This window comes from Garra rufa, chromosome 13, assembly GCF_049309525.1.
Source record: "Garra rufa chromosome 13, GarRuf1.0, whole genome shotgun sequence".
NCBI classification, from domain to species: domain Eukaryota; kingdom Metazoa; phylum Chordata; class Actinopteri; order Cypriniformes; family Cyprinidae; genus Garra; species Garra rufa.
This window is the reverse complement of record NC_133373.1, coordinates 29916833-29987630: the sequence shown is the minus strand read 5'-3', so window position 1 is coordinate 29987630 and position 70798 is coordinate 29916833. Positions and strand designations below refer to the sequence as shown.

Genomic DNA, 70798 nt, shown 5'->3' with positions numbered 1-70798 from the left:
AGGCACAGTGCCTCCTAGTGGAATGGAGGATGAACAACACAGTTGATCGCTATAGACAGTTTTTTTCCCAGTATGGTGAAAGAGCAAAATGCTTGTGAAACCATATTAGTTAGGTCAAGTCTAAATGAAAAGTAAGGTAAATGGATGCATAAATTAAGGATGAAGAAACAGATAACAATTTGTATGCATGGATCTGTACAGTACACTAAATGCCTGTTCATTTACAAACTGGTTTGTGTGTGTTTACATAGGGAATCATTGGCAACCCAGCTAGAGGCGAGCCTGACGAAGGCAGACTCCGAACAGTTGGCACGCTCCATCGCTGAGGAGCAATACTCAGACCTGGAGAAAGAAAAGATCATGAAGGAGCTGGAGATCAAAGACATGATCGCCAGACATCGTCAGGAACTCAGCGAAAAGGACAATACCATTAGCTCGGTGAGAATAAGAGTATAATAATGTATTTATTTTATAATTATTATTATATGTGACCCTGAAGCAATAGCCAAAAATACATTCAATGGGTCAAAATTATACATTTTTCATTTATGCTAAAAATCATTAGGATATTAAGTAAAGATTATGTTCCATAAAGATATTTAGTGAATTTCCTGCCATAAATATATCAAAACTTATTTTTTGATTAGTAATATGCATTGCTAAGAACTTTATTTGGACAACTTTAAAACCATTTTTCTCAATATTTAGATTTTTTTGCACCCTCGGATTCTACATTTTCAAATAGTTGTGTACCGGCCAAATATTGTCCTATTCTGACAATTCCCGTACATCAATGGACAACTTATTTATTCAGCTTTCAGATGATGTATAAATCTCAATTTCAAAAAAATGGACCCTTATGACTGGTTTTGTGGCCCAGGGACAAATATAATAAAATACAATAAATATGAATTAATCTGTACGCACAACATAAACATGAATTCATATTAATGAATTACAATTTTTAATCTTTTATGTAATACAAGCTGGAGGAATCAAACCGCACTCTAACTGTGGATGTTGGCAACCTGGCTAATGAGAAAGAAGAGCTCAACAATCAGCTCAAACACCTACAGCATAGTGAGTAGGCTGCTGAATAGCAGTTAATAACATAATATTATAAATAGATTGATATTATAATGTATATATATCTTAATATATGTGCTTTAACATTTATAAATGTGTATACACAGAGCTGGAGAAAGTCAGAGAAGAAGAAAAACAGAGGAAAACTATGATCCTGTCTTTTGAGAAGCAGATACAGTCTGAGCGAACCCTCAAGATTCAGGTGTGTTTGGCTTATATCTAGTATACATGTATACTGTTGTTTTCATAGCTTAAAATAGTCACAATTAGCATGCCACAGGTAAATGATATCAAATGTTTGTATTGTAGGCTATAAACAAGCTGGCTGAGGTTATGAAGAAGACTGAGGTCAGGCCACAGCAAGGCAACAACTCTGACATCCGCAGAAAGGAGAAGGAGAACAGACAGCTGCAGTTGCAGCTCCGCACCGAGAAAGAAAAACTCAACAATGTCATCTTCAAATACCAGAAAGAAATCAATGAAATGCAGGCTGTAAGTGACATTTAAATTCTTTACATCGTTCTGTGTAAATACATAAAGCACTCAAAATCTGTTCTGTTTGCAGACGTTAGCAGAAGAGGGTCAGGTGCGAGTGGAGATGCAGATGGCCCTGGACAGTAAAGACAGTGATATTGAGCGTCTGCGCTGTCAGCTCACTACCCTCAGCATCCATTCTCTGGACACCACCAGCATCAGCAGCACCGGCAACGACCTGGACAGTGATGACGCTTATCCAGGTAACTATCCAGGTTATGACCTGTCAAGCAAAAGACTGCATAATGTGTTAAAGGTCGCCCAAGATGTTCATGTCTTTCTTCCTTCAGTCGAAAGAAAGTAAGGTTTTTGAGTAAAACTTTCTAGGATTTTCTCCATATAGTGGACTTCAGTAGGAGCCAACAGGTTAAAGGTCCAAATGCAGTTTCAGTGCAGCTTCAAAGGGCTCTACACGATCCCAGCTGAGGAATAAAGGTCCTATCTAGTGAAATGATTGGTCATTTTCTAAAAAAAAAATACAAATTTCTGTACTTTTTAACCACAAATGCTCATCTTGCACTAGCTTAACTTCACGTAGGTGGAAGTACTGACCCAGTGTTTACAAATCGAACGTGCAAAGAAAGTCAAACTGCCTTTACAAAAAAAGGTAAAACAACAATGATTTTGAAAGTGGAGGGGAAAATGAGTTTTTCGCCCTACCCTACGTTTTTGAACCTAAGTACACAGACAAAGAACTAACCACGAGTGACCTTTCCAACATGATTACGTAATGAGTCAAGTCAAGCTAGTGCAAGATGAGAATTTGTGGTTAAAAAGTATATACATTTTTATTTTCTTAGAAAATGGACAAAATCTGTCATTAATTTAATTTTATCCACTGACTCTAAAACGCATATAATTAATACACAGACCTGCCACTGTTTTTCTTTTTTTTTTTTTACCTGTTTTCCTTTTCAATCTCTTATCTTTCTTTTTTGTTTACTCCTTCTCTTTTTACTGTTCCTTTGTCACCTGGTCACAATGCCATACTAAATTTATGCATCCTTTTGCTTCCTTTCCTTAATTTTTTTTTCACTCCTTTCTACTCTCACTGTGATGCCGCTGTAGTGCGCATCACACACTCACAAACTTCAGAGTCTATGTCCTTCACATACCAGCGAAGCTCCAAGTCAGTGTGTATTGATACCCGGCCATGCCGGATCGCTCCTCAGTTCCCCTCCGACTCAGAGGAAGAGGAGGATGATGAAATCGAGTGGCGGCAAAGGCCCGCCCTCACATACAAGCCTACTGACCAAAAGTCTGCAGGTGACCCTGCATGGAAACAAATCAGCACGCATACTGGCCCTTGCTCTCCCTTACTTTTGTTCAGTGTGGAAAATGTTGCAATGTTCAAATACTAAACACCTAGACAGCATTTTGGGGTGTGAATGAGCCGATGAAGCCCAAAAGTGCTGTCTAGATAGGCAGCTCACTAATTATTGTTAGTCAATAATTCCCAACCAGGTGTACGTCATTTTGTTCCAAAACTGTAATACCTTCATTCATCTTCGGAATACAAATTAAGATATTTTTGATGAGCTTTCTGACCCTACATAGACAGCAACGCAACTACCACGTTCAAGGCCCAGAAAGGTAGTAAAGACATCCTTAAAATATTCTGTGTGACCTTAGTGGTTCAACTGTAATTTTATGAAGCTAGAATTATTTAACAATTAACAATTTTTCTTAAGATTTCTGACAAAAAGGTTGGGAACCACTGCATTATGTTTTGAAACACAGCCCCATGCTCATTAGATTTGATTTGACATAATTTTGCACATAATCACACTGATCACCTTGTGTGTTTTCTGAAAGTTCAATAACATTACTAAAACCTTTTTATTCCAAGAGACGTCCAGTAGAGTTTTGCATTCTGTGCCTAGGAAAAATGTTTTTGAAGGCTTAAAATTGCTTGAAGAAAAATTAATCTGCTTGGTCATTTTCAGTTTGACACAACCTGTGTGGATTTGTAATCTTAAATGACACTTGTAAAACACTCTTCTGTTTTCTTTTACAGCAGATTCTAGTCTTGAGGGATGGCTCTCAATGCCTACCAAAAACACCAAACGGTTTGGATGGGAAAAGAAGGTAAATGTTTGAACATAAACACTTGTGTGTCGCAACCATAGATATATATACATAGATACTGCATTGGACCGCTCCAAGCACGTAGATGCGTCAGCCATATTGGAACGGTCCACTTGACGTCATTCACCATACTGTAGGTTCGCAGACCAACGGCTGTGCAGGACTGTGGCTTTTCGAATTTTCAGTGATTACTATGAGATCTATGGGTGAATGACGTCAAGTAGACCGCAGTGAAATGGCGGATGGCTTACGTCAAAGACTATAGAATACCAAAGACATGTCACTCGTGTAGTTTTGAATGGGGAACAATGAAACGGTCATCATGGCCGCGAAGCTCCGCCTTCTTAGTGAAAGAGCCAATCGTTGATCAGTAAAGTCAGCGCGTCACTGCAGCTGCCGTTAGAAGTTCCGGTTGCTATATAACAGCCGGCGCTCTAAGATGTGCGTTCAGTACTGCGCATGCGCACTGGCTCATCTAGCCGGAAAAATAAGCGTTTTTTTAACGCTATTCAAGCACAAGGAACTATATTTATGAGGCAGTTCTTGTTGGATTTCTTTGGAGATTTCAAATATGAAATTTAATCGTAAGCTTGGTGAACAGTTTTGGAGAATTTGATGTTTCCCCATTCAAACAGATAGGAGCTGCACTTGTATGCCCGAGAGGCGTTTCAAAGATGGCCGCCGAGTGACATGACTTGCCTTAAAGGGACTTTGCTTACGTATAACGGCCCATAGAAACAGTCGCTAATGAGGCATCTATGTATATATATCTATGGTCGCAACAACAAACCCTCTCTGATCATCTGTGCCTGTGTATCTCTGTGTAAATTGCAGTATGTGGTGGTAAGCAGCAAGAAGATCCTATTTTATGACTCGGAGCAAGACAGAGAGCAGTCCAGCCCCTTCATGATTCTGGACATAGAGTGAGTTTGAAAACAAACAGTTGAGGTCAAAAGTTTACATACACCTTGCAGAATCTGCAAAATGTTAATTATTTTACCAAAATAAGAGGGATCATACAAAATGCTTGTTCTTTTTTATTTAGTACTGACCTAAATAAGATATTAATACAGTGTTGTTACCTAAATGATCCACAACTGTTTTTTTTTGTTGTTGTTGTTGTTGTTGTTTAGTGATAGTTGCTCATGAGCCCCACTTTTTTCCCTGAACAGTTAAACTGCCTGTTGTTCTTCAGACAAATCCTTCAGGTCCCACAAATTCTTCGGTTTTTCAGTGTTTTTGTGTATTTGAACCCTTTCCAACAATGGCTGTATGATTTTGAGATCCATCTTTTCAGACTGAGGACACCTGAGAGACTCCTATGCAACTCGTACAGAAGGTTCAAATGCTCACTGATGCTTCAAAAGAAAAAACGATTCATTAAGAGATGGGGGTGAAAATTTTTGAACAGAATGAAGATGTGCACATTTTTCTTATTTTGCCTAAATATCACATTTTTTCATTAAGTATTATCCTTCAGAAGCTTCAGAAGATACTTACATGTTTCCCAGAAGACAAATTTACCCTGATCTTCAAATTCAAAAATTGGCCTCTGGCTCTTAATGAATAATTTTTCCTTCTGAAGCATCAGTGAGCATTTGAACCTTCTGTAATAGTTGCATATGAGTCCCTTGGTTGTCCTCAGTGTGAAAAGATGGATCTCAAGATCACACAGTCATTGTTGGAAAGGGATCAAATACACAAAAATGCTGAAAAACCGAAGAATTTGTGAGACCTGAAGGATTTTTCTGAAGAACAGCAGGCAGTTTAACTGTCCAGGTCAAAAAAGGGACTAAACAAAACAACAAACACAGCTGTGGATCATTCAGGTAACAACACAGTATTAAGAATCAAGTGTATGTAAACTTTTGAACAGGGACATTTTTTATAAATTCAACTTGTTTTCTCTTATTAAAACATCTTTTATGTGAAATATCTTATTCAGGTCAGTACTAAATAAAAAAATAACATGCATTTTGTATAACCCCTTTTATTTTGCTAAGATAATTAGTAGATTAATAATTTTGTAGATTCTGTGAGGTGTATGTAAACTTTTGACCTCAACTATATTGCTTTTAACATATTAAAGATGTATGTTTGTGTGTGACTGAAAAATATGCATCACATTAGGTTTATTAGTTTATGTTAAAACTGTAATCCAAATGGATGAAAATTTTATATGCAATTCTGCACATCCATAAATCTTAAACATTTACTGCTCTCTTGCACATCATTATCCAATCCATTTGATTTTTTTGGCTTCTTTTTCCCCCCATAGCAAACTGTTCCATGTGCGACCTGTCACTCAGACAGACGTGTACCGCGCAGATCCCAGAGAAATCCCACGCATCTTCCAGGCAACATGCTTAATTTGTCCCTTCGTGAAATATTTTATTATTCTTCAAGATAAGCCTTACCAAACCTGGGCTTTCTTCTTTTGTTCTGTCTAGGTATTATATGCTAATGAGGGAGAGAGCAAGAAAGAGGAGCTTGCTGTGGAACCCTTAACAGCAGCTGAAAGGTCGTCGTTTATCCCACACAAAGGTCACGAGTTCGTGCTCACGCTCTACCACTTCCCCTCTAGCTGTGAAGCATGTCCAAGGCCTCTGTGGCACGTATTCAAGCCCCCACCAGCCTTGGAGTGCAGACGCTGCCGAATCAAATGCCATAAAGACCACATTGATCGCAAAGAAGAGGTCCTAGCTCCTTGCAGAGGTCAGGAGGTCACACTCACAAAGAACTGAAAATATTCTAATTTATATTACTGTCTGTAGTGTGTTATACACATTGGAATTTTGCACTGGTACCGAGACTAAATATAAATTAAGATACAGAATATGTCAAGACGTTGCCACAGTTCTTCTGGACTTAGTCTATCTCAGTTTGTTCTGTTTCTTCTCGTCATTCCAGACTGGATGATGATGATGATGATGAGATCAGATCTATTTGTGGAGCACTGACTATTGTCAGACTCCTTGTGCAAACAAAAATCTCACTGGATTATTACAATTAATGGCAAAATGAATGCTTGGAAATGTAAATGGATATTTCCTACTGACACACTACAGCAAAAGATAGAAATAACTGACCTAATACCATTTTTAAGCTGGTGAAAATTCTAGTGTTCTAATCATTTTGGCCACCACTGTACATTGGACTAAAACTGACCTGTTTTGGTTCATTTTTTTTTCTCTCCAGTGAACTATGACATGTCCACAGCGAAAGAGCTTCTGCTGCTGGCCAACTCCACAGAAGAGCAGCAGAAATGGGTCAGCCGCTTACTCAAAAAGGTCCCACGTAAAGCTGTAGCCCACTCCTCAAGCATTGCCATAGCTTCTACCCCCTCCGATGTATCTCCACCAACTGGCCGGTCCCCTCAGCCCTCTCCTCACCTGTCAGCCCGTTCGTCTCCCAGAATTTCACACAGAGGAGCCATCAAAGTGCATTCCACCCGACAGCCACCCTCACCCAAGACTAGGTGAGAACCACTTCACAGATCAACAACATCTTACAAAGGAGCTTGAGGGAGAATTATTTTACGTACAGTCAATTGAAGTTAAAATATGGGGATTTATAAAGCGGTGGTCCCACTAGGGGACATTCTGCATTTCAAAGAGGAATGCAGATTGATTATAAATTATTACTGAATAGGGCTGGGTAAAAAATATCGATTCTCCGATTTTAATCGATCTTCAGTTTAACGCAACGATATTTTCTTAATTCACGTGCTTCACGTAAGAGGATATGAATATTCACCTCTCGTCCTAAAGGTGTCACTAGTGTTCGTGCTGAGAGAGTTTTCTCAACCGCTGGTGATCTAATCACAGCGCTAAGGAGCTGCCTTAGATCAGATCAGAACATGTTGATCAGCTGCTTTTTTTTTGCAGAAAAATCTGGTGATCAAAAATGATTAGGCTGTAGTTAAGAACTGTTAGTTTTATGGACAGTTAGAATGTTTTGTATATGCAGACAAGGGCTTTATGATGGGCCTGTTTTGAATTTAGAAACATGTTTTATTTCTTAAACATGTTTGAAGTTCTTAATAGATTTCACTGTTGCACATTTAGTCTTTTTATTTTTTTACAGTAATGTGCATTTTGCAGTTTGTTTACATGGTGTACAATGGATGCACATATTTATGACTTCTTGTTACAGTGTTCATTTAAAATAAAAGTTGTTTAAAATTAACAACTGTGTGCACCCTATTATTAATGTAGATGTGTATTTCAGTAATAAACTTAAGTAGGGGAGTTTCAGTTACCAGCATTTATATCAAAATATGGATCCCATGTCTGCAAAACTAACATTTTAAATGAAATATTGATAGCTAATCGATATCGAATCGAATCGAAATCGAATCGAATCGAAACCATAAAAATAAGAATCGAATCGAATTGCCAAATTGGTCACAATACGCAGCCCTATTACTGAATTATATAAAATGTGTATATCCACCTTTTTCTAAATCGTGGACGTAAGCCTATGGGTGAGGCTTTCGGTTTATTAGCAGCTATAGGGAAATAACGAGAAGAATAACAAAGTGCAGTAAACGGTAAAGCTGTTTGCACTATAAACCGGTGTGTTCATAATTAAGGTAATGCATTAAAATAATATGGTAAGACACACCAATTTGCAATATCAACCAGCTAATAGAGCTGTTTTGTACAGCTGAAAATAGCTGGGCACGGATGAGACCGGAAGCCAGACCCATACAATTTACAAATGGCTGTGCCCGCTTATACAGGAAGAAAAAGGTGGATATTTTAATAATAATTTATATTAATGTTAATTTCAATCATCTTAATTAAACAGCTAAAAAATAACTGAATCATATTTCTTATTTCTCAATAATTATTGTTTTTTTAGAGGAACATACAGTTCTTGATATTAAATTGATTTATCTATATTGACACTTCAAGTTTGTATAAATAATATATTAGTTCAGTTAACATGATATTATGTAGGGGGCCAAACTCATGCCATTAGTTAGTCCACAATTTTTTGTTAGGGAGGCCTATATTTTATTATTCTTTGACGACACAGCTAATCCATAAACATTTGAATGCGTAATTCATAACCATTTATACAAAGTCACTTTCTATACTTTCCTACTTACACTTCTGTACCAGCTTGATGTGTATTGGAAAATGTGTATTGGAGTATTGCTAATGTAGTTGTTCCTTATATTTGTATTGATCCTTACTTGCAAGTTGCATTAAATACAAGCCTTTGCTTAATTAAAACAAAAAATCACCCAAAAATAAACTTGTATAGACTGCTTACAAACTTTCTGAAACTTGGCAGTTGTGGTCACTTTGGAAAAAATCTCTAAAATTACATACAGAACTGGAAAAAAAGGAAAGTGAATAAATTTTAATTTTAATTTTTGGGTGAATTGCTGCTTAAATGCGCTGCCTCTACTGCAGCTTGCCCATGTTGAGCAACAGGCAAAAAACTGAAAGTGGCACATTCCATGGAGAATCTATGAAATGCATTATTAGACAGTTTTCCAAAGCTCCATGATATGCTTAACCCATTTAAAAATCATGAAGCGTAGTGCTATTGTGAATTCACAAACACTACGATTAAATAAAATATATGCTCTTTCATTTTTTTCTCATGCACGTAGGTTACGTGTATCTCAGAGCGGCTCTGTTCACAGTAAATGCTGCTCCGCACAAACAGTTATCATTTACAATATTTGCATATTGCTGTGAGTTTGGGTTTAATATAACATTCATCTAGGAACGCCATTTCATAAGATTTGTAAGGTAAATCATGTATAATCCTACGCAATAGGAGAATACATTAACAAGGCTCGAAATTTCGATCGTTTTGGTTGCATATGCTCCCAAAATATAATCTGCGCGACCTCAAATTATATTTGGGAGCATTTGTGTGAGTGCGAGAAATAGTTGTTTTGTGACTTGGTTTCCTTTCTTTACAAAACTTTCGCTAGTGCACAGACTGCTGTGAGCTGATACAGTAACAGGTTCGCCGTTCTCTTCAACATTACATAACCATTTAAAATTCATCTTTACATTATTACCCTTAATACAGATTCGAGATATTAGCCGTCAATCATTCCCTTACACTGCACTCCACTCAACTAGGAACCGGACGTTTTTTTTCTCTCTCTCAGCCAACCTCTGTTGCGGATCTGCACAAACGGCATTGCAATTAGGGGTGTGTGATATGTTTGTTACGATTTTTGTTTGTGGATAATTAAAAGTTAAAACAAAACCAAAAGTAAAACGTGCATGCGCATTCAAAAGCAATTTTAATACCCTGCGTTTAGAGAGCGACTCCCCAATAGGGTTGTGTATCGAGAACCGGTTCCATTTTAGAATTAACCGGGTATTCGATAAGACGCGCATTTCGATTCCGCTTAACGATTCGATGCGTTCGCATTTTAATGTGATTTTCAAACGATTTAAGTGGAGGAAAGAAAAGAACTTGCGCATTGTTTGCGTGCAGCGCACACATCTGAAACGCGAGCACGGAGAACAGCGGTCCTGATGCGGGCTCCCGACCTGTGTCCGTTCTCAAAACAGTTCCGTGCATTTCCACTGCAGAAAAGGTTGTTCACTTCTCTTTCACATTTATTGACCTGTATGAACGAAATACGTCAGCATATCCTCATAAACCCAGCGTTTTTTTTTTTGTCTTGAGTGAACGTAAACAGATAAGAAAGAAAACGCATGTGTAACAGTATTCTTAGGTCTGTGTTCGGTGTTAAAGAGACAGCCGTCTAATAAACGTCCCGCCTGTCATAAATGTTAATCAAAGAACAAAAGAAAATCATTAATTGACTGAATATCTTTTATAAATTTAATGAGGACTAATCAATATTTTATTTATGAAAAGCAAACTATGCAGTGTTTTTAAACTTTTGATTTCAATTTCTCTACCTGACATTTTGTTCAGTTTTATTTATTTATGCTATTGCTAATTGATTTGCTCCTATTTTATTACTTGTCTTTAACAATTTAATGTTTGAAATTTATATTAGACTAGTTGTTTGTTTTCTGTGGTATTATTTGGTAAAACCATAGGCAAAAGACAGAATAAATATGTTTGACTAAACTTTTTAATGGATTTTTTTATCATATTGGAATCGGAATTAGGAATCGATAAAAATCGGAATCGATAAGCAGAATCGGAACCGGAATCAGAATCGATAAAATTCAAACGATACCCAACCCTACTCCCCAATGCGTGCAAATTAGGCTAAATAAAATATCTAGGCTGTTATTAGTATGTGGGTTATAATATGTTGTGTAGTTGTCTATAACTCTGTATCATGCTTGAAAAGTTCGGTCTCTAATTGTACTTTGAATATCAAAAGAGTAGCCTACTTTATGTCTGCATTTATTGTCTAAGAAGGAACTGTGTCGTTTATTTTTTGTTATTTATGCTGTTGATTGTTTAAAATGCAGTGGTCAGCCCATTTGCTTGTAAAACATAGGCAATCAGAATCGACCATGAAGAATCAAGATCGTTGCATTAAAAAGAAATTGGGTGCTCCTAAATTTTTTTTTGGTGCTCCTAACTTTTTGAAGTTGGGAGCACCAGTGCTACCAAGTAAAAAAGTTAATTTTGAGCCCTGATTAATAGCCTTCTCAATTTGCGATTTCAAAATAAAAGCTGCTTAAACCCTGAGTTGAGACATTTTGATGTCCACATATTCAAGTTATTACGGTGGCTGTAGCATTTCTGTAGTAAAGAAATGGTCAAATATTAAAAAGAAAGTGGACATTAATTAAATGTTTAGTCATATTAAACAAGGATTTGATCGCAGAGTAAAGTGTAAAAACAATCATCAGGCCGCTGACGCCCTCTACACTCACTTTTTTTTATAATGCGCACTGTACATTAGCTCTGTTGTTAATAATACATTATGAATTGTAACAGTTTTATCCATTAAAACCATATGATTACTTGCTTTTGGTACTTAATTTAAACTATTATTGCCTCACTGCTGTTGTATGTGTATTTTAAGTCATTTTTAAAGTCTATTGTTTGCTTAGGTATCCGTATATTTAATAATCCGATTAATCGTCACAGCGGTAATTACTCGATTACCAAAATAATCCCTAGTGACAGCCCGACTGCTGCTTCAGTGAAGTTAAAAGTATAGATGCTCCTGGTCATAGTGCTGGCATATGTTAACCTGGCACAAAAAGTTAGATTTGGCTGTGAAGCTGCACAGGTTTTCTCAGTAGCTAACATTATACTGCTAACGTTTTATAGCCCTGGCCCCATGATCCGTATCATTCTTCACTGACCTTTCACCTTCCCCACTTGTGCTTGTATGTGGACAGTAAGTACACTGCATCACTGCTTATCGCCCAGGTTTTCTGCTTGCCTGCGCTGCCCTAAAACATCACCTTCAGATGTTTGGTTGTCTGTTCTGTTCTCTGTATGCATCTAAAACAGAACAGATTTCTTTGCTTGAGTGTAAATGCTAAAAAAACATCCACTAACAATGCAGTCTCTCTTTTAATTCTATAATATTGGCATCTGTTTCTTACTGAGCTGTGACCTTTTCAACACAATGTTTGTTTAAATATCAAACTGTTATTTAAAAAAGTATCATAAGTGAATGATTATCAGCCAAAAAATTCCATGGTGTAGTCTGATTTTTTTTATTACAGTTAACTCAAAGTCTCACTCTCACATGTTTGTAGAACTTAAAAACTCTGCATTTATCTATATAATTTTGGTTAAACATGGTTGGCCATCATTTTTTACGTTGATATTTGTTCCAGATTGCTTGAGTTGGGCCTGAAGGACTGGGGTTGGTCTCTTGATGTTGAAATGGATGATGACGATGTATTAGACTTCTGAGGAGTTGCGTTTGTGGGGTAACCACAGTGGTGCCTTAGCATGTATTTGTGTCTGTGTGTTTATGCTATGGCTTTAAAGCTGTTTTTTTAAGTATGGCATTAATAGTGTGTTTTGTTCCCACTGTGAGCGATTTGATCTTGAGAGTGTTTGATGCACTAATATGGACATGTTTGTGTGTAAATGTTTGGCTGAATTAAATAAGTCTGGCTTAGTTTGATTGAACGATTCAGAACTGAAAACGTATGGTTTGGTTACAATACTGCTGAGAATGGGGATGTGAAATGTCTGCCATAATTGAGTTTTGTCATTGACCTAAACCCTCTCTCCTCTCTTTTAATTTCAGCTAGCCTTGGTGAAGGTTGGATAGGTGATAATCCATCTGGGAGCTATAAAAGCGGAGATGTCATAGTGTTCATTTTGGCAAATGGCAGGACTTCCAAGTGCCAAACTCCACAAGTATAAATGACTGGGGAAAGGGGGGTCTAATATTTAATACAAGACAAGCCATAAATCACCTAAAGGGTGAAGTTTCAATTTTAAGTCATTTTAAGAGTGTTTTAATGTCTTCATAGACTTTACAGTTTTAAGTTAAAGAATTTTAAACTTCAGAGGCTATTTTTAGTCTCCTCGCAAGGTTGTCAGTAAGCATGACTGTTTGCCTTAGTGTGTGTTTGAAACAGAATATATACTTTGGCTCTGCAATTACATGATCATCTGAATTATATACACAAGTATTATATCTATTTTTGTTAGGAAAAACAGATTAATATTTAGTGAGATTATATTTTTATCATGCATTATATCAAAGAACACTTTTACTTTTGTTTGCCAGAAATATATGCATTATTGAAGACTGATATTACATGATGCAAGGATGCAATCCGTAGCACATTTTAGCATATTTTTAATTGCTGTGATAGAAATTAGACACAATCTGTATGCATAGTGGAACATGAAGACCTCCGGTCCAAACATTTTCTGTATTTTATCATTTTGCCATGTTGCCACTGACAAACTATCGAAACATTGTGAAATTGTTAATAAAAAAGCTTTATTTGATGGAAAACCTATGACTCCATATGTGTGATGATCTAAACTCATTTGTGGTGTTTATACAGTGAACACAAATGCTTTTTCTAGAAGACAGTTTTCATTATTATTACTTGTTTATTAAAAGATAAATCTTTTATAGATTGCAATATTGGCTGCTGAGATCTCAAAGTAAAATAATGTGAATCCATCATAAAAAAGTGCTTTTTATGATAGATTAATAAAGTCCTTCTGAAGTGAATCGATGCATTTGTGTAAGAAAAATATCCATATTTAAAACTTGATAAACCGTAATATGCGCTTCCGTGTTCATCACTTCTCACTGGAGCTAATGCTATGCCTACATCATCCGCTGGAACGCCACTTTCTCGTGAACATGCATACCATACTTTGCGCAAGCTAGAGATTACAGTTTAAAAAGTTTTAAATATGGATTTTTTTTTTGCCTGTATTAACCCTCCCTCAGAGCCATGTGAGGTACTTTTTATGATGGATGGATGCACTTTATTGGACTTCAAACTCTCAACAGCCATTTGCTGCCATCATAAAGCTTAGAAGAGCATTTTTTTTATGTAACTCCAATTGTATTTATCTAAAGAGAAAGATATTAGATTTTTGGGTGAACTATTACTTTAAATGTTTAAATATTAGATGATATTCACTGAGGCACTGTAAAAATTAACATGAAAAACGTTAAAATACTTGTATGCATATTATATGCAGTCATTGTTGTTTCCAAAGAGTTAAAAAGCATGCTTTTTGATTGTTGTAAATTATTCACAGGAATCGATTAATAAAAGTCCAATGTTGCACAAGCGTTTAAACCAAATGTTGACTTGGGAAATCCTTGATTGCATGTTGACCAATGTAATATGATTTAGGTTATAAAAGCAGAATAGTTCATCTTAAAAAATAAGTGGAAGACTACACTTTTGTTGTGTCTCTTCATAAATATGCACAGCTATTATTTTATAACCCTTGCAGTGCTACACAGCTGCTTTGCTTATGCGCAGAGTGTTTCGCACCCAGGAAAATACAGACCTGTCTTCGGATCCGATGAGGTACAAGTCATTTGTGACTCTGTTAACTTCAAAACGTTACCCAACAAGGGCTTCCCGGGTAACACTACAGACCTCATTGTCTACCTCAGCAATTTAAGCTCCATAACATCTGATGACTTGAAGATCTTGTCCCATGATCATCTAAGTCGGCTCAGTCTGACCAGAAACCAGCTGCGTACATTACCTGCGGACCTGCTGTTGGGCCTGTCTAATCTTCAGGTGCTTGACTTAACAGGTAATAAGTGTGTGTTTACTTACTTGCAGTCCTCAGATTTAATCCTTTCATCTGTGTTTGTGCATTACATAGAGACTGTCGGTCTGGCTGTGCATTAGTGGGGACTTTTCATTACATGTGTGGCACGGAAAATGAATAACGTCTGCTACAGAGCCACTAGGGACGCGGTTAGCCGTTTGCTAGGTAACGTTAGCCTGTTACACACTAAGTTACATAAAATTTCACTTATCACAAAGAGAGTAAGGAGAGATGACTTATAGGACGACGGCGAATGATTTGCCGATCCTGAGCACCACTGACAAACATCTAGTTTTGTAAACTGTGCAGTAAGTACCGTTACTACCGCTTCATAGGAAGCCTCATCAATCGGTCATATGGCGTCAATGAACGTAAACAGTGCCACTGAACCGAACGAAACTCGCATATTTAGCTGAATATTGCTGCTGAAAATGGTCTTATTGTCATGCTAAATTCAAGAGTGACAGAACAAGTGAGTCTTTTGTGAGTCGTCCAGTCATTCAAGGACTCATTCGTTAGCAAAACTATTTTCCTAGCATACTACTATTTCTGAAATAATGAGAATAATATTGGCTGTATGATATTTTGAATTCTGTCTTCATGGTGAGTCTAAATTTACATTAGTGAATAGTTCAAAAATGCTGCCTTAATTAGAATGAAACAATTATCACTAGTCATTGAATAATTTCCCCAACCTGTTCTTTCAAAAACACTGACTCATTCAGAAACTAAACAAGTAAAAATTATTTGTTCAAGAACTTCTTACTTCTGTAAAGAAAAAAAAAACATTCTTGCCAACATTTTTCAAACAGTATTCGTTAAAGAAAAATTCTGTCTGTCTACCAGCATTCTTTAAATAGCTTAAAATAAATTACATTTTAAAATATTTTCAGATAGAAAGCAGGTATTTGAAATAGTAAAAATATTTCACAATATTACTGCTTTTGCTGTATTTTGAACCAAAATGCTTGGTGAGCAGATGAGACTTTAAAAACATAAAAAATCTTACCGTTCAAAAACTTTTGACTTGTAGTGTACTTTACAAACTGAAATCTTAAATATTTAGTTTTAAATAAGTATCTCTGATGTGAAATTAATGATTTCATGATTGTGCTTTACTTAATATTGAAAAACAAACTTTTTTATGTACCTCTCCGTCAAATTTAATATAGACCCTCAAGTAAATGTTTCATCATGGAGTAAATATTTCATCTTCTTAAAAAAGTTTATTGAACTTCTCTATTTACAAATAATTAAAATAAAAATTAAAAATGATTTGTTCAAGAACTTCTTACTTCTTTAAAGACAAAAAATGTTCTCTACCAACATTCTTCAAATAGTATTCAGCAAACAAAAAAAACTCATATGGGTTTGAAATAACTTTTAAACTCGTTAAACCATTCTCAGAGGATTATCTTAAAAATACAGAATCATTCAGGAATTAATTAAATGTCTGATTGATTCTTTGAACAGATCTTTCAAATAATTTCTTCAAAACACAGCCGAATCAGAACAAGCTTACTTGTTTGTGTGTGCTTATGTGTATTGGTAATAATACGCTCCTATCTCAATAGGTAACAAACTGACATCTTTACCATCCCGAGTCTTTCATCATTCTCCTCTTGTGGAGCTCACGCTCTCAGAAAACCTGCTCTCCGAGATAGATGCTGACTGTCTGCCTGTAAACAACTCTCTCCAGAGGTTAGATTTGTCATCTAACAAATTCACCCAGCTGCCCGTGGCCTTCCTGCGAAGACTCAACAATCTTGAGAGCTTAGACTTTAAAAATAACCAGCTGGAGGAACTGACTCCTGGAGCTCTGACCTCTCTTCCCAAACTTGAAGCTCTGTACCTGGAAAACAACAGACTGAAGTTCTTAGACCCATCAGCCTTCATTGGTAACCCAAACCTTCGCCAGATGTTCTTGAGTGGCAACCGTTTGGAGAGCCTGCCTGCTGGACTTTTCCTTAAGCAGGATGAACTTGTTTTCCTTGACCTCAGAAGCAACTATCTTCAAAACCTGACTCCAGGTATATTGGATGGACGTTCGTATGCTGTGCTGTCAGGTAATCCATGGCACTGCAACGCTAGTTTGGCATATTTATGGCATTGGCTGCGTGTGGATGAGAAAAGGATTTTTCATGATGATAAAATTACTTGTCAAACACCTGAACACATGAAGGGTAGAAACATCACTGAAATAGCTGCTGCAGAACTTGGGATCAAGGACTAAGAAAAATAATGTAATAAATACATATTTTAAAACAGATGTTTTTGAAATCTTCTAAATGCGCACTACCAGTCGAAAGTTTTTAAACAGTAAGATTTTTTTTATGTTTTAAGGAAGTCTCTTCTGCTCACCAAGCCTGCATTTATTTGATTTAAAAATGTAAAATATTTGTACTATTTAAAGTAGCTGCTTCCTTTTTAAATATATTTTAAAATGGAATTTAATCCTGTGATTTCAAAGCTGAATTTTTACTCCAGTCATGTGATCCTTCAGAAATCATTCTAATATGCTGATTTGCTCCTTAAGAAACATTCAAGGATCATGTGACACTAAAGACTGGAGTAATGTGTATATATAGCTTGAAAATATATAGCTTAAATAAATTAGGTTTTAAAAATTTTCAAATAGAAAGCAGTTATTTTAAATAGTAAAAATATTTCACAATATTACTGCTTTTGCTGTATTTTAAATCAAATAATGCAGGCTGTTCAAAAACTTTTGACTGGTCGTGTACTTTACAAACTAAAATCAAACTGAAAGATTTATCTGCAAAATGTATGCAGAGATATAATTATATCAGAGATATATTTCATATTTCATGATTGTGCTTTACTTAATATTGAAAAAACAACCCTTTTTTTTTACCTCTCCATCAAATTTAATATAGACCATCAAAGTAAATGTTTCATTATGGAGTAAATATTTCATCTTCTTAAAAAAGTTGTTTGAACTTGTCTATTTACAAATAATTTTGGAAAATAAGTAAGGTATACTTGCTTTTAAAGCCTCTATCAGCCATAACAGCACTATGTAAGTTTGGGTCGTGGGGTCGCGGTTTTGTAGTTCACATGATACTACAAATGCGACTTGCTTTACGGCAGGCCTTACAAAAGGTTTTCATACTTTTATAAAGTCATACAACATACTCTACCTTGTCACTGGACATCATTATTTCCAAAGCCGGTCCTGGATAGCCTCCAAACAAATAACGTGCATGTGACACGACGGTAGGCTAAATTATTTACGACAGCGGAAATGAACAATTCCGCTTCTAACCTGTAGAGGGAGCATTGAGGGATGAGTGTTGCTTTAAATCCCTAGTTTGGTACTATTTTTGGTCAGCAGAGGGCACTAAACTCTTATCAAAGTAATTGGATCTCCTGAGGTAAATGTGGTTTCAGAAAAAGTAATTAATTTTTTTTTTTTAAATATGCACACCTGTATTTATTTATTGATTTTATTAATACAAACTGTAATTTCACTTTATTCACTTGTTTTGTCTATCAATCCTGTCCTCAGAAATTCTTAGTGTATCTGCATTGTAGAGATTTATAACTCCTGTGTACAAGAACCTTTTCCAGGAGAGGCTACTTATGAAAATTAAACCTTTTCATGGAGGGTATAAAGAGGATAGAAATGATCAGATCGTGCCCTTGTTCCAACTTCTGCTCCCAAGTACCTTTCATTCATTCATATAGAGAGGGAGACATCGTCAGGGCTTCCGAAATATAAATGATATTGCATTTTTATTGGTATGACATCACTGTAAAAGCATTAAAATGTATTTATTCAAGCAGGATAATAAGATGGTGAGTGGTGAATGGGCATGTACTTTTCAAGTTAAGAAAGCCATAACAAATACTGAGAAAAATAATAAACTGGTCATGGTTGAAAGTATACGTCGTGGATAATGTAATAAGTTAAGGATAATGTAATGTTATATAATTTACACTTTAAAACCTTCAAAAAAAAACAAAAGAATGTGTCTGACCTTGTTTTCACCTTCTACCTTGCATTAAGGATGTGAAGATTGGTTCAGTGTTCAATGCAGCGTGATGATTTTTATAATTCCTCCGAGAGACTGACCATTACCTGAACCGTCTTTAACAGTGCTTTTCAGGCCACAAATCTTATGCACTTTTATAGCCATAGAAAACCCTGTTAGAAGGTTTAAAGAGCTCACAGAGACTCGCAAAGATGCTTTGTGACCTTGAAGATCATTGAAGTTGACTAATAATGTTTTTTAGCCAATGATAATATACCATTGATTAATTGTTACAGTAAACAGAATTTACTGTAGCCATCAAACTTAAATTGGCAGGGGATGTGACATAATATATAATGATAATGATAAACATTAGAGTATTCTTTTAGGAGAAAAGTATGATAATTCATTCAAAGCTATTCCACACTACCACTTAATCATAACTAAACACATTAATGCTAATGGAATTGTTCAAGATGAATTCTTCTCCATTTGGTTACATGTACAGTCAAAAGTTTACATACATCTTGCAGGATCTGCAAAATGTTAATTATTTTATCAAAATAAGAGGGATCATACATGCATGTAATTTTTTTATTTAGTACTGACCTGAATAAGATATTTCACATAAAATGCGTTTATATATAGTCCACAAGAGAAAATAATAGCTGACCCCGTTCAAAAGTTTACATACACTTTATTCTTAATACCATGTTGTTACCTGAATGAAACTGCCCTTAAACTGCCTGCTGTTCTTCCGAAAAATCCTTCAGATCCCACAAATTATTAGATTTTTCAGCATTTCCAACAATGACTGTATGCTTTTGAGATCCATTGTTTTACACTAAAGAAAACTATAGGACTCATATGCAACTATTACAGAAGGTTTGAATGCTTGATGCTTCAGACGTAAAAACGATGCATTAAGGGGATTTTTTCATGCACCTGTCAAGTTGGAGATTTTGAGCTTTTTGGCTTTTCATAAGTGTTTTTCAGACTAGTGGAAAGAAAACATCCAAAAGACACCATTAAGTGTTTCTTTTATGGAACTTTATCTGTTTGTTTCAATAGATTTCAATTACAATCTATATTTTTAAAGGCCGTTTTCTAAAAATGAGTTTTTTCCTCCTACACTGAGCCATAAATCTCCACTTCAGTAGCACACATTTTTATTCTCGTCTATATACTGAAGGCTTTTACAGAGGGATTTGTTCATATATAATTTGCTTGATTTTATACAACATTTTATTCCCCAAAAAACTGTAAAAAAAAAAAATATATCATTTTCTGAATTATGGTGTGACAAAATTTGATACGCAAAATTCCTTCTGTAAAACATTTGACTCTAAAATGTCAAAAAAATTAAACAAGAATTTTGAAACTGGCTTAATCCAGTGTTTAGATTTTTGTACTAGAAATGTATGCAAATCAGTGCACATTTCATTAAATAATGCCTCATTTGCATATTAAAACCTAACATTTTAGAAAACTTGTAATACAAAAAATGATCGCAATTATCAATGCAATCAATCAACTGAGTAAGTAAGGTGATAACTATTACTTAATTTTTTTTTACCCTATTTACCTGCAGTGTCTCGCCTTAAGCGAGCCAGGGGGTGTACATTTTTGAACAGAATAAAGATGTGCAAATGTTTTTTATTTTCACTAAATAAAATATTTTATCCATTTAGTACTGCCCTTCAGAAGCTACAGAAGATACTTGCATGTTTCCTAGAAGACAAAGTGAAATTTACCCTGATTTTAAATTCAAAATTTTTCAACCCTTGGCTCTTAATGCATCATTTCTCCTTCTGAAGCATCAGTAAGCATTTGAACCTTCTGTAATAGTTGCATATTGGAGTCTCTCAGTTGTCCTCAGTGTGAAAAGATGGATTTCAAAATCATACAGTCATTGTTGGGGTTCAAATACACAAAAATGCTGGAAAACCAAAGAATTTGTGGGACCTAAAGGATTTTTCTGAAGAACAGCAGGCAGTTTAACTGTTCAGGAAAAACAAGGGACTCAAGAACAACTAAAAAAAAAAAACACACAGCTGTGGATAATTCAGGTAACAACACAGTATTAAGAATCAAGTGTATGTAATTTTGAACGAGGTCATTTTTATAAATTCCACTATTGTTTTGTCTTGTGTAAATGTCTTTTATGTGAAATATCTTATTCAAGTCAGTACTAAATAATAAATAACATACATTTGTATGATCCTTCTTATTTTGGTAAAATAATTATCATTTTGCAGATTTTGCAAGGTGTATGTAAACTTTTGACCTCTACTGTATTTCATGAATCAGCTGTATAAATATAAGGTGTATGTGGGCAAAAAAAGAATTCTGTCTGAAACACTGATACCATTAGTCAAGTAGCCTTAAAAAGGTTGTGCAAACTCTTTATGAACTCTTTGCCAAAATCATTGTGCTCAGAATATTGCCCATATCCTGAGATAAATACGATCATAAGTCTGCTTTATACCAGTAATTAATTATACAGAGTAATGGACCTGCTCCACTCTGGACCCGGCTTGCTCTGCCACTCATGGCCAATTTCCTTAATTAGGCGCCTGCTGATAATGGAAGAACAGTGTGTGAAATATATCTTCAATAAAATTGTGTCTTCTGTGGGGTCTTGCTCAACTGAAGGGCGGGAATGTTGTAGACAGTGTGTCGCCATAAGATTTAAGAGCAGGGATTTACTAGGCTTTTCAATCTCAGTTTGTCTGTGCAGTTCGAAGGATGACCTTGCTGTTGTGTGTAGACCATAGTGTGACTGTCACTTCCTGAAATGTGGAGCGAGGCCTACCGGATTGAGATTCCTCACAGCAGCTGAGATGACATGGTGGGGTGAGGAATGGCTCCCTGAGAGTCACGTGTCTGAGGAGATATTGACGGCTAAACACTGCACATATAACTTTAGTGCCATCATTTATATATGTCTTGATGTCGTCTGTCAACAGGAAGTTAAGTGTTCACCATCCAGTTTATTTATATGGTCCTTCATGCACCAGTTTATTTGTTTGCTCCTTCATTTTTGTCCTCATTTAGCAAACACAGGGGCTTATAAGCAGCATAGCTGAGTACCGTGTGTTTTTAATGTGGTTGTGGCGTCCAGCCATCTTCCCAATAACCTGCACTTAACTCTCTCAGCATAACTCATTTTATCATTGATTTTAGTCAGAGCTGGTATTCACTAAATCCACACTCTGGATGTTCTAAACACTTATTCCACTGTCACATGAATGCCATGAGTAAGGAATAGTTTGGGATAAAGAATAATAGCTTGGTTTTGTAATAAACTATAGTTGAGATGTGGCACAGGGAGTAGTGTGCCACAGGGGCTTAAATCCTGCCTCTTGTGTTAATGCACGTTCATGCATATTTACAAATCAGTCTGAATCAGTATTGCCAAGTCTGCAGTTTTCCCACGGAATTGGGCAACTTTAACACTGTTCTTCAGGTCTGCAGGTTGAAGCGAAGTCTACCCATTTCAGACAAGGGTTGCCAGGTTTTAACAACAAAACCGCCCAATAATGTGATATTTTAACGTAATAATGTGTATTTTACCCCCGAAATGTGATTTTTACCGGGGGACCTAAACATAAGTTCACAAATAAAATATATTGTTTAGATTGTTATTGCCTTGAGTTATTATTATCTAAACTGCTTAAAACCCATAACTCAATAAGATTCATAAATGGCTTTAATAAATAGAATATTGATTACATTGTTAATGTAAAATATATGTTTATTTAATGTTTATATATATATATATATATAAAGTAAAGCCTGAAATTATTCATACATCTGGCAAATTCTGACTTAAAGTTACTTTTATTCAACCAGCAAGGTTTTTTTGACCGGAAATGACACAGGCTTCTCCCAAAAGATAATAAGACGATGTACAAGAGGCATCAGTGTGGAAAAAAATATTTCTAAGCTTTTATTTACATTTGAACAAAAAGTGGCATGTCCAAAATTATTCATACCCTTTGCAAACTGTCACAGTCATTGGGAAAATCCAAAGTTCTATACCATTCCAAATAGTCTAAGCTGTTCTAAAGCATCCTAATTACCCTGATTCATTGGGAACAGCTGTTTTAATCAACTCAACAGGTGAAAAACAGAAGCTCTCTGCTGTTGGTTTGTGGACAGTCATGGCTAAGACAAAGGAGCTCACTGAGGACCTGCGGCTATGCATTGTGGCTGCTCACAAGTCAGGAAAGGGCTATAAGACCATATCTAAATGTTTTGAAGTTCCAGTGGCTACAGTGCAACAGTGCAGTACTGTGAAAAATCTCAAAAGGACGTGGTCGGAAGACAAAAGTGACACTTGTGCTGGCCAGGAGGAGGTGGCAACATCTCAAGATAGACAGTCCACAGACACTGCACACCGCTGGGTTCCACAGACGCAGACCTAGGAGGACACCACTTCTCCAGATAAGGTACACAAAAGTCCACTTTGCCTTTGAAAATGCTCATCTGGACAAAGAAGAAGACTTCTGGTCTTCTGTTTTATGGTCAGATGAAACAAAAATTGAATTGTCCGGCCACAATGATGTAGCCTTCATTTGGCGTAAAAAAGGAGAAGCCTTCAACCCTAAGAACACCATCCCCACTGCCAAACATGGTGGTGGGAACCTAATGTTTTGGTGGTGTTTTTCAGCCAGTGGACCAGGGAACCTAAACACAGTAAACGGCAAAGGAGCAATACATCAAAATTCTCAACAACAACATCAGGCAGTCTGCAGAGAAACTTGGCCTTGGGCACCAGTGGACATTTCAGCACGGCAACGACCCAAAACACACAGCAAAAGTGGTGAAGAAATGGTTAGCAGACAAAAAACATTAACGTTTTGCAGTGGCCCAGCCAGAGTCCTGACTTTAATCCAATTGAGAATCTGTGGAGGGAGCTAAAGATCAGGGTGATGCCAAGGAGACCCTCCAACCTGAAAGAGTTGGAGCTCATTGCTAAAGATGAATGGGCAAAAATACCAGTGGAGACATGCACAAAGCTGGTCAGCAATTATAGGAAGAGTTTGATTGCTGTAATAGCCAATAAAGCCTTTTCTATTGATTATTGAGAAGGGTATGAATAATTTTGGACATGCCACTTTTTGTTCAAATGTAAATAAAAGATCTTTTTCCACAGTGATGCCTTTTGTACAACATCTTATTATCTTCTGGGAGATGCCATAGGTGTCATTTCTAATCAAAAAAAAAAAAAACTTGCTGGTTGAATAAAAGTAACTTTAAGTCAGAATTTGCCAGGGGTATGAATAATTTCGGGCTTGACTGTATGTATGTATATATATTATGTATATATATAATGTGTGACCCTGGACCACAAAACCAGTCTTAAGTCGCTGGGGTATATTTGTAGCAATAGCCAAAAATACATTGCATGGGTCAAAATTTTTGATTTTTCTTTTATGCCAAAAATCATTAAGAAATTAAGTAAAGTTCATGTTCCATGAAGATTTTTTGTAAAATTCCTACTGTAAACATATCAAAATGTAATTTTTGATTTGTAATATGCATTGTTAAGAACCTAATTTGGACAACTTTAAAGGTGATTTTCTCAGTCTTTTTGATTTTTTTGCATCCTCAGATTTCTGATTTCAAATAGATGTATCTCGGCCAAATATTGTCCTATCCTAACAAACCATACATCAATAGAAAGCTTATTAATTGAGCTTTCATATGATGTATAAATCTCAGTTTTGTCAAATTTAACCTTATGACTGGTTTTGTGGTCCAGGGTCACACACATATATATATATCAGTGTGTGTCAGTGTGTGTATGTGTGTGACCCTGGACCACAAAACCAACCTTGAGTGGCACAGGCATGTTTGTAGCAATAGCCCAAAATAAATTGTATGGGTCAAAATTAACAATTTTTTATTTTATGCCAAAATCATTAGGATATTACAGTTTTTCTCCATTGGTTTGGCTTATTTCTTGAAACAGAAATTACATTCTCAAAATTCTAAGATCATTTGGCTAAACAGTGTTACAGTTTAGCACAACACTATAGCTCACTTGCAAAAGCTCATATCTCTCCAAAAACAGTTCACTCATGCATCAAAACTAAATTCTTTTCCCATATAAAAAGTCAGTGCCACAAAAATGGCAAATATCCTTCTTAATTGCTTTGGCTCATTTCTTGAAACAGACCGGACATTCTCAACACTCTTGGTGCTTTTGCCAAAATAATGTGGATGGTTCGGCACAACACCATGGTTCACCTGCAACAGCTCATACCTTTCCCAAAACAGTTCACTCATGTGTCAAAACTAAATTTCCTTCTCATTTAAACAGTCAGTGCCCCCAAAATGCTTTGTCTCTTTGGCATTGTGTAAGCACTGCAAGTCAAAATGTTTAGATGTTTTGTCACTATGGCAAAGGACCACTAAAATATCCCTCATGTACACCTTACAGTCTTAGCCCAGTCCTTCATTGACAATGGTTACTGTACTGTTTTTGTCTAGCTAACAGAATACAATTGTGTATAAAACTGAAAAAAAGAAATAGGATTTTAGGGTAAGAGTAGCCTCCAAGGTTTGACGTCACACATTGCACTCATACTGCCAAGGAAATGGTAACTCCTTTTTTTATTGTAATGATCAACCACACACAAAGTAACTTCCATATATCAGAGCAAAAAGAAACGGTATACAGCATAATAAACTGTAATATAAACACACAAACAAAAAACTAGAGTGCTATAAATAAAGCTGGAGTTTCATAACAGTTCTTCACTGCCTGCCGTCCTCAACCTCCTGACCATCCACACGCTGCAGTCTGTGCGGCCACAGATTCTCGTCCACATCACAGCGTATATTCTCCCTTGCAATGCAACGGGGGAAGAAACGGCATGAATGTCGCAACCATCCCCTACAATGATCTCCTGTTGTATCTTCACATGCAGCATCCATTGCATGGAGCAGGGACCTATGATCTTGAGCCCAATGCTCATACACTCTCCACCTCCAAGCGGAGAAAAACTCCTCAATAGGATTGAGGAAAGGAGAGGAAGGTGGTAGGAACACCATGACCATCCTTGGATGGGTAGTAAACCAGGCCCTGATGAGCGGGCCACGGTGGAAATTCACATTGTCCCATACAATGACATATTGTGGTAGGTGAGGCCCTACGAGACCTCTCTCATTTTCAGGGATCAAATCAAAATGAAGGCGGTCCAAGAAGATGAGGAGCTTCTGTGTATTGTATGGGCCAAGACTGGGGATGTGAGTGGCCACACCATTCTCAGATATGGCAGCACACATAGTTATATTGCCCCCTTTCTGGCCTGGGAGATCCACTATGGCCCGGTGGCCAATAATATTACGGCCATTTCTTCTGCCCTTGGCCAGGTTGAAGCCAGCTTCATCCACAAACACAAGGATGTGAGGGGTCTCGTTTCCTGCCAATGCCATTATTCTCTACAATAGTGGAAAAAAAAACATCAAATCAGTCATACAGAAGAGTCATACACTACAGTTACAGACAATTACATAGGAATGTTCTATGTTCTCCAAAAGTTCAGTATACTACAGGCCACTACTCCAGTGGTTCCAAACCTGGGGTACATGTACCCCTGTGCAGGTAGCACAGGGGGTATTTGACAGAAAGGGGAGGGGGGAAATCATCAATGATAGACTTACTGAAATGTTACAGTAAAACCCACAGTATTAGATTTACAATGGGAGGCCCTAATTGCAGCTCTTTAACCCTTTTTCTTATTTTATTTTATATTCCTCAAAATAAGGATTATACTGATAATTGCATCATATAGTAAGCTGCAGTTTTTAGGCAAAATGTTGAAGTCAAATAAATCAAATACTTTCATCCTGGATGACCTGGATACACAAATCAGGTAAAGTGGGTACTGAAGCCAAAAAAGTTTGGGAACCACTGCTTAATTGTAAAAAGGTTATAATGATGGACAACCAGTAACTGACTTACATGTACATACTGGTACCGCAGCTCTTTCACTCTATCAGAGTTCCTCTCAAATGGTACCCTATTGGTATTGCTATTATTAAAGAGATTCATGTTTGTTTCTTTCCCTGGCCTGCATGTATTCTGACGCACTGGTAGGGAAGATGACTAGTAGCCTGGGCTATCGGGGACATCTAAAACGCTTAGGCTACTGCGCGTTTCTTTAGACTTCATGTACTTTGATCCCAATCCCAATGCAGCCCTCTACTGTATACCTTATGTATTCCTCACAGAATGAGTTACCTATGTAATTGTATTGTTGTTTTACATACAAGCACACACACAGTGTGCAGTGTCCTGTCCTATACAACATAAAATTCCATCATTCACTGACTACATACCTGTTTTCCCTGCGAAAGGTTTGGATGATGGAGGAGACTGTAGAGTGAGGCACATTAGGCTGCACTCGGCGACCTGCCTCTGCCATTGTGAGGCCATGGTTGATGACATGGTCTATAACTGTGGCCCGAATTTCATCCGGGACAGCACAGTGTCTTCGTGCACCACGGCCTCTTCCACCTATTCCACCATCACGCACCCTTACTCCTCCTTTTCCTTGAGCAGGCAGCTGCCCTTGTTCATTTACTTGGCCATGTGCCTCCATGTTCAGAAATAGTACTGGTCCTGCATGGTCAAGCTCTTTACATACATGTTTGGCAGCATTCACAGTCATGGGCAGCATCTGTCAGGTAACTAAACATACTGTTTGATTGGTCATCTGAGATGTGTGAAACTCCTCCTTCATTAGTCAAGTTCTTGTTTCACCTGACTGTTCCAAGGATTCACCTACTGTATGGTATTCATGGTATTATGGTCTTGACTAATTTTGACAATTGAACAGACTATTGTGCATGTAATGACTTATACAATGAAATGACGCTGACACATTTTGGAGAGAACAACCATTAGACTGAGAATTAACAATCAGTTTAGATCAACAAGATCTATTCACTTGGAAATTGTGCTAAATGTAGGCTATCTGTACTTAATAATTTGCAAAGATGTACTTAAGAAATTTACAATTTGGTGAAATTAATGAGAAATTCAATTCTGTTGTGAACAATTGCCAAGAGGTTTGGAGGTTTGTCCATGTTGTTTTGAGAATGTAATTTCTGTTTCAAGAAATGAGCCAATGCAGAAAAACTGTAAGTAAAGATCATGCTCCATAAAGATATTTAGTTTATTTCCTACATATTTGCATATTTGAACTCTTTCCAGGAGTGACTGATTTGAGATCCATCTTTTCACACTCAGGACAATTGAGACTCAAACACAACTATTAAAAAAGGTTCAAACTTTCACTGATGCTCCAGAAAGAAACACGATGCATTAAGAGCCTGGGGGTGAAAACTTTTTGAATTTGAAGATCAAGTTAAATTGTACATTATTTGTCTTTCAGGGAAACATGCAAGTATCTTCTGTTGCTTCCTAAGGGCAGTACTAAATGAAAAACAATATGAAATACAAAATAAGAAAAAGTTGCTCTTACTGCTTTGTGTCAGGCAATGTTTGAACCTTTTTTAGTAGTTATGTTTGAGTCCCTCAATTGTCCTCAGTGTGAAAATATGGATCTCAAAATAATATAGACACTGCTGGAAAGTGTTCAGATATGCAAAAGATGCTGGAAAACTGAAGGATTTGCAGGACCTGAGGATTTTTATGAAGAACAGAGCTCAGTTTAACCGTTTAGAGCAAACAAGGGACTCATGAACAACCATCACAAAACAAAACAAAAAAAACATTCGTAGATCATCCAGGTAACCACACACAGCGTTAAGGACAATGGGTTCCCAAACTTTTGAAGGGGGTTATTTTGTGGACTGTATGTAAACATCTTTTATGTAAAATATCTTACTCAGGACAGTACTAAATAAAAAATAACATACATTTTGTATGATCTCTCTTGTTTTGTTAAAATCATTTTATTCACAAGGGGTTCTCAAACGTTTGCATGCCACTTAATATATTTAATCCATTTAACATTCATTACATTTTTTGTTAAATATTGTTTTAAAAATATATATTAATTTGACAGTATATCTTTTTAGATCCATTTTTAGAGTGTTAGATTTATAAACCTGAACAGAAATAGTTCAACTTAATCTGTGAACTTTGACTGCTCAAAAAACACTTTATGTAAAAGCCTTTTTCTTTTCTCTCGAAATTTGCTGACCTCCAAGCACTCTTTTGTGGCCCCTCAGCCCTCAGCCCCTACTTTAAAAGCCCCTGAGTTTTCTCTCTTATTGTCTTTCCCCATCTTCCCACCACCAGTAAAGGTCAGTTTTGATAACTGTGCTTCTTCTTCTCCAGATTTAACAACAGTCCTATAGTGTGGTGAGCACTTGTGTAAGTTTGTTATGTGAAGATATTGCCTTATTCTAAAAGAAAAACAGGGCTTTTAGGGTACGTTTAAGTAGCAATTGTACTTCTTCTCTATTTTTTCCCCTTGAAAATTACTCTTAATGTGAAGGAAGGTCTCTTTTGTTATGCCATTTTCACTCAGCAGCTGCTTTTGGCTCATAAGCGGATCTGCACATTTAAAAGTCATTTTATTCATTTTTTTTTTCATTAGATTCCAGTTTTCCACATTCTATCCTTCTCAGCAAAAAATTATTAGCTCACATTGTCTCTAAAAAAACGTGTGTACTTCCACAAACTTTCAATAGGTCAAGCGCAATGACCTCTGAAAATCAGATGTTTTGTAAAAAACTGGCAACGTAGTGGCTTGTGTATAATGGCTGATCTTACCTCCTAGAACTCCTAGAGGGGAAACTTATTTTTAGAAGCCGAAAAGCGGTCGGCTTTGAGATTCCAAAATGAGTCTGATGTGGCGAGGGGTCTGACTATGTGCTCTGGTTACAATGTAGTGTGTGTAACTCAATACTGATCCATGTGCAATTGAGATTTTGGATGCCGTCAGCTGCACGGAACATGTGCTTCCCTCTGAGCTGGACAACATCATGATGGTGCGAGAGTTATAGAGGTGCATTTCGCTGTTATTTATGTTGTAGACATTGATATGTGGCCTGTATTCCCCATTCGTGACGCTGATTTAGTTGTGCTGGTGGGGTCAGTGATTACTGGCTATTAGCACTGGCTGCTCTTTTGTCCACCCACATACCAGATCTCAGCCATATCTCAGTGTTCAGCCATCACTCACAAACACAAAGTGTTTTCCATGTGGGCACAAACACATTCATTGCATTAATTCACTCAGACAGAATGAATAACACCCACACACACACATACACCCACATACACGTCCACCCTTGTCTTTCAGGAGCCAACAAATGAGTGTCTCACACCCGACGGACGCTCAAAGCACTGCAGCAAAACTCAAACCCTCTAGTGACACATCATTCAAACTCCCACAGAGGGGGATGGTGGTTCACACTGTTGTTTAATGGGCAGGCGAGATTCAAAAAATGGAAAAGAAAAAATTCATAAATGTCTAATTGTATAAGACAAGATTAGAGTGAACTGTTTGATGTATCTGAAGCACCAAATTGTAGTTGCTACAAGGTTTTAGACATCAGCTGCAAATCATAGCATGCACATTCAGTCACCATAGCAAAAACATGCATATTGTTTGCTGTTTTTACAGTTTTGAACTATTGCTATTGCTCATTCTACACAGTAATAATACTATTTTAAACAATCAGTTGCTGTTTAACACCAAATGGCTACAGAAAGGAGAGAGAAGAATGGTTTAATGTGGAAAAAACAAATAAAACATGTAATCATTTTGTTTTAAAGATCATTGAAAAATGATTAAGAGTGCTCTAATTCCATTATAAATTCAAGTCATGTTTCTTCCTTCAGGCTTGTTCAGTTTAGAGACCAGTTTGATATTCTCATTACTGTAAAATGTCCTCAGAGACAAAGAGTTTTGAAGCCTTTGATGTGTATAAGATTTAAATGATTGGTTTTGAATACATTTTATTTACAATCATGCTCAACTCTTTAAATTTGAAGTTTGGGATCATAAGACTTGTAATGTTTTTTAAAGAAGTCTCTTATACTCATCAAGTCTGCATTTATTTGGTCATAAATACAGAAAAAAAATTATAATATTGTAAAATGTTATTACAATATAAAATACTGTTTTTTATTTTAATATACTTTAAAATATAATTTATTTCTGTTATTCAAAGCTGAATTTTCATCAGCTGTTATTCCAGTCTTAAGTGATCCTTTAGAAATCATTCTAATATGCTGATTTATTATGAGAATTATCAGTGTTGGAAACGGTTGTGCTGCCAAATGTATTTTGGAACCTGTGATTCTTTTTTTTTTTTTTTTCAGGATTCTTTGATGAATAACCCGTTAAAATGAACAGCATGTAAATCTATGCTATCACCTTTTATTCATTTAACACATCCTTGGTGAATATTTCTAATTTCTAAAAAAAATAAAATGAAAGAATAAAAATGTACTGACACAAAATTTTTGAACAGTGGTGTATATTGTTAAAAAAAACTTTTTATTTAAAATAAATGCTGTTTTTCTTTTTCTTAACTTTTTATTGATCAAAGAATCCTACAGAAAGGTATCACAGGTTCCAAAAAAAAAAAAAAATTTCAACATTGATAATAAATAAGCATATTAGAATGATTTCTGAAGGATTTGAAAATGTAGCTTTGTATCACAGGAACAATTTAAAATATATCCACATAGAAAAAAGTTATTTTACATTGAAATAATTTTGATCAAATAAATGCAGCCTTGATGAGCATTAAAAATAATTTAAAATCTTACTGATCCCAAACTTTTGAGCGGCAGTGTATTTCTGGATTGTTTTACTTTAATGTTCGTTGATAAATAAATTAGTAACTGATTTTGTTTTATTGTTTTCTGAACAGAGGCTCTGAACACTTTATATGCGTATAAGCTACTATGTAGGGATAGTTTACCCAAAAATGAAAATTCTCTCATTAGTTACTCACCCTGATGTCGCTCCAAACCCGTAAGACCTTTGTTTATCTTCTGAGCACAAATTAAGATTTGTTTGATGAAATCCGAGAGCTTTCTGACCCTGCATAGACAGCAGCGGTACTACCATGTTCAAGGCCCAGAAAGGTACATTGTTAAAGAGCCGGTCATATGGTATTTAAAGTGTCCTAATATTGTGTTGTAGTTCCCTACAACAGGTTTAAATGCAAGTCTAAGGTCAGAAAACATTGTAATTTTCTCAGAATATACATTTATAAATCAGTTCGTTTAAACAGCTTTGAGCATAATGTCTGTAAACTCCACCCTTCCATAAGCCTACTTTGCTGTGATTGGTCAGCTGGCCAAGCCTGTTGTAATTAGCACAGAGAGGAGTACTTGAGCAAGTTAGCAAGCGCAACCATCTGTGTTGCCAAGTCCATCGTTGTTTTTGATGTCTGTGGGTTGATGCGACCCCAATAACGTCATATTTAGCCCCTGGAATGTGAATTTACCACCCGAACACGATTTTTAAAACGCAATTGGGCAAGTTTTGAGAGAGCAACTGGGTAGGTTTTGTTGTGAAAACCTGGCAACCCGCCCCTTTACATAAAAGAATAATATAGTGTTTCAATCCGTTCTTAATTAATGACATATAAACATTTTGTTCAACACTTAAGCAAGCGAATCGTGCCCACAGCTAAAGTTTTGCTGCTAAACTGTAAAAACATAAAACAATAAATGTGGATGTGATAGTCAAGTGCTAATCTGACTAACTGATGAAACGACACAGTTTGTAAACTAAAATATGTCTAAGTTACATTCTTTGTTATTAAATTAAGTAATTACAGCAACTACAATCTACATTAATCAACACATTCTGGAAATAGTGGGTTCACAGCAAATTATCAGAACTATTTCAGTAAGACAGTAATATCGAGGTTTACCTATGATGTGAAAGCTGCACTATCACATATTAGCACAAAAAATAGATATTTTGAGAACTCACTTGAAAATGTACACATAACATGAATCGTACTTACAGGTTGAAAAATATATTTTTCGAAAACCCATATGACCTGCTCTTTAAAATAGTCCATAACTGCTTCAACTATAATTTTATGAATACTTTTTATGCAAAAAGAAAACTAAAATAATGACTTTATTCAACAACTTCTTTACTTCCACGCAGTCTGTGACTGTCTCCATGTGTGGTACTGTCATGAATGCATGTCAAAGACTGACATGGAAGAGAAGAAATTGTTGAATAAAGTTGTTATTTATGTACACACAAAAAGTATTCTTGTAGCGTCAAAAATTATGGTTGAACCACAGATGTCACATGGACTTTTTTAACGATGTCCTTACTACCTTTCTGGGCCTTGAAAGTGGTAGTTGTGTTGCTGTCTATGCAGGGTCAGAAAGCTCTTGGATTTCATCAAAAATATCTTAATTTGTGTTCCGAACATGTTTTACGGGTTTGGAACAACACAAGGGTGAGTAAATAATGACAAAATTTTAGAGGGCACTATAATAAAAGCTGATAAAGAGACTTTATATATTAAAAACTGTACATTTTGAACTGGTATGAAAGGATTTATTAATTGTTGAGCAGAGGGTTAGGGTTACATTAACTACATATTTAAACATTAGATAGATAGATAGATAGATAGATAGATAGATAGATAGATAGATAGATACATAGATAGATAGATAGATACATAGATAGATAGATAGATAGATAGAGTTAAAGGATTATTGATCGTTTTCCAGGCTGTAATCACAGTGTACTGTTCATATCGATTAGTTCTGCTTCCGAATTAGTTTATTATTCTGAAGCATTGACAGAAGACAAACGCAAATCTAGTTGTTCTAGCATTTGTGGGCAGGTTGGTCTTTGGACACATTTGCTTTATCACCAAGTAACGGGATATATGTGTCACTCTGTGACGCGCTCACAGCAGCGCTATCCCACACCGAGCTACTGCCAGCCGAAGCCGTTCTTTCAGCCTCCGGACACTCCTGCGCTTTCTCTTTCGCGCGTAACGCCATGAGTTCGATTTCATGCTTTGCAGCGGTTTCAAGCACACGCTGCTTACTGTAAACAATCACGAAGTTGTTGATAATCGGGTGGATTGGCAACGCGATAGCTATTACGCCACACAGAAAACTGACAGCGGCGTTACACCTGCCCAGCGTTGTTTTAGGATAGATGTCTCCATAACCCACAGTGGTCATTGTAATGATAGCCCACCAGAAGGATTGTGGGATGCTGGTGAACATGGTCTCTGGGTGGCTTTGCTCCAATGTGTACCCCAGGGCGGAGAACAAGAAAATTCCCACGCTCATGTACATGAGCAGCAGACCCAGCTCTTTCAAGCTGCTTTTGAGTGCGAATGTAAGAGTTTGAAGACCTGATGAGTGGCGCGCAAGTTTGAAGATGCGCGCAATGCGCATTATGCGCAACGCTTGCACTGCCTGCTGTACGTTAGCGAGCTCCATCACAGCAGTGCCCAAATGCGTAAGAATCAGCACTACGTAAAAAGGCATGATGGCTAGAAAGTCTATTATATTCATGAAAGAAAACACAAAGCTAAACTGGTTCGAAGAAGACAAGAAACGCAAAATGTATTCCGCTGTGAACCAAATGATGCAAGCCGTCTCGATTGACTCAAGAGTCGGGTGTTCCACGAGGTTACCCTCGGTATCTTTCACTTGGAGCTCGGGGATGGTCCCCACGCACATGACCACAGAGGAGATCAGGATGAACGCGAACGACAACACTGCGATTACGCGAGCAGCTAACGATGACTCTGGTTTCTCCATGAGCTTCCACAGAAACGCTTGACACTTCTGGGCTCTAGTGAGCGTCGCATCATCCTCCAGGTCGTCCAATATGTTCTTGACCTTATCTGCTATTTCCTCCAGCTCAGTTTGCACCTCATTTAAACTACTTATACAGCATTCGTCCAGATACTCCGCGTCGATTCCCCAATAGTCCATCTCTTTCATGAAGCACATGGGACAGATTCCTCGCTTCATGTGAATCTCTCCATAGTAATACAGCTCCAGGATGCATTTGAAGGCCTCTGGGTCTCTGTCAAAGTAAAACTCTCGCTTTGAGTCGTCATAGTCATCACAGAGCGCGCAGAGATCGTCTTGCGTGGAATCCGTGGCTCGGTTAACCAGTTCGGCCAAGCGCGTCTCGGGATATCGGTTCAGCACGTCCCCGTAGAGAGTGTGCTTGACACCACCGATATTCACAGCAATCTCAGTCTCCTCACTGGCCTCTGAGCTGTTACAGTCCGCGTAACGAGTCCTCGGGAACTCCCACATGTCACCTGATAGTTTTAAACAAGAACAAAATAAGAATGGTTTCTGGGTTATAATAAGCAACATGTCCATGACTAATAGCTAGATAAATATTAGGCTATAGAAGAGACCGGGACGAGAAACAGTCACTTATTTTCTGTCTTTTCTTTTTTTTTTGTAGTTTTTGACAACATTTGCCAACAGGAGGGCACAGCTAGGGTAAGTTGTTAGAATAAAAACTGTTATTGTAAATCCTGGGACAACAAAAAAGTAAAATAAGACTTAAATATTATATCATGTTTAGACAAACATGTTGTAAGTAATCATTTGTGTAAATTTATAACATTTAAAATGTATCTGACAACTTGTCCCGTTATGTCACTTGTGCAAAATATCCTACTTACTGAGAGCAGATTATACAGACAATATATTAACGTTTTAATAATAAAAAAATATATTAAATTTAAGAGGAGTTTTTATTTTGGCACCAACATACAAACCACTGAGATACAGCCCTTTCCCAGACAACTGTCTCATGTGACACTAGTCCCGCCTTCTCCTTTTCTATTTGTAAATTAGCAAGAAAGAGAGCAAAACTCGTTTTGCTCACTTTAAGATTAAATTTTTACCTGGATTCAACACATATTTAAACATTAAGCATTGTGCGCATTAATAAAGTCGAGTGCTCCACGTTATAAATAGTGTTCTATAATGTAAATAGTCAATTGTGACTGAAAAAACTTACATATGTTTGGATCAAAACCTGTGAAGAAAGTCTTAAAAAGCTTCTGACTTCAGCTGCATGTTATCCGTGTGTTGAGCAGAATGAATCCGAAAGAGCGCAACGTGAGTAAAGACGAGTGACAGGAGCAGAACTAAGGTGTGTTGCGTATGTGTATGTGTGTGTGGGGATGGAGCGGCTGTGATGGGAGGGGTGGAGAGTCATAATTTATGTTTTCGGATTGAAGGACCAAGAACAGGCTGCAACGCACGCAGTCATAAAACATATACTCTCTTACCGTGGTTATAATTGATAGGGGTACATTTAAAAATATAGACTTACGACATCTCATGGCACTCACACTTCCTTAATCTTTTTAAAAATATTATTTTATTATTTTAAATAATGTTAATGTGTTGCTAGGAAAGCACTTTAACTAGTAAGTTATAGTTTGTGTCAACAGCAGCAGTCGTCCAATGGTGTATTAGCACACGCAGCACCTCAATTTTATGAAATATCTCTCTCTAGTGTTGAAAAGTAGAAACTGCAAGGCAACAAGTTGTGCCACGTGATAAAACTGGAATACCCTGACTGGCTTTAGCAGTCCACATGCTGCTTATATGTTTATTGGAAAACTTTTAAAGGGGTCATCTGATGCCCATTTTCCACAAGTTCATATGATTCTTTAGGGTCTTAATGAAAAGTCTATAATATACTTTGGTTAAAAATTCTCAATAATAGTGTAATAAAACACCCTTTTACCTTTTCAAAATCAGCTTTGCAAAAAATCAATTAATTTTATTACAACCTTTAACTGCAAATGAGCTCTGCTCGCCCCGTCCCTCTCTGATGTGGGATTATGAGCCGCAATGCTGCATTTAGTGGTGAAACTTGCCAACAAGCACATTATTAAGAAAGGCCATTTGCAAAAATGCATAAAAAACCCTTATACTCACTTCTGCTGTCGGTGCTTACCTTTTTAAAACGAAAGTAACGTTTTCCTCTGTGTCTTCAGCGGTTCAAATGTCGGGAGTAAATGACTACTGCTATGTTCATTATTACATCCAACAACAGAACACCGCAATCTGAGACATTCTTGTCTTCCCCTGCACCTGAGCCACACAATGGCGATCGGAGTCGGATTGTTTCAGCTCGGTGAGGGCGGGTCTAAGGTAAGGCACTTATGTCAATCCACTATCGTTGGAGCGGCCTCTGTCGTGTGTCGTCACATCGACAAGAAGCTGAGAATGACCTGATTTGAAAAAGGGGATATTACTTTTAAAGATTAAAAAAATACCACTGGGTGGATTTCTATCATTGTAGGGTGGTTGTGTACACAAACTGCCAACACACATTAATGTTCACACAACATGTAAAAGTGAGTTTTGCATCCGATGACCCCTTTAATGCAAATATTTTTGCACTAGGCCTACTTGAAATGTCGACAATGGTTATTTCATCCCAATAACTTAAACTTCCATTTAAATTTTTTACATTTCAAGCAGTGTTGGAATATTTCTTTTTTTAGTTATACAGATTACAAATACAATACAACATCAGAGAATGGCTTTCCCAGAATTTCCTTCATTTGAATGATGGAAAGACTGAGTATATCCTGTTTACCCCGGACTCACCCAACAGTTCCCTCACTTTTGGTCCTCTTACACCTCAGTTTGCTCCGACAGTGCGCAACCTGGGTGTTATTTTTGACAGTGGTTTGATTTTTGGTAAACAAATAAATGCAGTCGTGAAGGCAAGTTTTTACCAGCTAAGGCTCCTCAGTAAGGTCAAACCATTCTTGTCCCGAGCTGACCTTGAAAAGGCTGTCCATGCCTTTATCAGCTCGCGGATTGACTACTGCAATGCCCTCTACACTGGACTTAATCAATCACTTCTTAATGGGCTTCAATTGGTGCAAAACGCTGCAGCACGTCTCCTCTCCAACACCTCCAAACGCTCTCACATCACCCCTGTCCTTCACTCTCTCCACTGGCTTCCAGTGCGGTTCAGGGTGGAGTTTAAGATCTTGATGTTTGTGTTCAAGGCCATCAATGGTCTGGCCCCTGCCTACCTCGCGGAGTTGGTTAAGGTCTACCAACCAGCAAGAACTCTGCGCTCCTCTGAACACATCGCACTAGTTACGCCCAAGTTCAACTATAAAAAGTTTGGAGGCCGATCATTTGCCGTCCAGGGCCCTAAGCTGTGGAACGCACTTCCGGCACAGCTTCGCAGTAACACTGAGTTGTGTGTTTTTAAATCACAATTGAAGACACATCTTTACAGTCAAGCTTTCGACACGTAGCCACTGACTCGATTGCTGCTTTATGTTCCTTTTTGTGCTTGTATTTATTGTTGTCTGTTGTGATTCTTGATCTTATTCTGGTAAGCGCCCTGGGCACCTTTCTGGCTGTTGTAAGGCGCTATATAAATAAAATTTGATTGATTGATTGATTGAATAGCCTACTGTTTTAAGATATTAAATAACATTATAGTGATTTTACATTTAAAAATCGTGAGTTTTGATTACTTAGACAGACAGATAGACAAATTATAGACAGAAAGATGACAGAAAAACAAAATATAAGTAAACAATAAACAGTAAAGTAAAAGTAAAAAAAAACTTTTTTACTAAATCATTCATTCTAAACCTTCGACCTAAAGGCAAAAGCTCAAACTCATCATACGTAAGATAGATAGGCAGACAGACGGATAGATAGATAGATAGATAGATAGATAGATAGATAGATAGATAAGCAGACAGACAGATAGATGATAGACAGACAGACAGATATGCAGACAGACATACAGACAGAGAGACAGACAGATAGATAAGCAGACAGACAGATAGGCAGACAGATAGATAGACAGACAGATAACCAGACATACAAACAGACAGACAGACAGACAGACAGACAGACAGACAGACAGACAGACAGACAGACAGACAGACAGATAGATAGATAGATAGATAGATATGCAGACAGACAGATAGATATGCAGACAGACAGACAGACAGACAGACAGACAGACAGACAGACAGACAGATATGCAGACAGACAGACAGACAGACAGACAGACAGACAGACAGACAGACAGACAGATAGATAGATATGCAGACAGACAGATAGATATGCAGACAGACAGACAGACAGACAGATAGATAAGCAGACAGACAGACAGACAGACAGACAGACAGATAGACATGCAGACAGACAGACAGACAGACAGACAGACAGACAGACAGACAGACAGACAGATAGATATGCAGACAGACAGACAGACAGACAGACAGACAGACAGACAGACAGACAGACAGACAGACAGACAGACAGACAGATGGATAGAGTACAAATGAACAAGCAATAGATAATTGTTCATATTGATTTGTTTTTATTTCCAAAGTAGTATTATTTTGAAATTGGTGAATCACTGCTTCCTCTTGCATTTGTAGACAGTTGATCTTTGGACACATTTGCTCTATTACCAAGTAACGGCATATATAACTGAGGTCATTTCGTTACACTCTTGCACCAGCACTATCCCACACCGAAGCCTGTGACGGCATTTGTTCGGCCTCCGGACACTCCTGCTTTTCCTCCTTCGCTCGTAACGCCATGATCTCTATCTCACGCTTCGCTGTGGTTTCAAGAGCACGCTGCCTACTGTAAATAACGACAAAGTTGTGAATGATCATGTGAACTGGTAACGCGATAGAAATGATCCCACACAGAAAACTGACAGCGGCGTTACACATGCCCAGCGTTGTTTTAGGATAGATGTCTCCATAACCCACAGTGGTCATGGCAACAATAGCCCACCAGCAGGACTGTGGGATGCTGGTGAATTTGGTCTCCGGGTGGCTCTGCTCCATTATGTACCCCAGTGCAGAGAACAAGAAAATCCCCACACTCATGTATGTGAGCAACACACAAAGCTCTTTCAAGCTGCTTTTGAGTGCTACGGGGAGAGCTTGCAGACCTGATGAGTGTCGCGCAAGTTTAAAAATGCGTACGATGCGCAAAATGCGCAACGCCTGCAATGTCTGTTGCACATCGGCCAGCTCCATCTGAGCAGCACCCAGAATCAACACTACGTAGAACGGCGTGATGGCTAGAACGTCTACTATATTGAGGAAGGAAAATACAAACTGCAATTTGTTCAAAGAGGACACAAAGCGCAAAATGTATTCCAAGGTGAACCAAATGATGCAAGCCGTCTCGATAAACTCAAGAGTCGGGTGTTCCATGAGGTTACCTTTGCCATCTTTCACTTGGAGCTCGGGGATGGTCCCCACGCTCATGACCACAGAGGAGAGCAGGATGAACACGAATGACAACACTGCGATTACGCGAGCAGCTAAAGATGACTCTGGTTTCTCCATGAGCTTCCGGAGGAATGCTTGAAACCTCTGGGCTCTAGTGACCGTCGCATCATCTTCCAGGTCGTCCAGGATGGTCTTGACCTCCTCGGCTATTTCTGCCAACTCAGATTCCACCTCATTTAATCTACATATACAGCATTTGTCCAGATACTCCATGTCGATCCCCCAGTAGTCCATCTCTTTCATGAAGCACATGGGACAGATTCCTCGCTTCATGTGAATCTCTCCATAGTAATACAGATCCAGGATGCATTTGAAGGCCTCTGGGTCTCTATCGAAGTAAAACTCACGCTTTGAGTCGTCATAGTCATCACAGAGTGTGCAGAGATCTTCTTGCATGGAATCCGTGGCTCGGTTCACCAGTTTCGCCAAACGCGTCTCAGGATATTGGTTCAGAATGTCCCCATAGAGAATGTGCTTGACACCACCGATATTCACAGCAATCTCGACCTCTTCACTCATTTCTGAGCTGGTACTGTCTGTGTAACAAATGCTCGGGAACTCCCACAAGTCAACTGAAAATGAATGAATACATAAATATATTAAAGACAGACAAAGAGACAGACAGACAGACAGATAAACAGATAGATAGATAGATAGATAGATAGATAGATAGATAGATAGATAGATAGATAGATAGATAGATTGATTGATAGATTGATTGATTGATATATGTCACAATTTGTACATCTGTGAATATTTATGTATTTCTGAGATCAATTTCCAGGGTTTAAGAGTGTTTTCACGACGCTTCATCAGTCAGGCATATTGGCCACACTGAATGTAAACAAATGCCACTGAACCAAACGAAACTCGCATATTTTGCTGATTATTGCTGCTGAAAATGGTCAATTATTGCCATGTTTTGGGAGTACTATAGACTGCCATGCATTTGGAGTACTATAGACTGCCAAAAGTTATAACAAATCAAGCAGAAGAGTGGAAAAAACTGTCTGAGGAGCAAAAGGAGTTTGTGGTTGGCCAAACTAAACCAGGAATTCCAGGGCAAGAATCTTGGCAACATTTGCGTTTGTTCTGATCATTTCTGGTCAGGTAGGTTAAATTTTAGGCTAATATCTTAATTAATAGGCTACTGCTCATACGTATCTTTACCACCTATTAATTTAGTTTGTCATAATATTGCACCCTTTCCTGCTTACAAAGTCCTTCTCTGTATGATTTAGCAACTTTCCAACTTTTTTTCCGTGGTTTAGACAGCATAAATTAGTAGAACAAAGTATTTAGTAGTACATTAACTGTGCAATCCATGCTGTTTACATCTGAGTTTTGCCAATGTGGCCGCACATCCGGGTAACTAACCAAATCCTGAGGTAAGTGACAATGAGGGTGATATATTTGATAAATGCAGGTCAACACCAAGCTTAGACATGTGACTGATACTGTATTTTACTGTACCCATAATATATAATATATATTAGTTAATCCACTATCCTGTCTAATTTGCCTGTTTTGACAAATTGTTCGGCATTTTGATCAGTGATCGGTCTGTCAATCAATCTCTTTGCCAACGGTACAGCGATTATGAAATACAAACAATGCAAAAATGTGAAACAATGGAAAAATATCCGAGCAATTGTTTAGGCAAAACACTAACTAATTAACTTAAGTGTAATATTTATATTAATATCACAATGCTTTTGTTCTGAAAGCGGAGTTATGTAACTTTTTAGTTAAACCTGAATTCTTCTATGGTTTAAAGAAAACTGCAATTTACGTTAGTTTGGACACGTTCAAATATAAAGGTGAGCTGTATTAAAACTTACTTATGTTTGGACTGCAGTCTGTAAAGAAAGCCTTCAAAGTCTCCTCTTCATGCCACTGCTTTTTCATAGCTCTTCTGTGTAAAAATGCGATAAACGGATGTATTTGACCGTTGCGCTTGCGTCTTTTGAAGTCGGGAGACTTTGCGTTTCCCTCAGTCATAGGGTAAGATTGGGGGAATTTATTGTGATAATCTTATGATCTCTTTTCTACACACATAAAAACTATTTTTATATTACGAATTATAAAATAGCCTAAACAAGTGCAGAACAGTCAACTAAGAGTTATTAAACTTATGCTTGTCGCAACATCCCCATCTAGTGTTGAAAAGTGAAAACGGCAATGCAATGTTACTAGATAAAACTGCAAACCATGCACTGCTTACATGCTTAGTAATTAATATTTAAAAAATCAGATTCTTTAGTAAATATTTTATTTCAATCACCACAATTCAACTTAAGTTCGAACATTTCAAATGCAGTGTTAATATGCATATTTTTCACCGTATAGATTGGAAATACAGATTTTTTTCTTTATTATTATATTTTTTTAAAAGTATATCACATGGGCAACCGCTTCATCCTGGCGGGCTGCATCTCCGGCTCAGCACTGGCCTATCAGGAGAAATCAAGTTGACATGAGAATAACAGCCAAACTGAAGTTTAATATCATGTAACAGACACAGACAGACCTTGGAGGATGTATAAAGACGCAGCAGCTGTCTGAGCTCAGTATTCTGTTGTTGTACATCCTGTGTTTCCACCAGAAGCTCAGCTCTTTCAGTCAATACAGTACTGAGGATAAAATATCATTGTTAAAATATATTTATTTCTAAAGGTTTTAATTTGGGCGCAGTATGCTATAATTATCGACTACAAAAATGTACACTTACTGGTACTTGTTGAGAGCTGTATCTAGAGCACTCCAGAGCCTGAGTTTGGACTCTGGGATGACGTTACCTATGCTTTCCCAGTACGCTGCATCTTTAGAGTCATCTCTCATATCCAACCCCAAAACACTGCTCTTCTGTGAGGCCTGAACATCACTGGATATAATAACACATAGTTGATTTAGGGAATATGTATGACAGCAGAAAGTTCTAGGTTTGAAATGCAAGCGCACTGACTGGGGTCTGCAGTATTGGGCAGTAAAATCTTTCAGAGCTGCTAGTAGGTCATTATGATGGATGAAGTCAGACGGCTGGTTGTTGGTTGTCTCTTCTTCCTAACAAAAACACAAAAAGAGAAATGCAATTTAGTTTTGTTTCCAGAGTGGCATAGTGAGAGGTTGAGGTGTGATGGGATCCACTTTTACCTCCATCTGTTCCCTCTGTAGTTGGCCATGTTGTTTGTAATTCATTAAGAACTCAACCATTTTATACATATCCTCCTCACTCTCAATCCCTATTACCTATGTGTATAAAAGAAAGAAGCAATCAATATCAGTCTTTTTGGTTTTTCAATGGTTCTCAACCTTTTTGACTCCAAGGCTTACAAGACAACAATCGGAACCCCTTCTTTCTAAGCTGATATGCACCTCTGGTACATCCTCTGTTTCTTTAGCATTTTAATCTCTACTTATCAACACAACTTCATTTAAAGACACTTAAAGTTTTACTTGGGAAACCTAGTTGTCTTCCTTGTTGAGAGCCACAGGTTTAATTATACTTACAGAGAAAATGGAATCTAGCTTTATGAGGGACTGTTCATTTTTCTCCAGATGAGACACCAGCTTCAGCAGTTTACTCTCTACAAGAAAACCCTGAAATAAAGAAAAGAGAAGAGATAAAATAAGATATTGCTAGAGTTTGTAAATGAAAATGAGGTAATAGAGCAGATATGGTTTCACACACAATAGTGATGTTTTGATTAGGCAGGGTTGCCAGGTTTTCACAACAAAACCCGCCCAAAACTAGCCCAATCGCGTTTCAAGGGGGGTCCCCCAGTAAAAATTGCGTTAACGAGATAAAATACACATTTTTCTGTGGGGTTCCCCTAGTAAAATTAGCATTCCCAGGGCTAAATATTACCTTATTGGGGTCTGTTAAACTGTTAAATTGCCCAATTCCACGGGAAAACAGCGGACTTGGCAACATTTTTGCTGTCTCCTAAAAGGATTTTGAAAAGTAAAACAACTGCTTTTACTATTGACAGGGTTTCTGCAGGTTTAAATTAAAATGAATAATGGTAAAATTAATTAAATAAAGTAAATTTAAAGAATAAATTAAAGGGTGTGTTAGTTGAAAGATACAACTTCCAACCACTATCCAATGTCAGTTCCAACTCTGCTTCAAACTAAAACAAAAAATGCTCTTAATGTTCTTCCTTAGCATTTTTGTCTTTATTTATTCTTATTTTCCAGTGCAAATGCCTAGGCTTTCTTAAATCCAGATTTTACATTTTACTTGTGAAGCAAAATTACATATAAAATGTATTGACAGATATTTGTTCTTGCTTTAGGCATAAAACATTTGTTCAGTTTTTCAAGACTATTTACATTAGTATCTCAAGTGAATGTATCTTGATTTAAGTAGGTATTTTGGAAAATAAAATTACTGTGGAAGATATTAGGTTTTTTTTTAGCAATGTTTGCAATATTTAATGCCATGGCATGAATGCATGAATGTACAACTTTCTGCTCTGGTTTAAGATCTTTTTTAGAGTCTTCATTTGTAAAATGATATATTAAGACTTTATAAAATCCACAGAAACCCTGTATTTATGCTGTTTCTTTAATTATTTTTCCTAATAGAGTGTTGAAAGTTAAAGGAGTAGTTCACTTTCAGAACAAAAATGTACAGATAATGTATTCACCCCCTTGTCATCCAAGATGTTCATGTCTTTCTTTCTTCAGTCGTAAGGAAATTATGTTTTTTGAGGAAAACATTTGAGGATTTCTCTCCATATAATGGACTTCTATGGTGCCCCCGAGTTTAAACTTCCAAAATGCAGCTTCAAAGGGCTCTAAACGACCACAGCAGAGAAAAAAAGGGTCAATATGGGTGAGTAGCTGACAGATGTGGCTTTATCGTATTAAAATTTCGGCTTTCTAATACAAACAGTTTCTGAGAAACTAAAGGAAATGCAAAAAGTGTTGCAACCACCCCCACTCTCCCCTATATAAGTTGTAAATATTTTTAGAAAATAACCGATCGTTTCGCTAGATAAGACCCTTCTTCCTCGGCTGGGATCATTTAGAGCCCTTTGAAGCTGCATTTTGGAAGTTCAAACTCAGGGGCACCATAGAAGTCCATTATATGGAGAGAAATCCTGAAATGTTTTGCTCAAAAAAGACAATTTCTTTACGACCGAAGAAAGAAAGACATGAACATCTTGGATGACAGGGGGGTGAGTACATTATCTGTAAATTCTTGTTCTGAAAGTGATCTACTTCTTTAAATCGGCAAGGATTTCTCTGTTTAGAGACTGTTCTGTACACAGATTTTTTAACTTCTGCTGTTTTAAAGATTCTTAGTGTTTTAATTGTTAAAATTTAACGTGTTTACTCTGAACTTTTGAAAAAACTGTTTGTCCATATAATAAAAGTAAATAGGTCCAAAACAAAACAACACTGGAAAGCTCTGATATGGACAAAATAGTTTAAACATTATCTTCTTTTGAGTCCGTCCCATAAAAAAATAAAAGTCATACAGGTTTAGAACAACATGAGGATGAGTAAATCCCTTTAGGGCCATAATAATCCTTTCCACTTTTTTCTTCAACGCGGAAGTACGCCTACAGGTGAGACTTCATATGGGTAAGGTTCATTATCCGCTATAGGGAATTAACAAGAAGAATAACAACGCGCAGTAAACGGTAAAACTGTTTGCAGTACAAACCAGTGTGTTCATGAGACCGGAAGCCTAATCCATAAAATTTTACAAAATAATATTGATATTCTAGGATTAAGACATGTTTTTTAAAATACATTTTTTTCAAGATTTCAAGCAGTCAAAGTATCCCTAACTAATGACTCGGCTACAATAACACACTCACCAATTCGTCACACAGCAGCTCCAGAATTCTCTTCACCGTTCTCCTGTTCACTCTGCTACCAGTGTCACTCAGACCCTCAGATTCCTCCACTAAATCACCTCCTGTTTCTTCTTGCAGGGTATCTGCAGCTGCCTGTGAGCCTGTCCTGAGTGTCTTATGTTCCATCGGGCCGGAGCGCTCCATGAAAGGGAGCGAAGGAGACACCCAAGCCAGACCCAGCTGCTGCTCGTGAATTATTCGGTCGGCCTCCAGCGTCCTGTGTGCCAGGGCCTTCGCCTCGTCTTCACTCATCAACCACAACTTCTCAAAACGCTTGGTATCAAGTGCTGCAAAGTGTCTATTCAGACAAACAAAAACAAGGCATGTCTTGGGACTGTCTGAATGTCTTTCTAGATCATGTGGTAAGTGCGTGCACTAACCTCGCTTTCTTCTGCATGTCTTTGTGCTGTTGTTTAATGCGTGCGTGGTCATTTTTTAGTGATTGTTCCTCTGCTTTTAACTGCTTCTCCTGATTGGTGCATTTAGACTTTAGGTTGTTGAGAACATCTTGCATTCTGAAAAACAAATCAGGTCAGTTCTGAATTTAAGAGTAGGAGTTTTCCTTCAGTAGGGTGATTACTAGAAACTTCCTTCAAACCAAAAACGATAACTCTGACATTTACTATATGAGCTGAATAATTGAAAGTGAATCTTGCTGCATTAATATTGTACAATATAAATATGTGACCCTGGACCACAAAACCAGTCTTAAGTCGCTGGGGTATATTTGTAGCAATAGCCAAAAATACATTGTATGGGTCAAAATTTTTGATTTTTCTTTTATGCCAAAAATCATTAAGAAATTAAGTAAAGTTCATGTTCCATGAAGATTTTTTGTAAAATTCCTACTGTAAACATATCAAAATGTAATTTTTGATTTGTAATATGCATTGTTAAGAACCTAATTTGGACAACTTTAAAGGTGATTTTCTCAGTCTTTTTTATTTTTTTGCATCCTCAGATTTCTGATTTCAAATAGATGTATCTCGGCCAAATATTGTCCTATCCTAACAAACCATACATCAATGGAAAGCTTATTTATTGAGCTTTCATATGATGTATAAATCTCAGTTTTGTCAAATGTAACCTTATGACTGGTTTTGTGGTCCAGGGTCACATATTGTTCTTGGGTTCTACTATACTAAGAGGTAGTATATCTTTCCTAAGGTTAGATTGGACACACTGCCATACAAAAGTATTTTGGCCTGCATTTATTTGGCAAAATACAGTAAAAACTGTAATATTGTGAAATATTATATAGCTGTTTTCTATATGAATGTATTTTTAAACATAATTTATTCCTATGATGGCAAAGCTGAATTTTCAGCAGCCATTACTCCAGCCTTCAGTGCCACATGATCCTTCAGAAATTATTTTAATATAGTGTTTTGGTTGTTAACGAAAATTTCATATAATTATCAGTGTTGAAAACAGTACTTTTGATTGAATACAAGTATTATTATTATTATTTTTAAATCTTCCAGACTTTTACCAGTAGTATACTTAGATTAACTTGTAAAAGTTGGAATACCTTATAATTTTTCTCTTCAACTGAGATTTTAGGATGGCGTTCTCTTCCTCTCTTTTCTTTAGCAACTCATATTTGTAGTCAAGTTTTTCTTCCTGCAGATGGCAGTTGAATTTCACCTGTTGTAAGTTCTTTCTTAAATTCTGCACACACAGACAGACAGAAAAGCATTACATTTACATTTAGTCATTTAGCAGATGCTTTTGTCCAAAGCGACTTACAAATGAGGACAATGGAAGCAATCTAAATCAACAAAAGAGCAATGCTATTTAAGTGCTATGACAAGTCTCAGATTAGCTTAGAAAACAGATAGACTAGAAAAGAATAGAATAGTTTTTGTTTATTGTATAATAAATAAAAAGAAAAAAGATAGAAGATATAAAAAGAATAGAGTTTTTTTTTTAAGATTAGAAATAGAATAGAGAGTGCTAGAGTTAGAGAGTCAAATAAAGATGGATGCAGATGTTTATTTGTACCTGCAACTTTACTCTAGCTTACACTACCAGTCGACAGTTTTTGGACGGTAAGATTTTTAATAAAGATTTTTTAAAGAAGTCTCTTCTGCTCACCAAGCCTGCATTTATTTGATCCAAAGTACAGCAAAACAGTCATTTGAAATAGTTTTACTATTTAAAATATCTTTTTTTTCTATTTAAAATATATTTTAAAATGTAATTTATTCCTGTGATTTCAAAGCTGATTTTTTCCCCCATTACACCAGTCACATAATCCTTCAGAAATCTTTCTAATATTCTGATTTGATGCTCAAAAACAATTATTATTATGTTGAAAACAGCTGAGTTTTTTTTTTGTTTCTTTGCTGAATAGAAAGTTCAGAATAACAGCATTTATCTGAAAGATAAATCTTTTGTAACATTATAAATGTCTTTATTATTACTTTTGATTACATTTTGAATGGTATAGTGTATAATGTTACAAAAGCTTTTTATTTCAGATAAATGCTGATCTTTGGATCTTCCTATTCATCAAAGAATCCTGAAGAAAATGTACTCAACTGTTAAATATTGAGAATAATAATAATACATGTTTCTTGAACAGCAAATTAGCATATTAGAATGATATCTAACGGCTGGAGACTGGAGTAATGGTGCTGAAAATGTAGCTTTGATCACATGAATAAATTACATTTGAAAATAGATTCAAATAAAAAGCAATTGTTTTAAATAGTTCAAATATTTCTATATATATCAAATATTTGGATCTAATAAATACAGACTTGCTGTCCAAAAAATTTTGTCCACCAGTGTATAATTTCCAGCAAACATTCTGTACAGTTGCAGAGTAATTCTCATAATTAATACCATATCAGATTCACCTGTACTTCTGTATCCATTCTGATTTTGTCTGTGTTGTATTCTTCACCTTTCTGAACCCTCAGCTTCTGCAGCAAGTCCTCATGCTCCTCCAGGAGACTTAAACCCTGTATCATGTTCTGCAGCTGCAGAGAAAGTTCACATTTACATTCAAATTCAAATCGGATTCAATCCAATGTGTGTTTTCATCTTAATCCATGTGTGTGTTACTTTTATACTGTACCTCTTTCTCACTTCGCTCCTTCATCTGATGCTCCCATTTCTTTTTGTGTTTGGTTAGCAACGTTCTCCTCTCCTCATCAAACGAGTTCTTTAATGTTCACAGAAAATAAATGACAGGTGAATATATATTCATTATATATAGTGTTATTGCTCATTTCCTATTAAACCAAACATATTATGAGGGTTTGTATGTGGACTCCAGCCTGCAGGGGGCATTGCAGCACCTCAATCTGCTGCAGGTCCTCTCGGTATGACTTTTTCAGACTTGAGATCTGCTCTTCCATCCTCTCAATTAGCAGGTCTATGTCTTTAGCCTGTCTTTTCAGATCCTTCACATAGCGATCATCACTTGTCTTTATCTCCTATACAAAAACACTCTTAATTACTCTTGATTTAAAGTCTATATGTTTTTGCATGCATTTGTTGCAGACTAAAGTTCACCTGCTGTAGTTCACTGATCAGTTTATTCTTATCCGCTAAAATCTGTTCACAAAGTTGTTGCTGGCTGTTCAGAGCATCTCTTAGATCCAGTGGGGTCTGTTTGATTTTAGCATCTGTCCACTTGTGAGTGATCTCCTCAAACTTTTCCTGGCTGGACTTGGCCTCGTTTTCCAGCTTTTCTCTCCTTATAGGATCAAATGACACTTTTTTTATTGTGAACACAAACTTTACAGAAGTACAGTTTCAAAGACATAGGGTTTCACTGCATGTACCTCAGTCGACATGCTTCTTCTAGCTCTGTTCTCCTGTCAGACTCTCTGGCATCTACAGCTACCTGAATGTTGGTCACCAACTCTAGGCCATCACTTTGCAATTTTGCTATGTGCTGCAAAAAGAGGAGAGGAAAGTGTCTTGAAAACCTGATCTACATCACAATATGTGCATAATATTCAATACTACAGTATTTCAAAATGACAATATTTGCTTCTATTTATGACTCTGGACCACAAATTTTCAAATAGTTGTATCTCGGGCAAATATTGTCCTATCTTAACAAACCATACATCAATGAAAAGCTTATTTTATTCAGCTTTCCTGATGTTAAAATCAATGTATAAAACATTTTTTAATGCCCCTATGACTGGTTTTGTGGTCCAGTGTCACATTTATTAATATAATATAATATAATATAATATAATATAATAAAAGCAAGACGTTACATTTGAAAAGTATATTTAACGTTACATACAGACGACTGACCTTTTTACTTTTCTCCACTTCCTTCTGACTTTTCCGTGTTTCTTCTTGAACATCCTCCTTTCTCTGGGAATCTTCGCCAAGCTTCGCTTGACTGCAGAAAATACAATATTTAAGTATTTCATTGCATTTATGAAATCTCCAGAAAAGGTTATTTTAAGATTTGACCACGTTCATTGCTAACTAATGAAAAAAGGAACGGAGCTAATGAACTCGAGATTAATGTTTACCGTGTTTTGGCCTCATTTCGTGCCGCTATTCGGAGGCGACGGGCTGTAATTCTCTCCTCTTGGTTTTTAGACTCAACAGATGGCCCAGATTCGTCTGCCTCTTCTCCTGCTAAAGGTTCGGACTGGTGCATTTTCAGTTGCGTTAATAAGCACTGGACTAATACATGAAATATAACAGAGTGCGAGGAATGAGAGAGTATTGTTTACAATCCCGTTGCTATGATACTGCGCAAGTGGTTGAGTGCTGGTATTGCAACCACAGTGATCTGTAATCAAGAATATCATAGATTAATGACTGCCAAATGTTTCGAATTGACCATTAAAATGATTTATGAATGTATATGTATATATATTTAATATAAACATTTTGAATACATATACAATTTAAATATATTCTAGTTTTCCATTCATCATGTTCACCACCAGTCAAAAGTTTTTGAACAGTGAGTTGTAATGTTTTTTTAAAGAAGTCTCTTTTGCTCACTAAGCCTGTATTTATTTGATTCAGCAGAAGTACAAAAAACAGTAACATTTAAAAATATTTTTACTATTTAAAATACCATTTTTCTATTTGAATAGATTTTAAAATGTAATTTATTCCTGTGATCAAAGCTAAATTTTCAGCATCATTACTGCAGTCTTCAGTGTCAAATGATGCTTCAAAAATCATTCTAATATGCTGATTTGCTGTTCAAGAAATGTATTATTATCACTATTTAAAACAGCTGAGTACATTTTTCAGGATTCTTTGATGAATAGAAAGATCCAAAGATCAGCATTTATCTGAAATAAAAAAGCTTTTGTAACGTTATACACTATACTATTCAAAAGCTTGGATTCAGTATCTATATTTATTTATTTATTGGAAAGAAATTATAGAAATTAATACTTTGATTTAGCAAGGATGCTTTAAATTGATAAAAAGTGATGATAAAGACATTTATAATGTTACAAAAAAATTCTATTTCAGATAAATACTGTTCTTATGAACTTTCTATTCATTAAAGAAACCTAAAATATATATATACTCAGCTAACATAATTCAAAAAAATTAGCAGCAAATCAGAATATTTGAATGATTTCTGAAGGATCATGTGACTGGAGTAACCTAAATCAAAGTTGACTGCTAAAAATGAAGGTTTGATCACAATAATAAATTACATTTTAAAATATATTTAAATAGAAAACAGTTATTTTAAATAGTAAAAAAAATATTTCAAAATTGTACTTTGCTGTACTTTGGATCAAATAAATGCAGGTTTGGTGAGCAGAAGAGACTTCAATATATATATTGTGTTTAAAAAAATATTTTGCATAGAAAAATAAGTCTATATTTATTTTATACCAAACAAAAAAATATATATTTTTGTCATATGGGAAAAACGAGAACAAACAGTAAGAATTGCAGGGCCATAACTCACATAAAAGTACTACATGTCAGCAACCTCTTAGCAACAGTAGCTGTTTTTTAGCAGAAGTGATGTTTTTGTAACAAGCTGAATGTGGCGATAATTTAGGAAAGCTGTCTTTATGGCTTTCTCTCTGTATCTCTCTTTTGTTCGCAATCTCGGATTCCTGATAACTTTTAGCTTGTGTCTAGCTTGATTTGTGCACCCAACTATGCAATCAGATTATAAGACCATGCATCAGACTGTAACCTGATGTGACTGATGCCACACACTCAATTCTCTTGCTCTCCAAATTAGCATTTTGCACATATTACAACAGAAATCTGTTTTACCATATTTGTCAGGGACGTTTTTGTACTAGCCTCTAAACTAAGAGTACCACAGTCTGGGGCTAAAGTACTTGTGTTTGCATGGTAATCACCTTAGTGATTATAGTGGCTTAACGTTTAGCACGCTTTTACCTTTGGTTGACTGCTTGACTGCATTATAAGCAGAGGATACTGTACAATCAACCAAAGGTCTCCTGTCTTTAGGTGTAACATGCATTTATGTGTTTCACTTTAACAAAGGGGATTACCAACTAAAAAAAAACAGAATGTCTATTAGATTAGTGGTTTTCACAACCCAAAAGTGGGTTGCAGGTCTGTCACAAGCAGTGGAGATGAAGCAATACTGAATAAAATTATACAATGCAGCTATTAATCATTTTAGAGGAGGAGAAAAAGCTTTCCATATTTTCTTTATTTTTTGCTTTTATTATTATATTATATTATTATGGCTAGAAATATTACACAAACAAATATTGTAGTTTTGAAATACTGTATTGAATATATTGGCATAAATGCATCTGTCAGTCTGTATGGCTGATGTATTAATACAATATTTTGCTGTTGTGTACATTTCTTCTGTTGTTTATGTATTTAATTCTTTCATTTTTCTTTTCAGCCTGAATTTTGCTTATTATTTGGTCTGTGTGGTTTGTTGTAATATTAATACATTATTTCAGTTTGATTTTTAAGATTTATGCTGTCATTTTGTATGATTTGCTGTTGAACAGTGCTATTTTTTATTTTCTATATATTGTTATAGTATTTTTCTAATATTTATGTTTTATTTTTACTTTATTAGTTTATTTTCATTTTAATTGATCTACCTAATGATTGTGCTTTTGTCATTTTTATGTTTTTTATTTTATTTTTATGTTTCTTTTTCCTTCCTTTATATTTTTAATGATTTTAGTATTTTAAGTTCTTATCTAATATATTATTTTATTTCAGATTTATTTTAATTTACATGCACAAAAAATACTTTTTAAGGAGTTTTTTGCTGACATTTTGTATGATTTGCTGCTGAATAGTGTTATTTTATTATTTTCTATATAGTATTTTTTAATATTTATGTTTTATTTTTACATTACTAGTTTAAGTTCCATTTTATGTTTTTTATGTCATTTTTATGTTTTTTATTCTATTTCTTTTTAAATTTATTTATATTTTTAATAATTTTAGTATTTTAATTTCTTATCTATTATGTTATTTGATTTTATTTCAGATTCATTTTAATTTATACACAAAAAACTACTTTTTGATTTTTAAGAAGATTTTTGCTGACATTGCTGCTAAACAGCATTATTTTATTATTTTTATATATTGTTATATATTGTTATATTATTTTATTTTTACATTATTAGTTTAATTTTCATTTTAATTTAAGTTTATCTAATTTTTGTGCTTTTGTCTTTTTTTATTCTATTTCCTTTTAATTTATTTATCTAATTAATTTTAATAATTTTAGTATTTAAAGTTCTCATCTAATATTTTATTTTATTTTATTTCAGATTTATTTTAATATTAATACATTTCAGTTAGATTTTTATGGAGATTTTTTCTGATACTGTTAAACAGTGCTATTTTATTATTTTATTATTTCTGTTTTCTGTATAATGTTATAGTATTTATAAATATTTATGTTTTATTTTTACATTACTAGTTTTAAGTTTACCTAATTGTTGTGCTCATCATTTTTGTTTCTTTTTCATTTAATTATATTTTTAATCATTAGTGTTTTAAGTTCTTATCTAATATTTATATTTTATTTAATTTCAGATTTATTTTAAGTTACACTCACAATTTTTTTTAAAGATTTAATGAACAAAGACAATTAAACAGTACAGGTATTGGGTTACCGCTTGATGTCCGATGTAAAATCTGTATCTCAAAATTCCAAAATCAGACAAAGACCACTGCTTTAGATGTCTATATCCACTTATTTTTCCCATAAGAGTGGACATAGTCATTTATAAATTTTATGGGTCTAGCTTCCCGTCTCGTCCAGCTATTTTTAGCTGTACAAAACAACTTGTTTTGCTTTTTGATGTTACAAATTGGTGTGTCTTACCATACTATGTTAATGTATTATCTTAATTATGAACACACTGATTTGTAGAGCAAACAGTTTTACAGTACTGCACGTTGTTATTCTTCTCATTATTTCCCTAAAGCAGTAACTGGAAGTCTCGCCCATAGGCTTACTTCCTCGGTGAAGGTTAAGGTGGATAGAAAAAATAAAAAGAGAGATAGGGAGAAGGAAAAAGAGGTGACACAAGGAGGGGATTAAACAAACTGGATTTGTTTAAAACGGGCACTGTTAGACAGAGAGACGCAAGAGAGGATTACATTCTATTTGTCTGTGTGTCTGTATCTATTTTCCTCTTTTCTTTTACGAATATTATACAGATCTGAAGCACAAAACAGTATGTCCCAACAGCGGGAGAAGTTGGAGTCTCTGATGAGGAGTATGGAGGTCCTGCTGAGGGAGGTGGAGCAGCTACGTGGGCACTGTGGCCATTACAACCTGGAGCTGAGTCGCCACATCACGGAGCTCCGCCTGGAGAACAGAATACTGACTGACAAATACAACGCCCTTGACAAGGAGCTGCAGGAGGCCTGGGAGACCATCGAGGACCTCCAAGATACCAAATATGCTTTGGATGCCAAAGAAAGGCAAGCTGACAAGCTCAACAGACAGCTCTGATTAAACTGAGGACAGCAGTGACTAAAGTCACAGTTTTACACTTTCAGGTTAATCAACACTTATGTTAACAATAAAACCTGTTGATCCAAATTCATTGTCTCCATAAGTAGCATATGTGGTGTCTGGATCTTAGTTGTTAGGTTGGAAGTGAAGCTGATCCTGTAGGTAAAGTTTGCACAGTGACTCTGCATTCTCCTTCACAATGACAGCCACCGTCTGTCATTTTGGTTGCTGAAAAGTGACAGGGACTAAAATAGCAGCTTAGAGGATTGAGTGTCACAAAGCACTTCACCAGTATGATTTAAGGCTATATGTTTAGTGGCACTAAGAGGAACATCCGTGGTTAGAACACTGAAAAAAAAAATCTTGCTGTGAGATCTGTCACATCACACACTTATGCTTTCATAATAATGTTCTCTTTCTGTTTTGAAATAACATTTTAGGGTGTTTTAGTTCAGCCAGAAATGAACATTCGCTCTCAGGCCATATGAAATGTAGATGAGTTTGTTTCTTATTTTGAACCAATTTGGAGGATTTTCAGCATTAGTTCACTTGCTCACCAATGGATGCTCTGCAGTGAATGGGTGCTGTCAGAAAAAGCATCACAATAATCCACAAGAGTCATTTAGATTATGTCTTGTGAAGCAAAAGCTCTGTGTTTATAGAAACAAAACTCATTTTCATTTTTGGATGCAATATTCCTCTAATAAACAGGTCAAAAGTCCATATCTGTATGTAAAACGGATTTGAAATATGCATTGTTAAAAAAACGCTTTATAAACTTGACCTTTGACCTTTCTTCTAGAAGTCTGCAAAATGATTAAATGAATATTTAAGTTACGCCAAAATGTCTAAATAAATAAATATTGTGTAGAACTCAATCTGCGCTTTTTCATTTTCACCAAAAATAATGAATAGTGTGATGGAGATCTTAAACTAAATCAGATTTGTGCAATAGTCGCTGATTTGTTTGCTTTTTTAATATAAGATTCATGCATGATATTCTCCCAAGAGGGGTTAATTGTAACCTGATATGAGTTGTGTGAATTGCTAAGATGAGTGCGTGTGCACAAAGGGAGAGATATTCAGTCCTGAGTGAATGGACATCAGTGTCACATCTCTCTCGCTGTGAGTGGGTGAACTTTGGATTTTCGAAGCTACACGCTGAGAAGGTAAGGGACCATTCTTCATAAAAGTTTGACAATTTTTAAATGCCTTAAAATAATATATGTTATGTATCTTGAAGATGATGCTCCACTCTCTTCTCGGGATCCTGTGCTGGATCTCTGCAGTTCTCTGTGTGAGTAACACATGCTCAAGCATTAATATTAAACTTATTGCAGTAATGACTGTGTTCCAATTTTTTTAGATAATCCACCACTGATTTTTAGGTGATTAATGGAAAATGTTTTTGTCTATGTCAGATTGAAATTCATCCCCACCATGATAGATATTATGTTTGGTTTTAGGTGAGGCAGCCGTCTAATGATTACTGGGGTGAATATGGCCCGTACGGAGCCTGCAGCCGCACATGTGGCTCTGGAGTAGCAGTGAGAACCAGGGTCTGCAACACTATGAGGTGAATGAACATGTGTGTGTTTAATTAGTACATGTATAACCCTTTTCTTTATAGCTTTCATAACTCATCTTCTATCTTTTAAAATTGAGGACGGATGGTGGGCACAATTGCGTGGGACCATCCAAGTCCTACAAACTCTGTAACACACAGGTAAACAATTTTATACCTACCACAAAATACACAAACACTATGTTTTAATATAAGTTTTTTAACAACATTATAACTTTTGTCCTCTATAAAGGAATGTTCTGTTGGATCTAAAGATTTCCGTGAAGAACAGTGTTCTCAGTTTGACCCAATGGAGTTCCAGGGAAAACGTTACATATGGCAGCCGTACTATGGAGGTAGAAAATGACACAAAGCACTGACTAAAAAACATTTCATTTTATTTGTTATGTAGTGTTTAAATAAGGAACTAAAGATGTTTTGTAAGTTTTATTTCTATATTTAAGCTGCAACAGATATTCTTTTTAAGGTAGGTGGACATTAAATCTATAAAAATCATAGTAAAAATAATAATAATAAATGCATATTTTTTCTTGTTTTTCACTAAAAATGTAAACACTTGACAACAAGATGAGTTTACTTAATATATTAAGAGTTGTTTTTCTCATCCCATTGCCTTTTTTCCCTTGTTTACACATAAAAGAAGAAAAAAGTCAGTTCTGAAACTCAAGTTGTTGTTAATTCTCAAATGCCTTTTATTAATGTATCTCTTTTTGTGGTTGTTTGGACATTTTTTTTTTTATTAAAAAGTGGCTTAAACTGGAGTAATTTGTTTAATTTGTTAAATGACAATCAGTTAAAGACTTTTGCGCACAAATTGTTTCACATATAATTTATAGAAGCCCATTTCCGCCACTGAATTTAAAAAAAAGTAATTGCTACTTTTTATCTCACAATTCTGACTTTTTTTCTCAGAATTGCATGATACAAACTTGCAATTTTGACTTTTTTTCTGAATTTTGAGATATAAACTTGCAACTGAATAGATGTCAGAATTGCAAGACATAAAGTAACAATTCTGATTTCTTCTCAAAATTGCGTGATATAAAACCACAATTGTAAGAAAAAAAGTTTTGCGAGATAACTGACAATTCTGACTTTTTTCTCAAAATTGCGAGTTTGTCTTGCAATTGTGACTTCATAACTCACAATTGGTAGTTTATATCATGCAATTCTGAGAAAAAAAGTCAGAATTGTGAGTTTATATCACACAATTCTAATTTAAATGTCTCAGAATTCAGAGTTTATATCTCACAATTACAAGATAAAAAGTCACAATTACCTTTTTTTATTTTTTATTCAGTGGCAAAAACAGGCTTCCATAATAATTATATGTAATTTATGGTTAAGGCATCTGGATGCTTTCATATATTGTTACAGTCAAAAACCTTCCTCAGGCAGATTTAGTGCACTGGTGTACTTATATGAGGCTGTTTATATAGTCACATGACATGTTTTGTTTTGGCCCAGCTTCAAACCCATGTGAGCTGGTGTGTGTGCCCAGAGGAGAGAACTTCTATTACCGTCACAGACCCACTGTGGTGGATGGCACACCGTGCTATGTGGGCCGCAGAGACATCTGTGTGGAGGGAGTCTGCAGAGTATGTGTACACTGAATACAGCATAAAACCACACACACACACACACACACACACACATGTTGGGTTTACATGTATTATGGGGACATTCCATAGGCGTAATGGTTTTCATACTGTACAAACCGTATTTTCTATCACCCTACACCTACCCTACACCTAAACCTAGCCCTCACAGGAGATTGTGCATACTTTTACTTCCTCAAAAAAACTCATTGTGCATGATTTATAAGCCTGTTTCCTCATGGGGACCTAAGAAATGTCCCCACAAGGTCAAAATCTACTGGTATTACTATCCTTGTGGGGACATTTGGTCCCCACAATGTGATGAATACCAGGTACACACATACACACACACACACACACACACACACACACACACACACACACACACACACACACACACACACACACACAGACAGTTCATTCTATTCTAACACCCTTATCTTTGCTTAAAGGCGGTGAGCCATGGGGAAATTGTGGGTTTTGAGGATCACTCTCTTCATGTCACCTCTAGAAATGGCCTTGGAGCTGCTGCCCATCTGGACACCTACAAGTATGATTTTAATGCATGTGTGATATGTGTATGCTTGCATTCATGGATATATACTTCTTTCCTTATACAATGTTTTTAGTCACTTTCAGCAGGGGGTGATAAGTGACTGTCTTTATGAATATCAACAGATTGTTTTATAGATAGTTCATCTAAAAAATGAAAATTCTGTAATTAATTACTCACCCTCATGTCCTTCCAAAACCGTAAGACCTTTGTTGGACTATGTTAACAATGTCCTTACGACTTGTGTGGGCCTTGAACGTGTCAATTGTATTGCTGTCTATGCAGGGTCAGAAAGCTCTCAGATTTCATCAAAAATATCTTAGTTTGTGTTCCGAAGATGAACAAAGGTCTTACGGTTTATAACGACATGAGAGTAAATAATTAATGACATATATATTTTGTTTTTTTTGGTGAACCATCCCTTTAAAACGTTGATTCAGTCAAGTATAGGTCTCTGGAGGACAGTTTGGGAATTACCATGTTGGTGAGCAAGGCCAAAATGGAGGGGCGTTTTTGACCCCCTTACCTGATTTGCCCATGTCATAGTGATGGTTGTGTTTAGGAGTGAGGCTTTATTTTTATTGCATGATTTAGTAACACCCACCAGTTTGAAAATGCCCACAGAATGAGAAACATCCAATTTTGTTCGGCAGAGACCTTATTTTTGATTCAGTCAGGAACAAAACAAGTGTAAGTGAGTCTTAAGTGAATCATTCATTCAACCCATTTGTTCTAAAATACTTATTTATTCAAGAACGAAAACAATGCTGAATTGGGAACTGCATACTAACATACTAATGTTACCATATTGTTATATGGCCAGAAAAAGTAAGAGTGTGCTAGTATGTGTTTCTGTAAATTCTACACCAGTCATTATGAGTGAGTCATTGAATCATACATGGAGTTGATTAGTTCCACCAAACGGATTAATTTAGGAACGAAACAATGCTCCTGTGTGTTGTTCTGCTTCTGCTTTTTATAGTTATTTGCTTTGGTTTTCCAGTATTTTTGTGTATTTTAACACTTTCCAACAATGACTGTATGATTTAGAGATCCATCTTTTAACACTGAGGACAACTGAGGGACTCATATGCTATTACAGAAGGTTCAAACACTCACTGATGCTTCAGAAGGAAACACGGTGCATTATGGGTCCCTCAGTGTAAAAAAAAGATAGATCTCAAAATTATTCAGTCATTGTTGGAAAGGATTTAAATACACAAAAATGCTGGAAAATCAAAGAATTTGTGGGGCCTCAAGGATTTTTCTGAAGAACAGCAGGCGGTTTAACTGATCAGGACAAGCAAGAGACTCATAAACAACTATCACTAAACAAAAAACACAGCTGTCGATCATTCAGGTAACAACACAGTATTAAGAATCAAGGTGATGTAAACTTTTGAGTGGGGTAATTTTTATAAATTTAACTATTATTTTCTCTTGACTATATGTAAACATCTTTTATGTGAAATATCCTATTCAGGTCGATACTAAATAAACAATAACATGCATTTTGTATTATTTTGGTAAAATAATAAACATTTAGCAGATTCTAAAAGGGGGATGTAAACTTTTGACCTCAACTGTATACAATAACTCGTAGCAGTTCTATACAGGTGGAGCTGGGGAGGTGGGGGTTTCAGAGGAACTCTGAAATTGTGCTGCGAACTGCTCTAGTGAATGCTAAGCAGCAAACTTATTGGGTGCGTATGCAACCTGAACCAATCAGCTTGTGCCAAGTACTTTAACACTGTGAATATCATCAGTTTGCGTTAACGACCCATCAGTCAGCGGCATCTAGACTTTCATGACAGAACTTGGTGTTAATCACACCTGCAGTTGTGATTAGACAGCTTTTGATTTATTGTTTAATGTGCAAATAATTAAGTAGTTAGCACCTTATATATAACACTGTCTGTTTCACTTTGTAGGTACACATACAGCACTTTTTCAGAGTGCTCACTTCACTGTGGTGGGGGAGTGCAGACCCGTAGTGTGTACTGTATTAATGAGAGAACATCAGCAAGGGTGGATGAATCTCACTGCATTGCTCAAGGCCTCAGGAAGCCAGCTTCCCAGATGGCCTGCAATGATCACGCCTGTGCCGAGTACAGTGTTGGTCCCTTTGGTGATGTATGTAGTTATTTCATTAATGTCGACGCAGGCACTTGACGATGTGTTCCTCTGTTCAAACTTTGATTATTGTTCTTTTCTGTTGTTTCTTTCAGTGTTCAGCGACGTGTGGTGAGGGACAGCAGACACGAGAGGTGTTCTGCGTCGGGGGCAGAGGAGAGCGCATCCCTGAGCACCATTGCAGGGGTCTCACACGTCCACATGACACCAGATCCTGTCAGAGACCAGCTTGCCGCCAAGTTTTTAGATACTATGCCAATGACTTCAGCCTGGTGAGAGAAGAAAGGGGTGTCAGAGGATGGGTGTAAAGGTAAAAGCTGATCAGTTTTAATAATATACCTCTCTCCCTATCTCCATCAGTGTTCTCGTAGCTGTGGAACTGGTACTCGTGAGCGCAGAGTGACTTGCATGGATTTGGATCACAATCAATACCCAGATGATAGATGTGCTGCTTTCTCCAGACCTCATGCTGTGGAGAGCTGCAACACACAGCCCTGCCCTGGTGCACAAAGTGAGTTTATTCATGATCGTTGACTGTGTGTGTCAAATGTGGTAAGAAATTGGACCAACTGTCTAGGAGGAGTTCAAAAAAGTATGTTTTAAGCATAAATCAAAGTGGCGGAAAGGAAGTTCCGCTGACTATGGCAAAATAGGCATCTATGTTCTTAGCATGACCCAGGGAATATAATGAGATCACTTTCATTACAACAGGCCAATTAATTCAAATATTATTAGCATTTTTGCAAAGGTGGTGCTGCCCAAACTTTTTGAGTAATCTCAGAGCATGGTGTCATAAACACATACCAAGTATTGTAACTCTAAGCGTAAAATATCACATTTTACGACAAAATTCAAAATAGCCAACACCAAAAATGGCTGACAGGGGAAAATTGGGTATGGTTCGACTTGGCATGCTCCACTGATTCTAAAGAGACCAGTTTGTGATTTTGGGCCAAACCATTCAGAAGTTGTAAGCAAAACCATTTTTCATATCTCCTGATCATTAGGGGCCGCGGCGCTGAAATTGTGCAGGTAGCCTCAGGTAACACACACCAAGTATGGTCTCAAAACACAAAACCATTATGGACATATAGCCTCATCTATGTTTGCGCTTTTAGTCAATTTCATTCACATTTCATTCTCCATTATTCGAGAATGGTTTGACTGAGAATTTGGTGAATTCCATAACTTTTTGCCAGCATGTTCTAAAGGAGGAGGCCAAGTATGGTGACCCATACTAGGAATTTGTGCTCTGCATTTTACCCATCCAAGTGCGCACACACAGTAGTGAATACACACACACACACACACACACACACACACACACACCGTGAACACACACACACACACACACACACACACACACCGTGAACACACACACACCGTGAACACACACCCGGAGCAGTGGGCAGGCGCCCGGGTAGCAGTTGGGGGATCGGTGCCTTGCTCAAGGGACTCACCTCAGTCATGGTATTGAGGGTGGAGAGAGTGCTGTACATTCACTCCCCCCACCTACAATTCCTGCCAGACGTGAGACTTGAATCTGCAACCTTTGGGTTACAAGTCAGATTCTCTAACCATTAGGCCACGGCTGCCCCCTAAAAATGATCTGAACTAATTTTGGTGAATATTAGACATACCGTCTAGGAGGAGTTTGAAAAAGTAAGTTTCTTAAACTATTATAAATAGCAAGAAAAAACTTGACCTTACGGATTTGAAATTTTGGTGTCCATTTGACTCAAAATTCCCCTCTAGACCTTATGGTTCGAAAGTTATTAGCATAAACCTGAGTGAAATTTTGGACAAGTGGTGGCGCAAGAGAGTTTGAGCTAAAGACTCCAAATTTGCTGTGTTTAGTGTTGAGACTGACCTTTATCTGTGTGCCAAATTTCATAACTTCCCTGTAAGCGGTTCTATGGGCTGCCATAATAACAGAAGCAGAATAATAAAAACGGCAACGGAAGCAATAGGTGCCTAAGCAATTTAATAATAATTTTCTATTTTAATATATTTTAAAAGCCATTACTCCAGTCTTCAGGTCACTTCATGATCCTTCAGGAATCATTCTAATGTGCTGATTTGATGCTCAAGACACAATTCTTATTATTATCAATGTAGCACAAATACAGTTGTGCTATTTGAAATGTTTGTGGAAACTATCATTTTTGGCAGTATGTGGTGTAAAAAACTTCCAGTGGCAACGAAATCCAATCATTCTGTATTTGTGTTGCTTTGCTTTAGCGGTGCCCAGCGTGCAGGACCCCAATGGTTATGAAAGCTCCTTGCGTGGATTTGTGCCTCATACCCATGATGCAGCCTCAGGTTAAAAAGCAGTTTTAAATTTGTTTATGTATTTCTGACATTATATGAATGCATATATGTTGATTTTTGCTCTCTATTTACTCTGTTAACAGTTCAAAGACCACATGATCCATACCCTACAGTGACTGGGCCGCATTGTGCTCAGTCATATTATGGCTGCTGTCCGGATGGCCACACTGCTGCCTCTGGACCTCGTGGGGAAGGCTGTGCTCACGATGACTGTCATAGGTCCAGGTACATACATACAGGCAAATGATCTGTGCACTGATATACTTTGATAGCTAAATAGACAATCAATGAATGAATGAATCAATCAATCAATAACAATTAAATAAAATATTAATAATAATATGAAATATACAGTGCCTTTTTTCAAGTTTTGTTATGTTGCAGTCTTATGTTAAACTGCTTTAAAGTACTTCTTTCCCACATAAATCTACACTCTATATACCACATTGACAAGGGACAAAACATATTTGTGACAATTTCGCAAATTTATTAAAAATAAAACACTGAAATTAGTACATTGCATAAGTACTCATGCCCTTAACTCAGTACGTTAAATAAGCACCCTTACAGCCTCAAGTCTTTTTGGGTATGATGCAACAAATTTTGCACATCTGCGTTTGGCAATTATCTGCCGTTCTTCTCCTCACATCTTCACCTCCCAAGCTTTGTCAGCCGGGGAAAGGACTGAGTTTGGCCACACGGCCATAAAGACCAGATTGGAGGAGTGTTGCAGTGATGTTTGTTCATTTATAAGTTTCTCCCATCTGCATATTTGATCATGGAGCTTAACTAGAGTGACCATCAGCTTTTCACAAGTCTAACCAAGGCCTCCCCCATCAGTTGCTCAGTTTCTAGGAGGAGTCCTAGTTGTTCCAAACTTCCATCATGGATAATCGAGGCTACATGCTTCTGTGAACCTTCAATGCAGCAGAATGTTTTTCTGAACTCTTCCCCAGATCTGTGCCTTGACGCAATCCTGTCTCTAAGCTCTACAGGCAATTACTTTGACCTCAGGGCTTGGTTTTTGCTCTGATATACATTTTCAGCTGTGAGACCTTTTGTTGAGAGGTGTGTGCCTTTCCAAATCATACTCATTCAAATGATGTTGCCACAGGCTAACTCTAATTAAAGTTTAGTAACATCTACAAGCGATATGAATGCATCTGTCCCAGAAGGGTATGAATACTTATGCAATGGAAACATTTGGATTTTTTAGTTCTAATAAATTTGCAAAGTTGTAACAAACATGTTTTGTGCTTTGTCATTATGGTGTATGGAGTTTAAATAGATGTGGGGAAAAAAAGTAATTTCAAGCAGTTTAACATAAGACTGCAACATAACAAAATGTGAAAAAATGAAGGGGTATGAATATTTGCAAGGCATTGTATATAAAAATGTACAGTCTGTTTTGATAATGTCCAGTATGTATGATCCATTCAGTATAACAAAACGTCACAGACTATGAACTGACCATTCATATCCTTAATGCTGTGTGTATCTGTTTGTTGATAGATATGGCTGCTGCCTTGATGGAGTAACAGCTGCTAGTGGTTATGGAAGAGCAGGATGTCCTGATTTCCCCTCTAGAGTAAAACTCATTGATTTTTACTCTCAATATTCCTCTGTGATCTGTGCACGATGTTTACACATTATCTCTTTTATTTTCAGGATTATAGTCCAGTCCGTCAGCCCTCTGCTAGTGTGTGTTCTTTGGCACGAGATGTTGGGTCCTGTTTTGAATGGACGTCTCGTTTCTACTTTGATTCTTCCTCTGCCTCTTGCTCACAATTCTGGTTTGGTGGTTGCGAAGGGAATGGCAATAATTTTGTCTCCAAGGAGGAATGTGAGCGGACGTGTAAGGCTTCTGGCAGAGGCCTTACCCCAAGAGAACCAACATACAGAAGAGGGATCAATGGGGGCAGAGGTTATAGACTGAGATCACGTGCATAAATGGTCACTAAAATCCAACAACAAACAAATCCAGCTCACATACTTGTAGACAAAAGAATTTATTAAAGGTATACGCAGTCATTTGCGCTGGCATAGGCATTCATTTTTTTATTTCTAAAACTTTTTAATAAGGAAAAGAATATTAATTGCCCCCCTCAAGCTTTTTATTATATGTTCAGAGAAACAGGTTCACTTTATAGTATTTGTCAAACATGATAGCTTCAAAACAGCAAATACAATTTTCATACATTCCAGTCTCAAGATTGAGAAGATTGATCAATTTTCATGAAAATAAAATCGCTGTTGCTGAATTAAGCTAAAAATTAAGCTTTTCTTTTTCTTCATTCTGTTTTTCTGTATCTGTACACTTTGTACTTCAATTGTGTGGTCTTGCTATGCCATTAAAGTGTTAACACAAACCAAGAACACTGATTATTGATGATTTCACCTGAAAATTTATCTGAATAAATCTCTTATACAAAATGTCTTGCAAGCAGATTTTTTAATTAGTTTATTTAACAGGAACAGAGCACAATAAGCATTACTATAAATGCGCCAGAGTTAGCCTAAAGATGATAGTTGTTCAAAAGCCCCTTGTTTGTCCTGGACAGTTAAAATACCCACTGTTCTTCAGAAAAGTCCTTCAGGTCCATCAAATTCTTCATTTTCTTTTAGCATTGTTGTGTATTTGAACCCTTTCCAACAATGACTGTATGATTTTGAGATCCGTCTTTTCAATCTGAGGACAACTGAGGGACTCAAATGCAACTTACAGAAGATTCAAATGCTCACTGATGCTTCAGAAGGAAACACAATGCACTAAAAGCCAGGGGTTTAACTTTTGAACAGAATGAAGATGTATACATTTTTCTTATTTTGCCTAAATATAATTTTTTTTTTCATTTAGTACTGCCCTTCAGAAGCTACAGAAGATACTTACATGTTCCCCAGAAGACAAAATAAGTTAAATTTACCCCAATTTTCAAATTTAAAACATTTTCCCTCTGTGTTTGAACCTTCTGTAATAAGGTAAACAAAATAAGGTAAATTTACCCTGATCTTCAAATTCAAAAAGTTTTCACCCCCGGCTCTGCAACAAGAGTCGGGGGTGTAACTTTTGAACAGAATGAAGATGTGGACATTTTTCTTATTTTGGATAAATACCTTTTTTTCATGTAGTACTGTCCTTCAGAAGCTATAGAAGATACTTACATGTTCCCCAGAGGACAAAATAAGTTAAATTTACCCTAATTTTCAAATGTAAAAAGTTTTTCTTCAGGCATCAGCGAGCGTTTGAACCTTCTGTAATAGTTGCATATGAGTCCCTCAGTTGTCCTCAGCGTGAAAAGATGATTCTCAAAATCATACATTGTTGGAAAGGGTTCAAATACACAAAAATGCTGAAAAACCAAAGAATTTGTGGGACCCGAAGGATTTTTCTGAAGAACAGCGGGCAGTTTAACAGTTCAGGACAAACAAAAAACTCATGAACAACTATCACTAAACAAACAAACAACAACAACAACAACAACAACAACAAAAAACATAGCTGTGGATCATTCAGGTAAAAACACAGTAGGCTAATAATAATCATGTGTATATAAACTTTTGAATGGGGTAATTTTTTATAAATTGAACTATTATTTTCTCTTGTGAAATATGAGTTATGTAAACGTCTTTTATGTAACTATACTATATGTAAATATCTTATTCAGGTCAGTACTAAATATAAAATAACATGCATTTTGTATGATTTTGGTAAAATAATTAACATTTTACAGATTCTGCAAGGTGTTAACTTTTGACTTCAACTTTAAATCCATTTGATATTTATTAAAAAAAAAAAAACGCAAAGTATAGCTTAAGGGAACAAAATATATGAATTTAACGATTATTATTTGCTGAGAGTTTCCAAACCCTCACAGTGTTACCAGTTCCGTAACATTTTCAGTCTAAATAAAAAATAAATAAATACACTTTAAAACTAAACACACTTTGTGCAATTTTGTCACAAGACTTCAATTCTGAAAATCCAACGTGTCATCACCACTACCGGAAGCGGATATTCGTTGCACATTTATGTTCTTTCTGTAGCTGCTCTCCGTGATTAGCCGTCAACGGTTAGCACATCCTTCATCGCGACTTTTAGATACCAGGACCAGATATGGTAAGCATCTCACTGCTGTGTTTTATATTCTGGTGTATATTTCAGACGTTTGCCTTGTCATAAACTCGTGTTCCGTCGGCTGCATTCACACGTTCAAGAATTATTCAAGTGAGTGAACCCGCGCAGCTAGCAGCAGTGTAGCGAGATACCGTGGAATGTTCACGAAATGTACGAGTTGCGAAGTCCGTTGGAATATATATTTTTTACAACTCCTTTTAGAAGTTAAGAACCTAATATAAAGTGTGACTTGAACAAGCTTATATTTAGGTTCACTAATCGTAGTATCTGTATTTGTAAGAAGCATCAAGACTGTTTTGTTTTGGGGGAGGGTTGGAGTCCAACAGCTGCTGTTTTCAGCGTCTTATGTCAGAGATTCCGTTTGAACATTCGAGTTCTCTTTAAGTTTGTTTAGTTCATATGTCAAATATGGACTGTTGGATTGAATGTCAGATTAAGATGTCATCTATCCTAAAATATAGATGTTCTATTCATCTCAATGTTCGGCGTCAAAGCTCTGTCACTGGCAGTAGGGGGCTCCACATAATTGGTGTATTTTTATGTACAGTGTTCTTAATTCAGTCTTTTCGCACTCTAAAATGTATGTAGTGTTTATTTACGCTTGTTTTTTCTTCCCAATGTTCAGTCTCACACAATTTTGCTGGTGCAGCCCACCAAGAGACCGGAAGGCAGAACATATGCAGACTATGAGTCTGTCAACGAATGCATGGAAGGTAAAACATTCAGAAAATAATGTTATGAGCTATTTAAATCCATGATATTGAACTCTTTTTGTTCTCTCCATTAAAAGGAGTGTGTAAGATGTATGAAGAGCATCTGAAGAGGATGAATCCCAACAGCCCTTCCATCACATATGACATAAGCCAGTTATTCGACTTTGTTGATGATCTTGCTGACCTCAGCTGTCTCGTGTAAGTAAACCAACACCATTAACTTATCAGTTACGTTTAAGTGTACAAATGCGTTGAACAATGTTTCAATTTTCTTTCATTTAAACAGGTACAGGGCAGACACACAAACCTACCAGCCTTACAACAAAGACTGGATCAAAGAAAAGATCTATGTGCTGCTGAGGCGTCAAGCCCAGCAGGCAGGAAAATAAGGAGTGTAAATGGCTGAATTGTTTTTGATGCTAGTCCCCAACTCTATCAGAACTACGCCACATCACAGGACAAACATAGACGAACCGAGTGGTGATGCCGCTTAGTTCAGATTTTGTTGAATGCATGTCTATTCAGTCAGTGCGTCAAAGCATAGAGTGAAAATATTTTGCATTTTAAATCGCATTTTTGTAACCGGAGTTAGGGACTTGGGATATTTATCAGATTCTAGGGTAAGATTTGGGGGGGAAAAAAGGGTTTAGGATTTTTTTTTTTTTCTCAATCCCTCTAAAATGATGTGTTTTTTGTGTTTTTTATTGTGGTTTAATTGTTCTTTAATTCAGTGAAGTTTAAAATTTACACATTTCAGATTATGGCAATGGTTCTGAGTCATCTTATATCCCAATTTTTGTCCTCAGTGCTGTTACAGATTTTGTTGGCCCTGTCTGTTTTGTGTTTGTATCCAGTAGACACCACTGGAAAATAATAAAAATCTTCTCTCAAAAAGTTTTGATATCAGTGTTTTTCATGTTCATAAGTTAGGTTTCAGTAGGATTTTTTTGAAAGAATTAAATCTGTTTATTCAGTACAGATGGATTAAATTGATCAGAAATGAAAATCTAAAAATCCTTAATGTATCAAAAAATATTAAGTAGAGCAAATGTCTTAATGATAATAGAAAATGTTTCTTAAGCATCAAATCAGCATATTAGAATGATTTCTGAAGGACGTGACGCTCAAGACTGGAGTAATGGCTTCTAAAAATTTAGCTTCATCACAGTAACAAATTACACTATTTTAATATGTAACAATATTACAGTTTTGGTGAGCATGAGAGATTTTTTTGAAAAACAAACAAAAAAAAATCTTACTGATTCTGACGTTTTAAACAGTTGAACAGTCAAACCAAAATTATTCAGACACCTTCAACAGAATGATTTCTGAAGGATGTGACACTCAAGACTGGAGTTATGGCTTCTAAAAATGTTGCTTCATCACAAAAGGCTACTTTACATTGTACTTTTTAACAATATTACAGTTTTGGTAAGCATGAAAAAAATCTTACTGATTCTGACATTTTAAACGGTTGAACAGTCAAACCAAAATTATTCAGACATCTTCAACATTTCTCACATTATCACAGTTTAGTCACTATAGTTTAGAAAATGGTACAAAATATGACAAGAACTTAGTTAAACTGACAGAACAAATTAATCTTTATAATCACAAATGAATTACAGTACAAATTAAAGCTGCGAGCAGCGATGAACGGGCCCTCGCACCCGGGCTCACCGCCGACCGGTGGCTTCAGGAAAACAGCAATCGGTGGGCAGTATGCTTTTAATACAGTAAATATAGAAAAAATATGTCATAAGTCATTTAAATGTGCCAAAATTGCTGCTGCCAGCTGGTGGCGCTATGCCTATAACTGATTATTGGCATGTAGATGTGTTCAGGCCAGCACTATTATCAAACATATGAAGTTTGGTGCAGATTGACCTTGGTGTGTTTGAGTTAGTGAAATATATGAGATATCCTGCTGCCAACAGGTGGCGCTATGATAATATCTGAATATTGGTCTTTAGGTGTCTTCAGGCCAGGACTCTTACCAAACCTGTGAATTTTGTGGCAGATCAGACATTTTCAGGCTAAGTTATAACCACTTCTATGTCTATGCAGAAACATCAAACTTTGTCAGGCCACCACGGACATGCCCTTTAATGAAAACTCAAGATCTTCACAATTTAACATCTCTAAGGCCTCAAGATCAGACTGACCAAATATAATGTTGATTTAATTAAATGCAATCAATGCAAGGACTTCAGATAGATGCCAACTGTGAACCAGTATGCTACAAATAAGAACATGTAATTCATGATGATAGCAAAATGTTATTATTGCTTCCTTTATATCCACCACTTCTGCTTAAATGTCATTGTTACCTATCTGTACAATTTTTGTATAATATATTTTTGTATAAAATCAATTGTTGTCATAACTAAGAATCAATAAGGAAGACGGTGCCCAGTTGGCACATGCATTCACAGTAACCATCTGCTAGTTTGGATTTTAAGTTTACAGAATTGAAAGGGTTACACTTTAAAATCAACACACAGACACATACACACAAAATATAAAATGTTGCCATCCAGTTTCATTTGTTAAAATTAACTATATCAGTTAACATGACCAATAAATAAATAGCATTTATTAATGTTAATTAATATTAAGCTAAAAAAAGTATTCATATAAAGTTTATGTACTGTGAATTAACATGAACATGAACACAGTTCATGTGGGTGTACAGCAATACACA

At 36.4% G+C, this 70798-nt stretch overlaps 7 protein-coding genes across 12 annotated transcripts in view; 4 read left to right on the top strand and 3 right to left on the bottom strand.

The window, feature by feature from the left end:
- Window positions 1-13624, top strand: part of rock2b (rho-associated, coiled-coil containing protein kinase 2b) — a 44525-nt gene extending 30901 nt beyond the window's left edge. Inside the window, exons 22-34 of one of the 5 annotated variants that reach the window (XM_073853113.1) lie at window positions 252-438; window positions 987-1080; window positions 1194-1288; window positions 1396-1578; window positions 1652-1823; window positions 2689-2886; window positions 3638-3708; window positions 4543-4631; window positions 5987-6065; window positions 6159-6423; window positions 6907-7186; window positions 12480-12575; window positions 12902-13624. In XM_073853113.1, the coding sequence (XP_073709214.1) occupies window positions 252-438; window positions 987-1080; window positions 1194-1288; window positions 1396-1578; window positions 1652-1823; window positions 2689-2886; window positions 3638-3708; window positions 4543-4631; window positions 5987-6065; window positions 6159-6423; window positions 6907-7186; window positions 12480-12558 (1792 nt within the window). In that variant the 3' untranslated portion in view covers window positions 12559-12575; window positions 12902-13624. Of the gene's footprint in view, window positions 1-251; window positions 439-986; window positions 1081-1193; window positions 1289-1395; window positions 1579-1651; window positions 1824-2688; window positions 2887-3637; window positions 3709-4542; window positions 4632-5986; window positions 6066-6158; window positions 6424-6906; window positions 7187-11961; window positions 12032-12479; window positions 12576-12901 lie in introns of all 5 variants that reach the window. The other 4 variants (XM_073853114.1, XM_073853117.1, XM_073853116.1 and 1 more) reach the window with 4 other exon arrangements.
- Window positions 13625-14460: 836 nt separating this feature from the next.
- Window positions 14461-22446, top strand: LOC141283654 (uncharacterized). Of its 2 annotated transcripts, XM_073816964.1 has the most exons (3): window positions 14461-14904; window positions 16497-16988; window positions 21645-22446. In XM_073816964.1, exons 1-3 carry the CDS (start codon window positions 14562-14564, stop codon window positions 21692-21694), a joined length of 885 nt encoding a protein of 294 aa, XP_073673065.1. In that variant the 5' UTR covers window positions 14461-14561; the 3' UTR covers window positions 21695-22446. The 2 variants fall into 2 exon arrangements, with proteins under 2 accessions (XP_073673065.1, XP_073673064.1); XM_073816963.1 differs by lacking the exon at window positions 21645-22446 and having other exon boundaries at window positions 16497-18826.
- A 9642-nt stretch (window positions 22447-32088) lies between these two features.
- LOC141283599 (voltage-gated potassium channel regulatory subunit KCNF1-like) lies at window positions 32089-36052 on the bottom strand. The gene is made up of 2 exons (XM_073816897.1): window positions 35918-36052; window positions 32089-35201 (listed from the first exon to the last, which is right to left on the bottom strand). Exon 2 carries the CDS (start codon window positions 35194-35196, stop codon window positions 33733-33735), a length of 1464 nt encoding a protein of 487 aa, XP_073672998.1. The 5' UTR covers window positions 35197-35201; window positions 35918-36052; the 3' UTR covers window positions 32089-33732.
- Window positions 36053-39410: 3358 nt separating this feature from the next.
- On the bottom strand, window positions 39411-40736 carry LOC141348397 (voltage-gated potassium channel regulatory subunit KCNF1-like). The gene has a single exon (XM_073852710.1). It carries the CDS (start codon window positions 40734-40736, stop codon window positions 39411-39413), a length of 1326 nt encoding a protein of 441 aa, XP_073708811.1.
- A 1880-nt stretch (window positions 40737-42616) lies between these two features.
- Window positions 42617-50732, bottom strand: drc1 (dynein regulatory complex subunit 1 homolog (Chlamydomonas)). Its single transcript, XM_073852758.1, has 16 exons — window positions 50602-50732; window positions 50375-50465; window positions 49888-50000; window positions 49616-49799; window positions 49399-49536; window positions 49176-49262; window positions 48955-49077; window positions 47622-47761; window positions 46471-46605; window positions 46052-46388; window positions 43728-43817; window positions 43371-43466; window positions 43183-43280; window positions 42949-43101; window positions 42748-42850; window positions 42617-42670 (listed from the first exon to the last, which is right to left on the bottom strand). Exons 1-16 carry the CDS (start codon window positions 50730-50732, stop codon window positions 42617-42619), a joined length of 2073 nt encoding a protein of 690 aa, XP_073708859.1.
- Window positions 50733-54453: 3721 nt separating this feature from the next.
- paplnb (papilin b, proteoglycan-like sulfated glycoprotein) lies at window positions 54454-65679 on the top strand. The gene is made up of 14 exons (XM_073816570.1): window positions 54454-56215; window positions 56290-56343; window positions 56513-56622; window positions 56712-56772; window positions 56864-56966; window positions 58099-58229; window positions 58682-58779; window positions 60714-60915; window positions 61011-61187; window positions 61276-61426; window positions 63157-63237; window positions 63330-63471; window positions 64759-64834; window positions 64915-65679. Exons 1-14 carry the CDS (start codon window positions 56099-56101, stop codon window positions 65194-65196), a joined length of 1785 nt encoding a protein of 594 aa, XP_073672671.1. The 5' UTR covers window positions 54454-56098; the 3' UTR covers window positions 65197-65679.
- Window positions 65680-67245: 1566 nt separating this feature from the next.
- Window positions 67246-68988, top strand: erh (ERH mRNA splicing and mitosis factor). Its single transcript, XM_073817006.1, has 4 exons — window positions 67246-67363; window positions 68007-68094; window positions 68172-68292; window positions 68381-68988. Exons 1-4 carry the CDS (start codon window positions 67361-67363, stop codon window positions 68481-68483), a joined length of 315 nt encoding a protein of 104 aa, XP_073673107.1. The 5' UTR covers window positions 67246-67360; the 3' UTR covers window positions 68484-68988.
- The last annotated feature ends 1810 nt before the right edge of the window (window positions 68989-70798 follow it).

What these genes read in the sequence shown, in the direction of transcription:
- paplnb (XM_073816570.1), top strand. Translation starts at nt 56,099, where the DNA reads ATGAGTGCGTGTGCACAAAGGGAGAGATATTCAGTCCTGAGTGAATGG. An exon ending in GGATCTCTGCAGTTCTCTGT is followed by an intron (nt 56,344 to 56,512) that starts GTGAGTAACACA and finishes GTTTGGTTTTAG; the next exon opens with GTGAGGCAGCCGTCTAATGA. An exon ending in ATGGCAGCCGTACTATGGAG is followed by an intron (nt 56,967 to 58,098) that starts GTAGAAAATGAC and finishes GTTTTGGCCCAG; the next exon opens with CTTCAAACCCATGTGAGCTG.
- LOC141283599 (XM_073816897.1), bottom strand. Translation starts at nt 35,196, where the DNA reads ATGTGGGAGTTCCCGAGGACTCGTTACGCGGACTGTAACAGCTCAGAG.
- erh (XM_073817006.1), top strand. An exon ending in TGTCAACGAATGCATGGAAG is followed by an intron (nt 68,095 to 68,171) that starts GTAAAACATTCA and finishes CTCCATTAAAAG; the next exon opens with GAGTGTGTAAGATGTATGAA. An exon ending in GCTGACCTCAGCTGTCTCGT is followed by an intron (nt 68,293 to 68,380) that starts GTAAGTAAACCA and finishes TCATTTAAACAG; the next exon opens with GTACAGGGCAGACACACAAA.
- LOC141348397 (XM_073852710.1), bottom strand. Translation starts at nt 40,736, where the DNA reads ATGAGTGAAGAGGTCGAGATTGCTGTGAATATCGGTGGTGTCAAGCAC.
- drc1 (XM_073852758.1), bottom strand. Translation starts at nt 50,732, where the DNA reads ATGCACCAGTCCGAACCTTTAGCAGGAGAAGAGGCAGACGAATCTGGG. An exon ending in AGGACCTGCAGCAGATTGAG is followed by an intron (nt 49,263 to 49,398) that starts GTGCTGCAATGC and finishes TGAACATTAAAG; the next exon opens with AACTCGTTTGATGAGGAGAG. An exon ending in GTCTTTATACATCCTCCAAG is followed by an intron (nt 42,671 to 42,747) that starts GTCTGTCTGTGT and finishes TTCTCCTGATAG; the next exon opens with GCCAGTGCTGAGCCGGAGAT.
- LOC141283654 (XM_073816963.1), top strand. Translation starts at nt 14,562, where the DNA reads ATGCACAGCTATTATTTTATAACCCTTGCAGTGCTACACAGCTGCTTT. An exon ending in TCAGGTGCTTGACTTAACAG is followed by an intron (nt 14,905 to 16,496) that starts GTAATAAGTGTG and finishes CTATCTCAATAG; the next exon opens with GTAACAAACTGACATCTTTA.